At 34.9% G+C, this 72,089-nt stretch overlaps 1 protein-coding gene and 1 long non-coding RNA gene across 6 annotated transcripts; both read left to right on the forward strand.

Moving 5' to 3' along the window:
* Positions 1–5,185: 5,185 nt before the first annotated feature.
* LOC134839201 (uncharacterized) lies at positions 5,186–5,785 on the forward strand. The gene is made up of 2 exons (XR_010162372.1): positions 5,186–5,265; positions 5,579–5,785. It is a non-coding gene; the product is annotated as an uncharacterized LOC134839201 (long non-coding RNA).
* A 7,596-nt stretch (positions 5,786–13,381) lies between these two features.
* On the forward strand, positions 13,382–34,962 carry LOC134855388 (uncharacterized). Of its 5 annotated transcripts, none has more exons than XM_063871904.1 (7): positions 13,382–13,582; positions 13,862–14,090; positions 17,812–18,903; positions 29,105–29,257; positions 29,715–29,863; positions 30,383–30,457; positions 34,700–34,962. In XM_063871904.1, exons 3-7 carry the CDS (start codon positions 18,789–18,791, stop codon positions 34,874–34,876), a joined length of 669 nt encoding a protein of 222 aa, XP_063727974.1. In that variant the 5' UTR covers positions 13,382–13,582; positions 13,862–14,090; positions 17,812–18,788; the 3' UTR covers positions 34,877–34,962. The 5 variants fall into 5 exon arrangements, with proteins under 5 accessions (XP_063727974.1, XP_063727997.1, XP_063727966.1 ...); XM_063871896.1 differs by lacking the exon at positions 13,382–13,582 and adding an exon at positions 13,649–13,769; XM_063871927.1 differs by lacking the exon at positions 13,862–14,090.
* The last annotated feature ends 37,127 nt before the right edge of the window (positions 34,963–72,089 follow it).

Below are 72,089 nucleotides of genomic sequence, written 5' to 3' on the forward strand. Positions count from 1 at the left end.
TTTCACCTGTGATCATTTTTTGTAAAATTATGAGGGTTTAAAAGTTGGCATTTTGGCCATTTTGACCAATTTGTGACAATTAACGAGCGATATAATTCGATCTATTATCGCGTAAGCGGAAAGCGGAGATTTAATGCTTCTTATAAATTGTTCCAAATTGGTTGAACGAAGCTAATTTGCCATAATTGATTTGTTACAAGGAACAAAATCTATCCTTTTGTACATTATATGGCGTGTGGGGGGATGATTTTCTTTAAAAACTTCAAATTTAAGAGAAAAAATTTTTACTTTATTGTATTTAACTAAATTTTTTTATGTTATTACTGCTCCATAAACCTTAAAAGGCATTCGGAACATTCAGGGCTTCGCCCTGTTACGAGCAGTTTTGTTTTTTCTAAAATTTGAAATTTTTTTATTAAATTTATCCCCCCACACGCCATATAAAGTACAAAAGGATAGATTTCGCTACTTGTAACAAATCAATTATGGCAAATAAGCTTCGTTGAACTAATTTGGAACGATTTCTAAGACGGATTAACTCTCCGCTTACGCGTTAATAGCGCGAAATATATCGCGCGTTAATTGTCCCAAATTGGCCAAAATGGCAATCTTTAAACCCCCATAACTTTACGAAAATAGATCACAGGTGAAATATCTTTTCAAATTTGAGCTCAGGACAACAATAGTTTTTGAATGATATAAAAAAATTCCGTCATAAATGGCCAGTTAAAAAGTCGAAATTTGTCTGAAGAAAAAAAAACCCACCCCGAGCACAAATATTCCGTTACTTTCGTATCGAAAGTCGGAACAAAAATAAATAGCACTTTTAATTAAAACGTAACGAAAGGCTTATAATCCCTCTGCTTAGGTTTTAATTTTTGTTCCGACTTTCGGTACGAAAGTAACGGAATATTTGTGCTCGGGTGGGTTTTTTTTTCTTCAGACAAATTTCGACTTTTTAACTAGCCATTTTTGACGGAATTTTTTTATATCATTCAAAAGATATTGTTGTCCTGAGCTTAAATTTGAAAAGATATTTCACCTGTGATCATTTTTCGTAGAGTTATGAGGGTTTAAAGATTGCCATTTTGGTCATTTTGAGCAATTTGGGACAATTAACGCGCGATATAATTCGCACTATTAGCGCGTAAGCGGAGATTTAATCCGTCTTATAAATCGTTCCAAATTGGTTGAACGAAGCTTATTTGCCATAATTGATTTGTTACAAGGAACGAACTTTATATGGCGTGTGGGGGGATGATTTTCATAAAAAATTTCAAATTTTAGAGAAAAAAAAATTTTCACTTTATTTTATTTCATTTAATTTTTTTATGCTAGTACTGCTGCTCCATAAACCTTAAAAGGCAGTCGGAACATTCAGGGCTTCGCCCTGATACGAGCAGTCTTGTTTAGTCTTTTGTTATCTCATCAACGTTTAGGAATGTTAAAATACTAATTTACTGCACAAAATTGTCAAAACTTTTTGGCGGCATTTGTTTGAGTACAGTAAAACAAAACACGTTTCCTTAACGATTATGTGTTTAAATCAGAAAATGTGCATCAAATGATACTTAAAAAATAGCATAATTATTGGATATATAGCTTAATATTTGAATCAATGTATATCCATCCTTTCAGAATCAGTGGTTATCAAAGAATCAGGAACATTTTGAAGCAAAAAATGTTGCGCACTAACGCTAAAACATACTGGCCAAAATACTGTTTGAGATTGAAAGTTTGAAGCTTGCCCCATATAAGTTGAAGTTAAGGCTACTAGACTCACCGCAGAGATTTTTAGTTCTTGTTGAACGTTCAATTATTCCCTCTTTATTCCGAAGACATCGCTCATTCTCTCGAATCGCTTATTCTCTCAAAATCATTTTCTTGAGTAGAAAACTTGCCTTTCGATTGTTGAAGTACACGAAAGCTAAAGATTTTCACAACCCAAATTGGTTCAATTTCATTCGCAATGAAGTTTGTAATTTGGCCATCACTCTGCCGATTGTTTTCAATTTTTTATAGCTCTTCAGTTTGTAACTTTTGTTCGTTTTTTTTTGTGTTTTCAAAAATTGCATGACATTTTTACCAGTGTTTGACATTCAGTTGCAAAAGAAGATATCCAAAGAAGTTAAATGGTCTTCTAGTTAAAGAAGAAAATTGCAACATTTTTCAGACTTCAAACATACGAACATTGGTAGGAATATTGATATATTATAGACCAATTTACCCGGTACAAAAATTTTGTATGTATCAAGCCTACACTTTATGAGTTTTGTTAACTGCTTTCTGTAGGTTCCTGCGATGAACACACCACAAATCTCATCAAATCAGTTTGAACATTTGTGTTTACTTTGCATGCAACAAAACAATAAAAATAAAAACCTATCCAATGAGGGCTAAACATCTTCAAGATATAAAGTCGAAGAAACGGTTCTTGGTTAAAAAAAGTTTAACACGCAAAAATATGAAAATATGTTTTTGTTTGTAAACTTTATCTCCTCACACGCTATAAAAAACACAAAGTTGGATCCAAATTAATAAGAGCAAAATTGTTTGCTTCAACGCAATCTGAATAATTTGACCTAGTTCAAGTTCAAATAAAGCAAAAAATATCGGCGTTAGTTAATTTGAGTTATCGTAGTCAAAGTAGTCCCCATTTCGGCGGGGCGACAATTCGTTGCAAGCAACAATTCGTAACAAGGTATTGACAAGAAGTACACGCTTCTCCTCATTTAGCTAACTTCTGATCAGAATTAAGATGAGAAAAAGAATTTGAAAAAAACCCCTGCTTTATTTAAACATTTCAAAAAAATATTCTGAACAGAAATTTTTATTTGATATAAAGTATTTCAGGTCAGAAATCAAGAAATTTCTCGGTACGGGAAGCGTTTTTTGGTTAATATCATAGGGAGAATACTTAAGGACACGAAACTTTCCAAAAGTTAACAGATGCTGTGAAGCTATACACTTTATTCTTATTTGTTGAAAATTCTATAATTGGGGTTTCCAAATCTTACCTGCATTTTTCTGGAATTTAAATATGTTACTTAAATTAATTTGTATAATTATTGATTGCAGGAGTCTGTTTGGTAATTTTCTATACGAGTTTGCTGTTAATTGAGCTTGTAGTACAGATTAATTTTAGATTTGGAGAAAGCTTGAGAAATTTCTGAATGTCGTCATTATTGGACCACGTTGCCCGTGCCTACAAAGCTTCAAGGCAGTTGCCAAACGCGATTAACAAGGATCCAAAAAGTTCTGCTGAAAAGTTTTTTACTGATAATCCGGTTATTTAAGAAAGGAAGATTTAGAAAAGCGTAATCATTGACAAGAACCATTTCAAGAAATTAACTGAAACGAAACGTGGAGAATTATTCAATCAAGGGAAAAATAGCCGGTTTAAAACTAACTTAGAATTTTAATTTGATCTCAAATTCCATTTTAGTCCAAATTAGTTCAGGTTTATTCATTGCAGTGTTATTTCAGCCCTGAATGAGAGCAGATTTAGCGCTGATCCACTGTGAAAAAAATTCTGGACCAAAGCTGAATTTTTCTTGATCATGGATAAAAAGCCACTGATTGGGAACAAAAAGGCAATGTTACATTTCTTAAAAATTTCTGATCCAGCGATATAATTTTCAAGGACTCAACCCGGGCTCAGATGATCGGGCGATTGTTGCAGGATTTCGTTATAATATAGCGTCGTAGAATCTGTGGTTAGTGATTTGTTCGTTTCCGTTTATCTTTTACTTTTATCTTGTTTATCATAGCAGAACAGATAGCGTTGGGTATATCAACGCTTACGTTAACGAACCATGTATCGATCATTTATCCATAACCGGGTTCTTCATTAAAGCTTATTTCTAATTGATGGAACTGCTTTTTGGTAAATTGCTTCTGTCATCTACAAAATTATTGGCAACAGAAAATGATAATCAAAACACCAAAAAAAGGTAAATTGGCTAGCTGAGCATTTTATTGTTGCACCCAAGTAAATTTATAACATGTGGTTGAAACTTGGTTCTATTTTGTACATCCTTAACTGATTTTCTGGTTCAGAATATTCTGTTTCACCTATGTATTTTCTGAATTGGATCTACTTTTTTTTCGAACATTGAAAATGGGGAGGAACTTTGTGATCGGGTGGGTTTAAATTTTTTTGTTTTTTTTCTTTTCCACACAAAATCAGGTACCACAAAAAATCCATCGGAATTGGTTTAGTGATATATGATATTAAAGCCTTTTCAGTCGTAAGCCGATTATTTGAGAATTTCGAAAAAAAAAGTTTCTTGTTGAGAAAACTCATTTGAAAATTTCGATATTTGGTCTAGTTTTTGTGCGATTAAGATGAGCGAGCAGGCTTACAAAAGCTAATTTATAATTAATGTAAGCCAAGAAAACTTCAATTTTTTTCGATTAAAAGTCGTTTTTTGAGTTTTTGAGAATAAAAAACTTTCAAAAATTTCCTTTCAAAACTCGAATAATTTCTGCAAAAAATTCAAAAAAGTTTTTAAAACAATTTTTGCAAGATTCTTGAAATATTTAACTATTTGTTTTGTTTTCTAATCATTTTTCAAAAATTGTTTTCTAAACTGCTTATTTTAATGACTAAGTTCTAGTTTTTTGTTCCAGAAAAAACGGTAACACTCTGTGCTACTTCCACAGTAACTGGCTATCCTTGTTTAAGCTTTGTGGATTTTTGATAGCCCTACAGTTAATTTTTATTTTTACATCGAGGTTTTGTTCAGTGTTTGAGTCCGCCTTTGCCGTTTCAAATGGATTTAGCTTGTTTTCTGTAGCTGCAGTGTTTTTTAAATTTTTTAGTGTTAATGACACAGCGGTGATTCAATTGGTAAACTTGTAAAAGCATTCCCGTACTGAACTTTTTGTGCCATTTCACGGCTGATCATCCATTTAGCAGGGGAGAGAATATTCTCAGGACTGTTCCCCCATTATGCAGGGCTGTTCAGAAGTGAGCATGCGTATTTTTCTACAGACATGGTCGTACCTGGATCTTACATGATCAGACCTGAGTGAAACATGTTCATGCCTGCCGCAGACATGATAACGCCTGACTGAAAACTTGACAAATTCATATTTATTTAAACATTACTTCTTATCTTGACTAATTGGTCTTTCTTGTTAAAAATTTCACTTTTTCAGATTTTGTTTGAAATGAGCTTATCCAAATTTACCTCTTCGAGTCAAATATCTTCAAATGAAGAAAATTATGTCGCATCTACATCCCAAAAAAGAGGACTTCAGGTTAGTTTCAGGGGGTCAACGGGAGGGATAGTCGAAAAAACTAAGAATCCCCGGTTTGAACTATAAAGCATTGAATTGAAGCAATTCGTCACAAAATTTTTTGGCCAATAACCCTTCAATTTTCGCGAACCAGTAGCCGCAATAATTGCGAATAAATTAAAAAGATTTGATTGGTTGATACTGATGATCTCATTGAATAAATTAACAACAAATGTGCGACTACTTTTTAACGCATGATTTTTGTCTAGTTTTATTTGTTAAGCATTTATTTAAAGTGATGAATTTTTGACTAACAATTAGCTTATGTTGACAGGAAACAGAGAAAAGTATCCACACGCCCCGCTACCAACGACTCCCTGCTGGCAATTAAAGAAAGATGCATCTAACCGCTACAGTAAATTTTCAACAAAAAACTTCACCAATGTCAAAAAAAATCAGAAAAAAAACTTAAAATTTGAAGTAAAGTGTCACATTATCAAGCTGAGTTTATGATGTTGTTACAATTTAACCATTTCTTTAATTATCTTATATTACTGAAGATAACGATTTGAGCATATTCGGTTCAGGCATGGTCATGTATCCTGCAGGTGTGAGCATGTTTAGTTCAGGTATGATCATGTATCCTGCAGGTGTGAGCATGTTTAGTTCAGGTATGATCATGCATCCTGCAGGTGTGAGCATGTTCAGTTCAGGCATGATCATGCATGCTGCAGGTGTGAGCATATCTTCAGTTAGCACACCTGATGCAGGTCTGATGCAGGTATGTGCATGCCGAATATAGACATGCTGCATATCTGTTACAGACATGAATTTTGCATGATTTTACAATGATCAGATATGATTATGGCCAAAAAGTTCGGTACGGGTTGTATAAAACGTGACAATTTGACTGTCTAATAAAGTAAAATCTCACATTTCTAATGTAAAAAGTTGTTTTGACTTTTTTAAGCGTTCTTTGTAGAGTTTTCGTGCCTATGAACCTGAATTTTTCGTATTGTTTATCTATTTAGTTATTGTTTTCTATTAAACTTGATTCTGGTTAATATTGATTTTTTTTCTGACTTGTGAAAGTTGAATGTGAAGGTTGTTCTCTACAGGGGTTGTTTTTTTGTACCACTAAATTTGAGAAAAATTTTTGTATTCGGTTTTTTTCATGCATTATCAAGTAAATTGAAACAAAATCCTTAAACCTCTTTTTAGTCGTTTTCGCCTCAACATCTCCAGTGGATAATTCGAAAACTTTCATCATTTTGAGAAAAATTGTTTCAAAATTGGAAGAATTGTCGTGCAAATACAGCCATCCAGCATGTTCACAATACGGGGATGAGTTTTGTTTTGTCGAATATGCCAAAACGTCGTTTTTCCAGATCTTCTGATCACACTACAACAAAAATGCAGCGAGAGAGGTTAAAAAACTGAGTTTTTAAATTTTTTGTCGTCGGAATTTTCATTGCAAATGGTTATCATTGCCAATTTTTATTGCAAATTTTCATTGCACAGGTTCTCAGGCTATTCATGCGAATGAATTGTATGCAAGTTTAAATTTCAGTGATAGGTTGTCCAGAAACCAATTGCAGATAGGATTTAACATGGAGGCAGTTCTTCTGAACAGCTAAAAAAATTATCCGTCAAGTCAATATTTGGGTGTCTAATTTTATTTTAGAAATCTTATTTTTGATCACGAACAAGAGAATAGCTGGCAAGATTGTATCTACTAAAAAGAAAACTTGGTCGTTAAAAGCAAAAATTTGAACGTACTAGTTCTAAAAGGTTTCTACCCAGGGCCAATTACGAAGTGGGAGAGGAATTAGTACCTGTGGGTATTGCACACTGTTTATGTTTATCGCGATTGGTTAGTAATTCGATTGCTAGGCTCTTTTTCCTTTCCCCCACCTGCAAAATTTTACAAAAAAATTTTTTGTTCACATTGTCTGATTGTGATCAAAAATGGACATGCAGACTAGTTAGGCCATGACAAACATATTTTTTCTTCATAATTAACCTGATAAAAATACTCGTTAGAGCATAAAATTGATGCTCGTGTGAGGTGGGGGTGGGGGAGGAAAAAGAGCCGATTCCTAGATCAAATTGTAATGATTCAGAACTTATAAGTCCTGGGTCATTTTTAGTGCTTGAGTGTGAACTGGACACATTTGCAATGAATGCTTTTTAATTACTACAAAGAAGTATATTTAGATCAATTAGTACCAATAGCAGTATCGACAGAAGCCTCAATGAACTTGGGTTCAAATTTTAACATAAAAATTTGTTTGTATTACCTTTTAAAAAGTTTTGAGCAGGCCAATTGGTAAGTTTAAGATATATTAAAACTTATTGGAACAGTTGATATTGAGGCAATTTGAATAGTTTTTTCTTCTTGCTTTCAGCTGGACTTAAATTAGTTTTGAGTAATATAGGTTCACAGAAAATACTGCGAAGATAGAAAACCGAGAACAGGTTTTTGGCTCAGTTTTGGTAAACTATTCGAGTAAATGGGCACTTTAAAAACATCAGTTGTCTTTTGAGCCAGACTAATCAGCGTAACTCAGAAAAGTTTTCCTCTGTAGCTGATTATGAAACACTATTAAGTCGCAAAAGTGTTCTTTCCTGCTTTTGATTTTCTTAGACAGACTTTTATTTTTTAAAACTAAACGGTTCTAAGGAAGATGTTTTTTTTTTAATTTCATATGACTTGTCTCCTTGAATCCTTTTTGTCCTAGATGTACCAGGCTGTAGAAGCTCTATCTATAAATTTAAACTTTTCTTAAATTTTTTTAAAAAATTTTCATGCTTCTTGGTCGCACCAGATGAGTTGATTTTTATTTGATCCATTTTTTTTTCAATAGATCTCGATGAATATGTAGAGGGAAACTGGTTTCGCGGGGTGAAAACAGAATTATACAATACCGATCAGAAGGCAAACCGCGCTGCTTGAAATTTGAAAACTCTTTGTGGCGTTGGTAGATGAAACGTGATTGATTGTTGAGTATCAATGCTCTACAGGAATAATATATTACTATTAAAAAAGACTGCTATAATCAAGATTGCGTTATAAATTCTATAGAGTAGTTCAAAATAAAATAATTGATGAAATTTTCGGAAAAAAAAACAGAAAAAAATCAGATTTTTTCTTAGTTTTTTTTGAAACTCATCCCCCACAAAGTACAAAGTGATACTTTGCGTTTGGCAAAATATCAAATAGGCCAACTAGCAGATCCTATTAAAAAGACCAAAGTACAGTGCTGATTTAAATTAACCAGACACAATGGAAAACATTTGAAATTTCAAACCCCTTTTTCTCAAACTTTGTCAAGATTAGACAATTATGTGAAGAGAACAAGGGTTGCTCAGATTTTTATGGTGCAATTTGTGTTTCCATATTCGCAGCCAAAGCGTTTTTTCCCCAGAAATGGATCATTTTGGCTTTTTTTCAATTAATCAAGATTTACGCTGCTATAACCAAGTTGATTGATGAAAAAATTTTATCAAAAGAAGGTTCGTATACAACTCAACAAACTCTGCAAGGATAAAACTGTCAAAAACTAGGTAAAACTTTTAAAATTTGTTTTTAAGCAAAGACTTTAGTTTTTATTTAGTGAATGTGACATTTTTTGGCTATCAACCAAAAATGTATTCTTTTAAAAACGTTTTTCGAAATTTTATTCTTCTAAAACTTTGTTGAGCTGTGCAAGAGGCTTTCTTTGATTTGATTTTTCTTCAAATTAATCTGGTAGTTTTAGTGTAAACATCCTAAATAGTTAAAAATGTCAAATTGACTCATATGTGAGGTAAATTTTTGGATGCGCATTTCAAAAAAAATTTGCACCATAATAACTCAGTTCTCTTCTTTTTTGTCTATCATAACCCACTTTGAGAAAAATGCGTTTCATTCTACAATTTTTGTTCCTCCTGTCCAGATATTTTAAATCAGCACTATATTAAATAGTTCAACTAGCCTGTTTTGTATGGGACTGTTTTGTACAGGCACGGCCACGCTTGTTCCATTGCTTGTTCATCTATTGCTTGTTCATTGCCCAAACTGCTAGATAAAAAGTCGAAATTTGTCTGGATATAAAAAGCCACTTTATCGAAAATAGTCGGAACAATAAATATAGATTTAGAAACTTAATGAACATGAAATCTAATCCGGTTGCAACAGATAAAAAAATAAATACTCAATTTTTCCATCTGCCTCCTACCTCCATACACCGAAAATGATTGTAATAAGTACTCTGGCTCATTACAATTCCAGACAATTGGTACAGATAGCATTTTTTCGAGAGACTGAAAACTTTCATATATTTTTTTAAATTGAAAAAACCTCTGTTTTCGGCGAAAACCCTAATTTTTTGTTTCTGACCGTTACCAAACACCTCATCTGTTTAAAAACCACCAATAAATTACGACCGGCAAAAAACGCCTAAATTTACGACCGGCGATTTTGTGATACCTCTACGATATCAAACGCGCATGTTTTGACGCTTTTGGTGCTTGTAATTCTGATAGGAGTATTTCAGCCCCATTTAATTTAATGTTGACCTGGTTTAATGAAGCGAAGCGAAATTCAATCTGCACTGTTTGCTTCCACTACATTTGCTCATTGCCTTTTATCCGTTTTCTGTTCATTTTAATTCAGTCTAGACCTCCTTCCGACAATGAAATCCGACAAAACTTGAGCGCCTACCTGAAAAAAAAATTTTAAGTGCATTTTTATTATAATTGTTTTTTTTTTCACTAAACTTCAATTCGACCATAAGTCCGACAATGGATTTTTGGTCGATCATAACATCTGGCTCGACGACTTCGATCAAAACATGAAGTCGAAATCTCGATCCGGCAAGTACTCTAGGTTCCTATTATGTTCAAACTAACACGTTGGATTGCAACTAACTCCTCTAATTGAGAATTTGGGGCCCAATATTCCTTATTATGATCTTATTATTTAAGTTATGATCTTATTTTTAGCTCCTAATCTTGTACATAACCATACCTAAAGGTAAATGAATTGCATACTAAATTTAAACATGACCTTGGTACATGTTTTGATACTGAGCTTAGTTGGATCAATAGCTACTATTGCTTGGAAGACCGATCGGGCTTTTACTTGGGCCCAGTATATTGTCTCTTTTTGTGGGAAAAAAAAATCATTAAAATGCCTTTAGTTTTTCCGGGTTCTCAAATTTAGCTACTCAAAGCATGAGAATTCATTTTTGCTCGAACTAAGAAGCTTAAAAAAAGATTTGAGTTATTGTTCCGACTTTCGATACGAAAGTCACGGAATATTTGTACTCGGGGTGGGTTTTTTTTTTCTTCAGACAAATTTTGACTTTTAAACTAGCCACTTTTGACGGATTTTTTTTAAATCATTCGAAAGGTATTGTTGTCTTGAGCTTAAATTTGAAAAGATATTTCACCTGTGATTATTTTTCGTAAAGTTACGGGGGTTTAAAGATTGCCAATTTGGGACAATTAACGCGCGATATATTTCGCGCTATTAACACGTAAGCGGAGAGTTAATCCGTCTTAGAAACCGTTCCAAATTGGTTGAAAGAAGCTTATTTGCCATAATTGATTTGTTACAAGGAGCGAAATCTATCCTTTTGTACTTAATATGGCGTGTGGGGTGATGATTTTTAATTTAAAAAAATTCAAATTTTAGAAAAAAAAATTTTCATTTTGTTTTATTTAATTTAATTTTTTCAATGTTATTACTGCTTTTAAATGTAGGCAGTCGGAACACTCAGGGCTTCGCCCTGATACGAGCAGTCTTGTTTGAGATTATGTTTATCCATTTCCCAAAAACATTCCGTAAGATTCCGTAACTGAAATTCTCAAAATTCTCTGGTTAGCTTTTAATATAAAAGGTTTAAAAAGTTTTACAAAAATTGTTGGCAAAAAAGTTTTATAATAATTTGTACAACCCGTCCTTTCGATTATGTCTCGGTGATATATTACAATAGGTGGTAATTTAAAGTTAAATAGCTGGATCGCTTTTTGTTATACTTCGCACAGTTTATATAATTTATTTCAAAAGCCAAAAATTTGAGTGTTTGAGTAACATTTCATCTAGCAAATTACTGTATTTACAAACACTATCTTAGCAGCGTGTACAAATGATTGGAAATGAAATGACTATATTATGCATTGTAGTTCTCAATTTTAATACATGCACTATAATTAAAATTACAACCTATTGTAATATATCACCGAATATTTTTGCAATTATAGCTCTATTTTGTCTAAATTTTGACATATGCAGTCGGGGCTGATTTAGGAGGGGGTGGGGTGGTGTTGTCGGTAGGGGGGTTACACCTTCCTTCACGGATTCGACCCCTTGTCGACCCAAAGGGTCCCCTTTAAACTATTTTGATGAGATATCCATTTTAGGTGACGGACCCTTAAAAAATTGTAAAAGCGCCTTTGGGGCCAATATATTTTAATGGTGAGGGGAGAGCGCGCGCCAAAAAAACGCAGTTTTGAGGTTAAAGTTTTCCGAAAAGTGCCTCAAAACGCCTTTTTTGGCATGTTTTTTTTTCAAAATTTTGCCTGCGACGCAGAAAACTTGGCCAAAACAGTGTCTTTTGAGTGCTTTGGCAGAGGTCGACAAAGTTCCCAGCGTTTATTACAGCAACAGAAAAATGATTTTGGAAAAAGTTCGGAAAACTAAAGAGTGATTTGTTTTATAGAGCTCTAAAAAGCCTTTGAGATAATCGAGCATACTATTCCGCTGAAATATTCAAAAACTATGATTTTTATGGCATATGATACATTCTACCATAGTCATTTATGGCTTCACTCGAGATTTCTTGCAAACACACAAGAAAGTGGAATAGAAAACTTTAGGCGAGAAAAAACGTGAACACACTTTCAGAGTTTATGCGCAGTAAAAATCTATTTTTTAAACGGTTAGCAACACCTCCTTGAAAACCATAATAAGATCTTTCAACCCCGAGTTTAATTTAGATCAATTATGCTGCGTGTATGCGTGCAAAATACTCAATTCTGTCAGGCTGAAAATTTTGCTTTAGAATTCCATTGATGTTTTCTTGGAGGGGGGTTAAATAGGGGATTAACATGGTCCAACATTCCATATAACTGTCAAGACTAATATGTTTTTACTAGAAAAGAGGTTTAAAAAATCAGTACCTGCATAAAAACAAAAAAGATCAGAATGGGTTTATGTCAGTAGACCGTTTCCGTGGTACTTAATTTTGCTTGGTAAACAAAAAAAAACATTCGAATACAAATGCCAATAGACCGAACAATAAAAAATCATATTATTTCTAAAGTTTTTGGAACTGTTTTTATGCGCCAACTGTGCTATTGTTTTAAATCAGGCCTCTTTATTTCATTCTGAAACTTTTTGTTTTTTTTGTCTGTTTTCAGTTTCAAAAAACTTCCTCCGCATCTCAAGTGCAGGATGTGTCTAAAATTCCTGTTCCTTTTAAAGCATTGTCAATTTTAAACCTACCCACATCTTAATCAGTTAAAGTGTGATAATATAATTTAGCCCTGTCAAATAGTGGCAAATCTATAATTGCAATGTAACAAATATCCGCTCATCTTCAACTTCAATCCATCTTCAAATTTTCAGCCCCCTCCCTCCAACCTATTTCCTCATTTGAGTCCATTATAGCCCCGGGATCATTTAACAGAAGAGTTTGTCCAAAATTTTCAAATAGCAGAAATTTTCAAAGCAGAATTTGCTTCTACAGAATATGCTTTATTCGTATCTTTAATCTATGGATGTACTTTTGAATCATTCTGATGATTTTTTTGTAATGGAAGAAGTTTTTAATATAAAAATTTTACCACTCATGTTAAGAAAAATAATTTTTACCATTCTAGTTATTGAAACTTAGCATGCCTCCAGATCTGGAACAAAAAAATGCAACTGAAACTTAATCGCCTGAAAATGCGGAGGATCCGCGCTTAATTCATAAACTGCGCACAGTGAAAGTACTAGATGCAATAAATACCCTTTTGAATAGCACTTTAAGCAAAAACAGAGCTTTCAGACCGGTTATGCTAATCGCACTTGTTCTTATCGGGTAATTTACGCAAAAGACGCTCAACGATGTTCAACTGCATTTAAGTCACTAATGCTCCTCAAATGAAGTGTGTTAAAATTTTTCCACCACAGGACCACTTTTGCTATCATATTTTACTAAATATAATTTTCGCTAGATCGCTAACACCTCCCTACAAATGGGCTTCCTTTAACCCAGCCTACCTGTTCAACTCACTTGAAACTAAAAACCTTTTGTTGTTCACATTATCTCTATTCTCTACTTTTCTTTCCCTCAAGCAGGAAAATGTAAGTTAAAATACGTGAGATCGTCTCAATATCGCGGCGATGTAATTACTTGAAAATTGACCAAGCGTAAAAACAGTTGCTCGGGCTTGAAAACCGTAAAAAACGCACACATTCTTAAACATATACATCTCAAGCATCGCACTGTTTATAACCAATCCATTGGCTTTTTAAACTCATCGCGAAAATGGTTAGTTTTTCTTTTGGTTTTTTGTTGCATACTGCATACCTATTGTTTTGTTTGTTCATGACTTTAAGTTATGGATGTATGATTTTGTTTAGGGAATTGTAAGAAAGTTCGCGATTTGATCGGAATCCGCAGCTAATCCGGCTCACACTCCAGAGATCTCCTCTGGAAAAATAGAAAAAAAAGAGCAAATCTGCAATTAGCGGCAAATTTTCATCCATTCTTTTCTGTTACTCTCCCTCTATTTTGATAGCCTTAGGAGCTCTGCTATCTGCATTTCCTTAATTCTCCTCAAATCCCCCCATAAACCACGGCAGCAGACATGTTAGCCATTTCCCATTAGAAACGTTTATAGACTCTTTGTCCAAGTTCTATATCTGATCTATGTTTGCTAAATTATTTTCGAAAGAAGCAAAAAAACTGCTACATTGTTTCAATTTAGTATCGCTTTATAAAACTGTAAGTCTTCGAGTCTTTTACATCTCTTAACTATGGTCATTTAGTTTCTTCTCAAAATTTACCGACTAGATTTGTTGAGAAATACAAATTGAGCAAATTATGGACATATAAGATCTTCAGTGCTTCAGGAGATCTCAAAAGGCAATTTTGGTTGCCTCCAAAAGTATCTGAACACAACCACTTAAAAAAAAGATTTTTTTTTTCCAAATCGAGTCGTTTTTTTTTTGGTGTCGAGAGGATCTTAAAGACTGGCTGAAACTTGGACATATTTGACAGATTAAGTGACTTTTAGAGATATTTCAAAACAGTTTTCACCCAAAAAAAGTATATAAAAAAAATGAAAATCTCGAAAAAAAATTTTTTTTAAAATTGTTTGCTGGATTTTTTTGGTTGACTTAAATTTTCAGACTTTTTTATCAATAACTTTTTTCTAATCAAATGTTAAAAACAAGACAAAACTGGACTTTTTTGCTCTCTGAATAGCTTGCTCGCTCGCTTGCTAGAAGTTAGGCTAAAATATTAAAAATAAGTTTTCCAAACTGGCTTTTCTCAACAATGGAAAAACTTTTTTTGTCTTTTTACACTTAATTCAAGTCGCGGCTAAAAGTGCTTTTGAATTATATATCACTCTACTAATTCCGATGGTTCATTATCTGTAGTTCCTCATGTTGCGTGGAAAAAACAAAAAGAAACAAGAAGAGCATGTTACTGCGCATTTAGCACAGAGTGTTCCAACACGACCCCATCTCATTTACAATCAACTTACAGTTTTTTAAAAAATGAGCCGTTTTATTCATGCGTGGTGCAGTGAGAGATTTTTAAAAATGCCTAGAACGTCAGTGAATGAAACATACTTGTCGACAGCTGTCTTCGGAAAGCAAGTAACAAACAAAGGTTATCCTATTTTTTTGTAAACGTTTTTTTAAAGCCTCATTTTGTTTGCCGATTAGCATTGCTAATTGTTTACTAATTAATGCTTCCAAAATAATTTTCGAGAAATTCGATTATTTTTTAAAGCTTAAGTGTTTTTTAAATCATTTTTTATAGACAAGCGCAATTTTTTGAATTTTTTCCTTACTTTCTTCAAATCACGACTGAAAGGGCTTCAAAATGATATATCACTCAAAGCAAACCGATTATTTTTTGTGGTAGTTACTTTTGAATGGAAAACAAAAAAACGAACACACCGAAGATAAAGTTTCTCCCCATTTTCAATGGTTGGAACAAAAAACGGTAACTTCCCAAATGACATAATTCCCAAATGGCATTAAAATTAAACTTTTCCGAAATTGCATAAATTTCAAGTTTTCATGGTAGTTCTGTCGGACGAAACATGTGAACAAGATTTAGAATTTATTGCTTCCAAACAAATATTAAGCGACAATTTTGGCAGAAAAATTCACTACACGACGCTTATCAGTAACATCAAGTTTATTCTTTTCGCTTTTGATAATAAATTCTGAAACTTTTTCAAGATAAAATGTCATTCAACATTTGAATTGGCAGTTTGACTAATTTTCCCACATGGTTCAAGAAAAAGTTTTCTCGATTTTTCTAATGCAACTGTTGTATGAAATTAATGCATTTGGGAAGTTATTCATTTTTATACCATTTTGGAATTATGGCATTAGAAACTTAATCCAAAAAACGTACAAGCACCCAACAGCAAAGTTTCTTCCACTTTCAGTGGTCGCACCAAATAAAACATATGTTGCTAGTTTGCTGTTTTACATACTTTTCTTTTGAATGCAACAAGTTAATGCGTTTCGAACCGCAACATGCAAGTCTCGTGTAAACCAAAGCAGCTACAAACAGCAGTGTGATTGTGTACGTATCTGGTTGTTCCAAATTTCGAAGAAAAAAAACGAGTTGAGAAAGTTACGAAAATTTTTTATGCAATCAGTTGCGAATTTTTTGTATAGTGTTTTCGCCAAAAAATACCATCCGAAGTTACGAAAGTTGAAAGCGGTATTGTTCTAATGACCTGTACCATTTTTCGAGCAGTTAGCAGCGTTATACCGCTTTTAATTTTTAGTTATATGCTCATAGTTAGGTATCGGTTTTTTGAGACAAGCTACAACTTCCAAAAACTTTTCAAACTCTCATCCACAATATATATAAGCAAATTAATTTGATTTTCCGAGCTCTCTCAGGGCCGCAAAAAATTTAAAATCATGTCATAAGAATCAATTTTGTATAACAAAATATTAAGATGGTGATTTCCCAAAAATTGAGCATTATAATAACTTTATTTCAAAAAGAACATTCGTTCGTGGTCACATTCCAGTTTAAGTTGTTTTAGTCGAAGAAAAATGATAGTCATGCAATTCCCGTGCAATTTCGTATAGAGCCGTTCCCATAGTAGGGTCATTGAATAAATAGACTTTTTCATACAATAATTGTATGAATTTGTTTGACGAGCATTTTCCTTGTATGGTGGTCAACCTGGGAATTTGCAACAATAAAGCTATATTTGAGACCCATACTTAATTTTCGAAAACAAAAAACGTCTCAAGAACTTGTTTCCTTTTCATCAAATTCAATAGTTCTTTTAATAAGTGATTGTTAAGTTTCACAAAAAAATGATCACATTGATTGGTAGGTTTGAGTGGCTTTCAATTTTCATCGAAGACTTAATTTAATTTTTTAATGGATCGAAAATGCGAAAAAAGCAATTGATTTTAAATTGAGAGATAATTTCCTCATGCAGTTGGCACTTAGCGACAGTGTCTTGAAATATTGATTTTATTTTTTATCTTTCAGTGGTAGGGTACGATTTGGCTTAATTCTAGTATAGACTGTTGGTTTTAATCTAGAATGTAACGAGGAACAAAAAAAACATGTATTTCTCTATGCAAAAAAGTCTGATGATAAAAACAAATCTATTCCAAATGACTTGATTACGAAAATAGCTGCCAACTAACGTTGATTTGACTCAGCTGGTGGGGGATTGGGAGATTCCCTTCCTTTGCAGGGATTTGACCCCCTCACCAACCAAATGGTTACCACTTTGATATTATTCCATTTTCGGCTGACCACCCCTAAAGTTTTCTAAAGGCGCCTTGGGCACCAACATATACTAATTTTGAAGGGTAGCGCACGCCGAAAAACGCAATTTTTGGACCTGTTTTTTTTTTCAAAATTTGCCTGCTGCATAAATTTGTTTGGCAAAAAAGGATTTTCATAGTGCTCTGGGAGCGTTCGGAAAATCAATTTGTTCTTTAGCTTTAGTCAAAGAAAAACATTTTAGCTTTAGTTTTAGAGCTGATAGCCGGAGAAGTTTTCTTCTAAGTTGACAGTAAACTGCAATATGCAAATAAAATAAATCGGCTGCTAATTTGGGAAATAATTTCAGCTTCACTTTTCAGTCAGTTCTGGAGCAATGAAAGTGGAAGTGTTCATGCGTTTTCCAAATTCAATCACTTGAAGTCTAGGTTTTTTTGATTTCCTGGATTCGGAAGTGAACTTGTTAGATGAAATTAGAAAAATATAATTCAATTTCAGACTTTTGTCTGTTTGATTTTCGTATTTGAGAACATTTCTGAACCGATCATACTTTGCTGAAATAATCTTTGCTCTTTTTTAGACGAAGTGCGTTCAGCGAGACATACTAAATTGGAAATTATCAGTTTCCGGTGTATTATAACAGAATTAACACTATTATGAACTAGAATTAGCAAAGACGGCTTCAGCTTCAAAAAAAGCTCAAATATAATTCAAAGTTGACATATCTTCTGAACAAAGGATTATATATTCCCGATGTATTTACCAATTGTCTAGATTTTATTCTCTCTTCTTGTCTTGTCAGAATTGAAATGAAAGAATTCTGTTTCATTATTTCTTATTTGCAGTTATATTTGTCCCCATTTACCAGATTTTGTTCCCTGACTTGAAAAGTGACAACTTATGTTAGTTTTAATGAACATTCCTAACAAAAGGCTCAAAGTTGAAAAAAACGTACAGCGCAATAGTGGAGTGTAAATTTCATTTTCAAGCATAAAATTTTTTATTAAATTACATTAACTGAAATGATAATTTTATGACATTTTAGTTTCAATTTCTTTCGTGATTCACTCCATAATAATTAAATGGTATAAATCGTATTGTACCATCTGCATATAGTTTTTGCATTTGTTGGTCATTTTTAGCTTCAAAATTGGTCATTCCACTTGACAATTTATCCCGTGGCGATCCCTCATTAACCCGCAAAGAATGTCAATTACGATAGCCTAAGGGTACGGTTTTTCAACCTTCTCAGGGCCAATATTGGTATTAGGATAAAATTATCTGCAAGCATTTTTGTTATCAAGAGTCCATTTTATTTGATACCAGTCAAGTTCATCGTCGACCACTGTGGGGCTTTTCCGCCTTCATTTTGAATACTTAAGAAACATTTAATTCTTTTTCAATTACTGTTAGAGCAAAAATAGCTTGAAAACGCCTACTTTTTAATCAACTTTCCCAACCACATAAAAATTATGTCTTCATTATTTTACTCTATCTGACAACGAAATTCAATTTCAAAAACGCTTTAAATTGAGCTCAATATTCTGATCGCTGAAGATGCAAATTAATTTTGTTATTTCCCAGTTGGCTCAATTATTGCTGTTATCAGTCCTCAACTTTATCATCGCTTTCCTTAATCCATGTTCCACAGTTTTGATTCGCCATGATAAAAGTTAGTTAAAAATCTTAATAGTATAACTTTTTCATTGACAAGAAAACTTTTGAAAAGCTTTGTAAACTGACTTGACTTCATGGTGTAGCTTGTGACTCACTCAGGTTATATGTCACATTAACCTCACTGTTAGATAAAACTAAGGGCCAATTTTCATTTACGACACTCCTTTATTTTTAAGACACTCGAGTTTTTTCAGTAATAGGGGCGGTAATTTGGCAAAACGCTCAACGTGCTCCGAAAGAATTAAAAAAGCAAAACTAAAAAGAATCTTGATTTTTCTTAATTTATGCTTTCTCGGATTGAGGGAACTGGAAACTGAAGCCCCTCATGAACAGTTCAACTAAAATGACGCATGAAACAACTTTTATTAGTCTTTTACCAGATATAAATGCTGTTAACAGCCATAAGTGCGTAATTCAACTCCACACGCTCCAAATTAGACCAAAAAACATTTTAAAAAAATTAGACAGTTTTTTCTACGAGCCCAAAACATTTTTTTTTTGCAAATTCAGTTTTAAGATGTATACCGACTGAAAGGGTTACAGTATGATATATCACTCGCCTCCATCCAACATTTATTTATGGTCCTGGATTGGGGGGACACCCTTGAATCGGTTGGGAGAAACGACTAAATTACTGAATAAAATATAATTGTAGACTTTCAACCGTTCTAATTGTACATTGGTTTGATTAGTAATTGGTTGCTGGGATACCTTATTAGCTGAAAAGCTCACTAATTACATTCACATATTTTTTTTAACGAGAAAGTTTAAAACCAGAAAACACACCTTAAAATACAACACAAGCTTTTAAAAATTATATATCATACAAACCTCAGACAATATTTTCTGTGTTGCCTTATTTTCCGTAAAAAAAACACAACCGAATAAATAGAAACTTTTCCTCTTTTACGTGTGATCGGGACAAATAGTCGGTCTCATGTGTTTAAAAAAACGAACTGCAAGTCTACCAGATCAAGTTTTTATTCTATTAAAAGATTAACTTAGCTCAAAAAAATATTTGCTTTTCAACATGTGGATTAGTGTAAAGTTATGGTGGATTGTAAATTATCCATTTGGCCAAACTGGGATATTTAACGTGCACTTTTTAACAAATTCCTTCTACCCTGTAGTGTGTGGGGCAATTTGAACATTTTTTCTACAAATTGAATTGAGGCAAACTAATCGAACCAAACATCAGGTTGTTAGATGATTATTAGATGAAAATGTTGTTGTGTACTTGCGTGTTGCAGAAAAAATAACTAGCAAATGAAACAATTGTGAAACGTTTCTGCAAAAAAATTTACAATTTTTTTTTCAAACTATTGAAGGAGAGAGATTTAAATGGCAGTTCAAATCATACTGTAGCTCAAATCAAAATTTTGTTTGACATGCAGATGCGTGGTAAAAAACGCCATGGCCATATGACTGCAGTTCAGTTTCCTTCTTACAATGGCTGAAATCTTGTTCCATCAAAGAGGCAATGGTTGTTCAAGTACCTCGTGAACTTCGAACAGAATGGATTTAACAAGAAAAATTCCAGAAGAAAGAATAGTTTTTAAATAATGAAACAATTGTTCTAAAGTTTTTTTCTTGAATTTTTTTCGGTAAAAACGACTCAATTTGAGGAGAGGTAACGAATGCTAAAATAACGCTAAAACTATAGCAGTATAAATTTCAACTTGTTTTTCAAATTAGTCTCAATTAGTCTAAACTTCGGTCTAATTCAACCAAAAAGCCCAAAATATTCGGACCCATTTTTCGACACAGAGTTTTTGTTTTTCGTGGAACCCGATTGACAACGAAAATGTATTTGGTATTATACTAAATTTCACCTCCTGTAAATTTTCATTGAAGTTTTTAAAATGGGGCGGAAATGGGAAGTTTGGTTGTTACAACAACGACAAGACCGTTGTTTAATATGACAATTTTAAAAAAATCTTTTGCTATACCTTCTGAATTATCAAACTGCAAGGTTGACAGGTTGCTGCGCAGAAACTTTCGCCCATATTTGTTTCGATTGAAATTCAAAAACTGAAAAATCGAAGAAAAAAAATTATACTAGAATTATAAAAGTGCAACAATGCCTAAAATAACATGAGCTTATTCGCAAGCTCTTAGATGGTATAAGAAATCCGATCAAAATGGCTAGTTAAAAATTCTGAAGAAAAAACCATCCTAGCACAAGTATTTCAACACCTTCTTCGAAAACTGAATCAAAAACAGGAACTGTTGAATAACTTCTAGACCAAACAGTTGCAAGAGAAACCAAAAAAATTTCTCAATAAGATTGCCTACTTCGAACGATAATGTAAAATGTTAGTTTAGCTCATTAAACATTCAAAAAGTAAAAAAAGTGCAAATAACCAACAAAGAGCTTTACTAGTGCAAAGGTTCGACAATTTGCAAAATTAAGGGAGAAGGTGGGGTTTCCACCGTTTCATTTAGAGATGCTTTTTTGCTCAAAATTTAATTACAAGCCACGGCGAAATCGTCCAGATTTGAACCAGAAAAAGTTTTTATCAAATAACAACAGATTCAAGCAATTCACTGAAATTCTCGTTTGCCATTATAATTCAGCTCACTTTTTTTCTAAATTAAAAACCGATTAAGAGAACTTTTTTTTTCAATTTGGACATAATGGGGGAAGTGTGATACGGCAGGAGGGCCGCCCCCAATGATAAGGTCATTATGTTATAGTGTTGTTGCTAAAAGTCATAGTATTAGAGAGAGTGAATTTGGTGTTAGTGTTTGATATCAAGGTCGGTACCAGACGACCGTGTAAGTGACTTGATCAAGGTCGTCTGGTGAAAAGGTCTTTATGTTATTGTGTTATTGCTAAAGGTTTATGAATGAATCACTCTTTTGTTTTTTTTTGTGAAAGATACAGAACACTTCTTGGTTAATTCTATTTCAATTTATAATATTACACATCTTGTTTTACTAATTAAGAGTACCTCGGTTGACATCCTACATGGCGCAGCCAGCAATTTTGGTCGGCGAGGACCGAACTGCTCTAAAACCACAACGTAGCCTTTATTTCCTTGGGAGTCGTGGATTGGTCACTTTTTTTAGTTGTAAAATTAATAGAACATTCTAACGCCAACATTTTACTGAGTGACCCAGTAGAAGTGTCTGACGATCTCCCTCCGCGACCAGAAAGAAAGGGAGATTCAGAAGCCCAAATAGAAGAAAACAACTGCATCGCAAGAGATCAAGCCGAAATCCGCAAAACAAACGAATTCATTGATGAAAGGAGAAAAAATGGAACAAAATTTGGCCCAAACGTATTCTTCCATGAGGCGGACCAAAGGATCAAATCGCGGCTATTCTTCTCTTTTGAGACAGAAGGTAAGAAAAGATTCTTACAAAATCATGCTCCTGTAGATATCGCAACGATCAATTTCCGCGACTTCTACAATCATTGCGAGACACTATTCAATAGAGACAAAAACTACATCATTGAGAGGGTAAATCTCTACAACACCCAACAAAATCAACCCTATCAGTTCAGCGAAAGAACAATATCCAGAATAGAACAAACCGAGCACAAAATTCCAGAGGAAAACTCAACAACCGGCAAAATCAAAACCAACAAAGAGGAAGCAAACCATGTTATTTTTGTGGCAAGGAATTCTCCATAAACTATAAAATCTGATGCCCGGCAGAGAACGCGACATGTAAGATTTGTAATAAGAAAGGCCATTTTACCAGATGCTGCAATTCCAGAGGCAACGTAGGAGTAGTGGATGATGACTCTGAAATCGCAACAGAAGAGGAAAGCGATTTCATTACTTCGGACAGCGAGCCGGAATATTTGGTTCTGAACATCTCACCAAGGGACGTAACTACCCATCAGAAACAAAAACTCGAATATTCAGTCAAAAAACTAGAAGTCATCAAATCTGCTACTGGGAAAATCAGATGCAAACAGGTTACACTGAGAGTCAACAAAACACTTTTAGGGCCACTGTAGACACGGGTAGCCCAGCATATTTCATTATCAAGAAAACCGCAGATATACTGGTCAAATCGGGCGCAAATGTACAACTATTGGCATTTTCTGAAATTGCTATCGACAGTCATTATGTAGATTACAATAGAAGAACTATCAAATTATTTGGAACTGTAATCGCCGAAGTTTCTTCACTAGGATGGCAGATCAACTCAGCGAAGCTTCTGGTTTCAGAAAATCGCACTGGATGCCTATTAGGTCTCGACCTTCAAAGTGCTTTGGGTGTACAAACCACCCAATCAGGATCAATTCCCATTAACGAAATTTCATTTCTTTCATCTTAATCAGACAGGTGGCGAAAGTATTTTATGGAGAAGTTCAAAGATGTATTTACCAGACAGGGCAGATCGAAAACCACCGGGTAATTTCGGTATTCAACGACCCTTTGGTCGCGATGCAAGAAAAGGGTCGGAGTGTACCAATTTATATCCAAAACAAAGTAGGCACCCAAATCAAGAACCTCATCAAAGAAGGACATATCGTAAAACTGAATAAATGTACTAGCGATCAATTTGTAGCAGCGGTAGTTATTACAGCTAAAAAAAAGACGGCTCCATAAAACTAGCAATGGACGCATAGCCGATGAACGCCCAGATATTCAAAACCAACACCAAATGCCTAAACCTCTGGAATAATTGGACATTGCCGCGCAAATCATCAATGCGGATGTTCCGGGCAAAGTTTGGTTTACATCTCTTGACCTAAAATACGTTTTTAGTCAACTTTTACTCAGCGAACTTATCAGTAGTCACTGCAATTTTAGTATCGTATGCGGAGAATCAACCGATACCTATCATTTTAAAACTGGATTTTATGGCCTTACAGACATGCACAAAGAATTTCAGAAGGCTATGGACAACACTCTTCAAAATATCAAGGAAGTCATTTGTTTTCTTGACGATATTCTAATTGTTTCCAAAGGATCTATTAAAAACCACAACCGGATCGTCAAAAACGTCTTCCATAAATTAAACGGAGAAGGCTTCGCTCTAACATCATCAAAGTGTGAGTTTTCTGTAAATGGATATCATGGTTAGGTTCTGACATTTGCGAAACTGGGTACAAACCAAAGTTCTCAAAAGTACAGGCTAATTGAGAACTTAAATCACCCCACACTTTGAAACAACGTCGTTCCTTTATGGGAGTCCTCAACCACCTACAGAATTTCTTACCCAACCTTCATTTTCTGACCGAACAGTTCAGACCTTCGTTAAAAATGAGCAATAAACAAAAACTCGTGTGGAGAGCAGAACAACAAAAGGCTTTCGAAGACACACTCAAACTAACTTCAAACATCACAAAAATGTATCATTACGACCCATAGAGGAATTTCAGGGTGAAAAGCGACGCTAGTAACAGCGGACTAGGTGCAGCCTTAGAACAAGAATTACCAGATGGTTCCTGGTTTTCAATATCATTCATTTGCTTCTAGATTTTTGAATGCTCAGGAAAAGAAATACAGCACTAATAAATTAGAATTACTTGCTATAGTATGGTCATGCGAACATTTCTGGAACTATTTATTGGGGAACAGATTTGAGATATAACCGACCAGAAAGCCATTATATCAGCTTTTCAGTCAAACAGAGGTTAATAAATCCTATCAGTCTCGACTGACCAGATGGGCAGACAGACTATTACGATTCGATTTCAAAGTTACACATATTGCGGAACAAAACTAGGTATAGTCGATTATTTTTCTCGTCACCCAATATTTGAAGCTCCCCAACCATCAAATTTCGATGAACAATTCGTTGTTAGGTCGATTCAAAATTTCTTTTCTGCTTGCCCAAAAATCGAAAAGCTTTACAAATAGTTTAATTATGTTCCTAGTCTAGTTTTTAATCAGGAGGTATCAAAAAGCATCCTTTGTAACAAACAATATCTTGCACATAGATTGGTATTTTCAGACCAAGAATTCCAACAATTAAATAAATCCACTAGAGGGCGACAGGATTTTATCCAATATTTTTATCCATTCAGAAAAGAGGGCTAATTATAGATACATACTGCGAGAGGGCGCCACTAATTTATGCACAAACCTCAACCAATCACAGCTCAGTAAACTTATCTATAGATGCAAACCGCGAGAGGGCGTCACTAATTTATGCACAGAATCTAGCCAATCACTATCGAGTAAACGGTAATATGGTTGCTCGCCACGTGAGGATGCAGGTAGTTTATGTACAGATCAGATCCAATCAGAACCAATCTGATTGAAGAAATCTATATAAAATACATCCTCCGAGAGAAAGCGAAGTTAATTTATGCAAAAACGGGAACCAATCAGATCCGAGATATCGTACTCAATGTTCCGGCAGATTTCCTGAGAATTCTCGCATTTCCTGTAAAAAAACCCAGTCTTCTCCTGTATCTATTTTTAGAACATTAATATTTTCTGTGCCCAATTGTCAATATCATTCAGTCACCAGCGGATCAATAACTTGTAAAAATCTTTCCATTTTTTGATATGTCGAATGCTTTGGAAGATCCCATAATGGATGAAAGCTTCAGAAGATTATTGAACGAATTCGCGCTTCTCAACAGAATTTTGCTCAGTCGTTCAAGACCGATTCGCAGACAGAGGGCAAAGAGACCCAAAAAATTCTCGTCAGCAGAAGCAGGAGAAATCTGACGAACCAAATAGGCCACCATAATTGCAAACTTCCGGAAACAAAGAATAATCAAACCAAGACGAGCGATGAAACATGTGAGTCGAGTTTCCATCCGACAAAGAATAGTCGCCAAAGACCAAAAGTCACTTCCGGGATTGATAGGCATTCTAGACGCAGACATCCTCAGCGAGCTAACAGACGAAGATGCAACGCTAAGACTGATGAAAATTGCAATAAGAAACAAGGACTACGAAGGCTTTGCCAGAGTAGACCCCCTACATCAAGACCTTTTGGGACTCGGCAGCGGTGGTGGACGGCTGCATAACCATTGATGACAGAATGGCGATTCCGAGTTGTCTTCAACGGGCACTCCTCTCACGCTTACACCGTTATCACCCTGGCCAAGAGGCGATGGTGGACACGGCCCAAAATTTGCGATGGCCGAGGATCCACAGAGACATTGTCAATCTTTGGAAGAATTGCAGAAAATGCACAAATTTCGATAAAAACTTAAACCATTAGGTCCTTTTAGAATGTACAAGTCTTTTCCTCTACTAAATGCTTTCAATGAGGAATTTCAGCTAGACTATAACGGGCACAATATCAGATGGTGTAGGTAACCAAGTGTCCTGGTAGCTACTGACTGTTATTCTAAATATTCGTCTGCAATGCCAACAAAATCTTGGAAAACCATATTTTTACGCATAGTATTCCTAAGACAATCAGAACGGACCAATATTTTGGTTTTAAAAGTAAGGCAGTAGATCAATTTTGCATATCAAAAGGAATCAGACACATTTTCTCCTCGGTCGGAGGTCACCGCTGTTGTGGATTGGTAGAGCGTACAATTCAGATGATTAAAAGGAAATTGGGAACGTTACAATTGGAGGATAATTCACCAGATATTCAATTGGCTCCAAAAATGATAGTCGAAGATCTTCGGATATGAAAAAATTCAGTTACAGGTCTATTCCTTTCGAATTTAATTTTGGCAAGAAACTGAATTCTGAATGGTCGCTAGCGACCGACAATTTAAAATTTAAGTTAATTTTAGACGAGCAAAACTTGGAAAGAGATCACCTAACGGCGAAGCACAGAAGAGAGTTGAGCGACAGCAGGCCTCGCAACAAAGTAGTTAGGAAGGGCTACCAAAGCCGAGGTATCTCTCCTAAGGTGGACCGCTCAGATCGAAATACACCCTACTACAGATCTCTGGAACAGCTCGCCAAATCAGCGAATGAGTGGATGATTTGGAAAAAGAATCTGACTCTTGAAAAAAAGCAACCGAGCTCTCCGCACGCTAACAGAGAGAAATCAACTTCTACCGGCTTCGCTGAGAAAAAGTTTAACAACTGGAACTCTGAGACAAGACGCTATGGATTCACCAAAATCTAACGCCAAATGCAAACTAGAGTCATTGCTCTTATCTAATCCAAATTCAATTGAAGTATTCAGGGCAATCGCAAATTCCAAGTCAGGGAAACAACTACTTAAACGTTACTGGGATAGAACTGTTAAAGTTACTACTTCAACTTATTTTACAGATACGGGAAAAGTTATTAGGAAAAATGATATTCCTTTAAGGTTGAACAATTCACAAGTTTCAGTTCGGCAAGGACCCAGCAAGCCAGTAACCGGGAAAAAAATGAAAAGACAAAGGAAGTTCTCATCATCTTCCTCGTCGGACGAACTGTTGGTTCCAGGGCTCAAGCGCACCCGAGACAGTTGTCAGTCTCGACAAAGTTGGCAGTGCCGGCGGTTTCCATTCAATCGCACCCGGTGTACGATCGCACCCGGTGTAAACAAAATCAGCACCCAATCCAGACTTCTAGAGCTTCAATCCCAATAGTGGACCTAACGAGGTCGTCGTCGAGTTCTGGAGGAGTCATCGACCCTCCAGTTGCAAGCTCTTCACCAGTCGTCCAACCATCAGTTCCTAAAGCAGTCCCAATTTTAATCAAGGTTGATAACGAGAGGTACAATAAGACCAGGAGAGTTACCATACAACCTGGTGCAGAGGTAGTTTCTGGTGCAGCTGGATTAATGCCGGTATACTCGTAAGACCACCAGGTGGTAGAATCGAGCGTTACGCCGCAGTCCTGCCCACTAACTGTTGTAAAATCAACTCCGGAAACCAGCCCTAACAAATCGGCAGATACCCCGCTTAAATTTACACCAGATACTACGGCTGAGCAAGATGGGAATGAGTCATCGTCCTCGCGAACCTCAGGACGTAGTAAGAAGCAGACACAATTTTATGGCAGTCCCATACGTCATGCGGTAAAAATAGGTATCAGAAGCGTCAAGGCCAGGATTTTCCGGTGGGTTAACGGTCTCAGTGTCGGCAGCAGAGTTGTCATCGTCTCCGTCTCCGAGAAGGAAAATGAAAGTGTTCAAAAAGAGCAAAGTACAGACTCAGAAGTTGAAGAACTAGCTAAGACTAAAACATTCAAAACTCATATTTTAAACTTCGTTTTGAATTTATGATTTATAATTTCTGATGATCAGAAGTTTTTGAAAGGGAAGTGTGGTACGGCAGGAGCGCCACCCCTAATGAAAAGGTCTTTATGTTATTGTGTCGTTGCTAAAGGTCATAGTGTTCAAGTGAGTGAACTTGGTGTTGCTGTTTGATATCAAGGTCGGTACCAGACGACCGTTTAAGTGACTTGGTGTTGTATGAATAAATCAGTCTCTTGTTTTTTTTTTGTGAAAGATACAGAACACTTCTTGGTTAATTCTCTTTCAATTCATATTATTACACACCTTTTTTTACTATTTAAGAGTCTGTCGGTTGACATCCCACAGCCAATATAATAGAGCTCAGTTTTTCTAAATTAAAAACCGATTAAGAGAACTTTTTTTAGGCCATAATGTTGAGTACATCGTCATTTTAGTTTGGATGTTAGAGCTAGTGGATGTTTGATACTTCGGGTGTTTGCACTACAGCCCATTGAGTGATTGTAAACTTTTACGGAAGTTTCAATTTGAAATAAAATTTACCAAATTTTAGCCTTGTGCGAAACAGCTTGTTTTCAAACGTCAACTCTGCAAAGAATCACCGCAAGGGAAAGAAGAAGTGATTTAAAAAAAAACTAGGAAAGCTTGAAAGTTAACAAATTTTAAAAAAGGTTATAATCATTTCAGTTTGCAATAAAACTGCAGACGCAAAATAACTGAAGTTGATAAGCTTAATTCATACAAAGCTTAACTATTGAGACTAGTAATTTGCAGTTGCATAATTCCAAAAAAGATTTTATACAATTCACAATAAAACAGCATCAATTAACAAAATAATCCATCGAATTAATTTAGGTGGAAAATCATTGATTTTTCAGAATACTATTTTAACTGCGATATATCTAATTAAAAGAAAGGTTAATTAAAAATATAGTATCGAAAAAAATAATCGACCAAAACTCTGTACAAACATTAAAAATTAAAGTTGGGCCCTTGAATTTGAGATAGTGCTACATAGGCATTAACAAACCCTTGCCATCATGTGGTTGACGTGGGAGCTAACATACTGCGCCTCAATCAATGCCACAATGCCACTTTTGTCTTAATCTTAGGTATGCGATCTCTGACATCTAACAGCAAGACACTGTTTGCGCCACCAGATTACGGCGACACCTTCTACCCGACATATGGTCAACACTACGACAACATCATGGAGGCGTACAGGGATAATCGAGAGAAAACCAGACCAGTGCCAGTGCTAAAAAGTGAGTCACTGCTGTCTTCGAGATTCTTGTCGAAGAATGTGTGTTTGGACCATAAGTACATTTACTTTTCAGAAACTAAAATGCTTTCGAGAGTATCATGTTTTATGATATATGTTTATATATCATTCCTAGACATGTTTTACTAACCAAGAGGTTTTATGAAGTTAACAAGTTTTGCTGAAAAAAAATCTGAAAAAAGGGAATAAACACAATACATTTTTTGGTTATCTTAAACTACAAGCCCATGTAACCGTATTGAACTCTACAAGCCCATGTAACCGTATTGAACTCTACAAGCCAAGTGATTTTTCGGACAATAGTGTCATAATTCGCTTCAAATTAAACCGCTTCAAATTCACCCGAGTCCATTTGAGATTACAAACCATGTGTAAATACCTTTTGTCTTCCTTTTGTTTGAAAAAGTGGGCGTGGCTGTGTGTTTGATGTGTGTTTGCAGCAATCAACTGTTTCGCGTGTGTGAGCAGTGACCCCTCTAGCAGTTGTGTTGTGGGCAATGTGTCAATCAACCAGGCCCTCTACTCCTCCCCCCACTCACAGAAACAACAACAACAATACGCCAGTGCAAAATGCGACGGAGAATGCTACGTATGAACACATTCGTGAAAACTCATTTTTAATAAAAACAAAATCTATTTTAAAGCAGTTAACAAAGTGTTCACAAATAAACATGCGTGAAAACTTATGTCGCCGAAGTTGCAAAAAAATTACTTCCGCATAAATTTAGCCAAAATGAATAAATTCAGCGAAAAGCCAAAATTTTTCAAAACAAGTAGCGTGCGGAGAAAGGGGGTTGTGATGATTGGAGGAGAGGAGAAGGGTCGTGCAATGAGACTTGCCGAAAGCTTCCTCTGAAAAGCTTAACCGATAGTAATCAAAACAAAAGTTTCAGGCGTTTGCGAGTTGTCTTTTCTTGCGAGTTGTTGCGGTACCATTAACTTCTAGGGGCGAGTAAGTGCCTTTCTTCCTCTCGGCCACTTATTAATGCCACCAAAAACAAACTCCAAAATCCGATGTGATGACTAATCCAACTGTGTACAAAGTAAGACCCTACCACTGCTTAAAATACTGCTTGCAAGGTTTTATATTGGCTCTTAATTTCTATAGGTGAAGACGTATACGATGTACGGAACAGAAATGAGCTTCACACACAGAGGTTGCCAACCCCGCAGAGGAAATGAGGTAAAATTTTCAATAAATGAAGTTAATTTGTTCAAAGTGAAGGTTTTATGTTCGGGCTTTTGTAGTCTCATTCAGTTCGAAAATTGGCACTGGATTTATTTAGCTCACGCGGTATCAAACTCTTAAACTTTTGGTCCACGAGTCTTGTCACGGGATCATAAAAAAAACAATTTGAACAGAAACTAAATTAGAAAACAATCATGAAACTCATTGAGACCATTGGCGCAAAAATTGACGCTTTGTTTCTTTCTGGCAAATTTTCTGGAACAATCGGGATAATACTATATGAACTCGAATGAGTGTTTCTGCCCAACTTTAACCTAGTCCATCAAAACTGTTAATGAAAGTGTTTCTTCTATGATTTTGAATTCTAAAAAAGCTGAACAATAATTTTGGGGCTCCTGAAGCAATTCAAGATTTTTCATCCTCCTGCTTACTCTTGAATATCATTTTAGATTCGTTTATTACTATCGATGATTTTCAAACAAAAACAATTAGTTGTTCTTACTTTGTTTCCAATGTTAGAACATTTTTTTTCAAAAAAAAAATTTAACTCCTTTTGCAAAATTTTTTTCATTCGAGTTAGACATATGATTAGTTTCTTAAAATCCCAATCAAAACATTTTAATTTATTAGAAATTTTTTTTGCAACATCTAGTTTGTATCAATCAACTCAGTCAACCAGGTCAAGGTCGTGGGTATGTATTTAGATTTCAAAAATTGCAATCAGTCCATTTGACATCAAAAATTCGGTCTAATTGTGTGTCAATGGTTCACACGGTCTAATCAAATCATGCTTTAGATCCCTTTGGTCTCGACAAAAAATTTAAAATAAAAAAATATGTCCCAAAAGTTAAAAAGAATCATTATTTAGAACAGAATCAAGAAAACCATTGTAACACAAAACGGTGCATTAGGAAAAAAACCAAAATATTTGAAAGGTAGTTAGTTTTTTCAAACGACTAGGATTTGTGTTATGATTCTAAATATTAGCAAAATTATCATAGACAGCAAAGTTCATTCGGTTTTTTTTCGTCAAGAAACTAAAGTTTTGTTTTCTGTTTTCTTTAATTACTTTTATGAAACGCTGTGCCAGAAACTGCGTCAGAACAGCAGTTTTTATTGCGTTGAGCAACGTCATCCAGGAAGTTGAAAAAACAACCCAGTTAATAGTTTTTGATTCCAAACTGAAACTTTTTCTGCAAAGAGAAGATGAGTGGGTGTTGCAACCCAGGCTAGAAACGGAGTTAAAAGGAAAAAAGATCAACATGATTTGCACAAAAGAAGTTTAAGAAATAACTGCAAAATCTGGTAACTGCTTTTGTAAAGTTATGGGAGTTTAAAGATTGCCATTTTGGCCAATTTGGGACAATTAACGCGCGATATATTTCGCGCTATTAAGGCGTAAGCGATATTTAATCCGTCTTAGAAATTGTTCCAAATTGGTTGAGAGTAACTTCTTTGCCATAACTGATTTGTTACAAGGAGCGAAATTTGTTTGTACTTTAAATGGCGTGTTGGGGATAATTTTCATAGAATAAACCTTAAAAATCAGTCGGAAAATTCAAAGCTTTGCCCTGATACGAGCAGTATTATTACTGATTGTATGTGAAAATGAAGCGTATCATATGAGGAGATCTGAATATAGAGATTGAAATGTGAGAACTTCTCATACTATGGTTGATCGAGTGAAGTTTTATAAATTTCCTTATTGCCTCTAGAAAACTAGTAATCCGCATAAATTGAAGCTAGTAGTTCTCTTTTAGACCTAAGTAGGATATTTTTGTTTGCTATTTGTGATTGCAAATTACAGTTTCAGTAAAATGGGATTTCTGACAACCATGTGTGTTTTTGGTTAAACCTTTTGGAATCAATCTATGATGCAAACGCAATTATCGAAACAAATTTTAAAAGACTGTTTCATTGAAAACAAAACAATACAGAGTTTAATTAATGCCTCAATATTTTTCTTAGAAAAAAATCATTTTGGGTTTTGGCTCTGAAATGCAGAACAGAACAGAACTCAAGTCTATAAACAAACCACTAAAAGAAAAATTTTATTTTCATTTACTCAATCAAACATATAAAAAAACCTTTGACAACGTCTGGATTGACGATGGAAATGGAAAAAAACTGGAAATTTTGAAAAAAATTCGCAAAACAAAATCGAAGTCTGAAAAACAGCAGATTCGTTAAGAAGACTGAAAAAGTCTAAATTGTGAAAGATCTGTGCAAAACCAAAAAAAATGTATTTTAATTTTTAAAATCCGATAAACGAGGAGCAGTCAGCAGAGGACGCGATAGATAAAAAGCATAACCGATAAATGATGTTTCGATGATTATCTCTTTGTTTCGTGGCAATTGTCTAAAACTGGCAAAAATTTTTGACAATATTTGTGATTTCTTGTGATTGGTCTAAACACACTATCCAAAAATTGCAAAAGTTATAATTTTATCTAAAAATTGCATTTATTAGCCTGTAGGAACCATGGACGACTTCTCGCCATTTTTTTTTCATTAAATTTTTAGTAAATTATGCAAAAAAGTTTGATGAAAAAAACTTACCAAAAGTGATTTTATAACGGTCAAACAATATAGTTAAAGAAGCAAAAATTCTAAAGCTTTCGCCTATTAGCAGATCTATCAGAAGATACTTTTGAGTGCAAATACAGAAGACAGTTTACAAATTGTGTGTAATAAGGCATGTCCAAGGCTTTTGGTACAGTTGCTTATTCTAATTTACTTGCAAATTGTCGAATACAAGGGTTACTCAACCACTCCTAATGATTTTCTGTTTTGATAGAAAACAAGTTGCTCGTCAAATCTGAGAAATGACGAAACAGGAGTCCCACGAGGATCAGTATTTGGCCCAAATTTTTTCCTACACTAAAAAATTGTTTGTTTGAAACAGTAGAAATTTCAAAAAAATTTTTGTTTGCTAAATAAAAAGCATAAGTTAGGATTTTCAAAACAAGCAGAACATGAAAAATTACCTTACAAAGAAACCAAAACAGATGGCGTTGATTGAAAATTTTTTCTGATTACAAGAAAAACACAATTTTTCCGCAAATTTAAAAAAATCATATTCTGGAAAAAAAGTAATACTAGAAGTCAAAAACTTAGGTGTAATTACTGACAAAACCGTTTCATTTTTTGAAACCTAATGTTGCTCTTAATGAAATGTAATATATATTTTTCAATTTTCTAGTGCACCAATTTATGACAACACAATTCAAAAAGTTGTTACTGCAAACTTTGAAGCAACTTATGCAACCTATGTGCCACGAGGTTTTTTGGTTTTTGGCATTGCAAAACAGCCATGTTCAACGCTTCACAACCTCAGCAGAGTTTGTTCAAACGAATCATTTTTAAACGGAAAAAGTTCAAAGATGTCAGAAATAAATTACATGACTAAATGAACAAATTGATTCGTGATTTGAGCAACATGTGTATGAGAATCAACAACTTCCTTAATCAACATCTTTTCCAGGAGTTTTGATTTGAATGAAACCGATTCTTCTTGACTTTGTTGAATTTAAGAGATATCTTTATGGATGGCTTAGAATTTTTCATCGAAAATTTTTGATTGACAAAATTTCTGTTCTGTCTGTTGTTAAAAACTTACCACTAGTATTAAAACAACTTTTTTTGTGTCTGTTTTGTTTGAAAATTAAAAAAAAATAATTTTGTTTGAAAATTAGACCATTGTTTGTCATTTTTACTTCAATTTTTTATGTAGTTTTACAGTATCAAAAGCAACAAGTATTCATTTTCATCTTAAATGATTCAAAAAGTCATTTATCAAGAATTGCGAAAATCATTTGTGGCGCTATAAACAGGCTGAATAGCCTTCATAGTCTGCTCAAGCTGGTGCTTTTTAATTGCTAAACTATAATTTTATATATGAGGTGTTTTATACATCACTTTTTGTAAGGCACGCAGGTTGAAAACAGTTTTATATGATTATTGACTGGGAAAACAAACTTGATTTTGCAAAAATAGTGGCGTTTAATGACACAACAGGAAAGAATCCACGATTTTTTTCGCTCGGAAAAACATAGGAAGATTTTTGCCGCTTAACGTACAACCGATGATGTGCATTTAATCAATAATTATATATTTCAGTCAGTTTATTAATAACAGAACAGAGTAAGAGCGGTGCTTATACTTAATTTTTACACCGGAGCTCTCAAAGAATCTTTTTGTAGCACTAGCAGAGAGCTTATATATTTTTCATTTCAGATCTGCTCTCATAACAGCCAATGTTCGACGTCGGATACAAACTGCGGGGTGAGGTGTTGTTCGACAGATTGGTGCAACCTCTCCCCTCCCCCACCCTCGTCCTCTCTGCCGCTCTCCGTTTTTCTCTCAACAAGCCTCATATCCTATCTTCTATCTCCACGCTTCCTCCACACATGAGACGACTGAATTTCAGATTATCTTAAAAAACTGTGGCTCTTTTTCCTTTACTCTCCCACCTCTCATAAGATCAGTTTTGCGGTGCAATGAGGGGTTCAAATCGAAAATTAAACATGTATTTGTCATGGCCTAATTAATTAGTCGGCATGCCATATTTCATGACAATTGGAGAATGTGAAAAGAAATTTCACTTGTAAATAGCAGGAGGAGGGGGGAATTTTTCAAGTTTCTCACTCGGCTCTTTTCAAGTTTCCCACTCCCCTCGTAAAATCACATAAAGATTGTTCAAACGGTATTTTACAGGTAACATATTTCATATTTTGTCACTTTTTTGCGCTGACGTGTTAATTATTACCGTTTAGAGCATCAAAAGACTTTTCAAATCGGCTTTCCTAAATCAATTTTTAGAAAAATATTAAAGGGGGACTGGAAAAGGGTCAAAAGATCAAGTTTGACTCCAAAATATATTAATTTAAAAAGGTAATGATCTTGTGCTAAAATGTGATTTATCTTGGGATACTTGCAAAGGACCCATAAAAGAGCCACAGTCAATAGTTATTTCATGTTCCATTAAAATCATATAAATCCTGATTTGCAATTCGAAACCCTTATCAAATTAAGAAATGAAAACTCCATTATATGTAGATTTAATAAATATATGAAATTGAACTTTTATCGAGAGCCAATCATATACCAAAATTTCGTCGCTCGTTCAATTTATTTTTTTAATCCTAGGCGTATTTTGCTATAAGAAGTAATGATAGTTCGTGTGTTGTCATCGAAATCACAATTGTGAGTTTATATCCGGGTTGGCTCACTTATAGAGTAATTTCAGACACGGTACACCGTCTGTTCGTCGCGCTATCTTATTTTCGGCCACATAGATTCGTGCAACTTCTTAGTCTAATACCGATCTTTATCTTTTTCTTATATCTCCTAGATTCAATAGATCTAGTGTAAACTCGTATTTCAGAGGTTAGACATAAGGAACTGTTTTAGAGATGAGCAACTGTTTGCTAAGTTAAATTTATTCTGTTCTGGCGGAAACTATAAATAGTTTCAGCCTTACAAATTATTATAAGCGTTAGTTATAGATCATGCTTGGTTAGTAGGAAGTATTTCAAAGAGATAAATTTCGCAATAATATAATTGAACAAAACTTCTAGTTTTAAACTGGTTCCACCCATCCGGGGCTTAGAGTTTTTAAGTTTAAGGTTTGTTGTTGTGAAGGATGGTTGGAGAAACTTTTTGATTCTTGGAGGAGGTTTTTTTTTGAAGCTGTGGCTGCCTGAATTAGGAGATAGAAACAGTTGCTGTGGAGTAGTTGTCTTCATAGAGAGAGAAGGGTACATTTGCTCAAACTTCAGAAGTTGGTCTCGTGTATCCAGATCGTGTTGAGTGACCGTGTCAAGAAATCAGATTTAAACAATGATGTGTTGATTTCGTTAAGTTAGAGCGAGACTACGTGCATTCTCAACTATCATCAAATGGCGAGGTGGGTTTTGACTTTTCTGTCCGAAGCGCCAGATAACTAGGATTCTTATGCGAGTTCAAAATGGAAATGGCCAATGTTCTTCTTCAATAGGTACCTTTGCTGTGATGTTGGCTCCATACCATAGATTTGCCATCCAGAGTTGGAATGTCATCGAGTTTTTATCTCCCTTTGCTGCTCGTTTCTTTTGCTCTTGGAAGTTTTTTTATTTTATATATTTATATCTGCATTTTGTTAGTAAAATCAGTTTTAGTTTTAATTTTCTTTAATTATTTTTGCAGAAGCGTTTTGTTTAGTTTCGGTTATTTTAAAAAGTTGCTCACCCTAGAACTACTCTCGTCAAATAGGAGTGTGTGTCATAAGCGTGGTTCAAAGCGGATGATGAGACCGGCTATACAGCAAGCTCAGGACGTCCTCAACTGGTGGGTTGGGCCAGTTGCGAGAGTATAATTTTACCGTCTCTTTGAGCAGAGTTTCATTTTGTGTTCAACTTGTTTTTTATCAGGTGTTTTTCTCTTTTGGTCTTTGGTTGTTTCCTTTTATTAAGAACAGATTCTTGTGTTTTGTGTTTGTTTTTCTTTTGATTTTTTAGAACAAACATCCCAATAAAATCCCTCCCTCCAAACCACAAGAAATAGAAACCGCAAATATTGTAGCGAAACTTTATTCAAAAGCCCGAGCTACAACCTTAACAAGATATAAATTCACAGCAACCTTTTCAAAGAAAAAAAGTACACCGTTCTCAAGTCTCAAACGGAAACAAAATTAGACTCAAACACGAATCTTTCTATCAAAGCAACATAGAAAGACTTTTACATCTTAACCACGACTAATGTAAAAACAAGCTCAAACGATTAAAGTTAACCACATTAAAGGCACAAATCAAAATTTGGTAAATTTTCAAGTTTTTCCAGACTCTGCACATCAAGCAGAACATGAAATATACATATAAAATGAGACAATAAATATCCGTTCCACGGCGCACACGAAAGATTAACGTATGACCTACACGATAAAAATTGAATACCACATATCGGAATAAACAACCCTTCCAATTGTAAAGGAGACACAAAAAATGATGGTTATCAAAAAATACTGTTTTTTGATTGGAAAATCCAATTAGAAAAAGTACACCTAACACGAGATTTAAGAGACCACACAATAATTCATCAAGGAAAACGCTTACCTTGCTGAAACTACCAAGGTTATTGCGTTTCCACTAAAAAAACACAAGCAACTATCGCTTATTTCCCTGAAGGCACATGTACCACATTTCAAGTTGCAATAATTCACGCAAGAAAGATTAAATTTTATAACAATTTTTTTTGAATCAATTCCCTTTGATAAGATAAGCCCGGATAAAATAAGACAAAACAGAAGTCATTATAACATTAAAGATGGAATAGAAATTAAATTACCCTCTTTTCAAATCTATCCCGAAACAACACTCGCTGGCAAATAAAAAACTCCACTTTACAAAACAAAATATTCAGAATTTCTTGTCGAATACGAAAAAGGTTCAAAGCGGATGGTGAGACAGAATACAAGAAAATTAATAATTAACCCAACCCCAACGTACCACAGTTCTAGTGACGAAACCTCATACATCCCGGTAAAATTTTTGAGAAACACAGAAAAGACTGGTGGAAAACTTCGCCCACAAGATAAAGGCAGCACACGTTTACAAGAACAATCACTCATGAACAATATTTATTTTGGTGGAATCCACTATGACATCCACTTAGATGGGAAATTGGATTATACAATTAGCTGAATTTTTTGAGAAAAATCATTATCAGAATTCGAAACATTTCGTCACTTATTTGAACTAGAACGAACACAAATTCTACAATCATTTGCTCTAGCAGTATTAAAATTACCTTACTCAGGATATTTTTTATCAGGCAATAAAATAAGTTTCATCGATTACAAACAAAGTATCACCCTTATATGTTTTTGAAGATAAAATAAAAGGTGTTATAAAAGAATCCCTATTTTCTACAAAAATAAAGTTTATTTTGTCGATCGATACACTTTTTAGACGAACATAATTTTGTGATACAGCCGTCTCATGTGGATCTGAAAAGAGCCACAATATTATACAGCTAAAACCACAGGAAGACAAATATTATCTTCTCACCCCATACGCCACACTTATACCATCATTAAAAAAATTTTCACCAGAAAGTATCAGAGCCATTGTTCGTAACCCCAATAAAATATTACAATCAATAGGTATATACTCCAGATCCGATATACAACATCACATTCGCACACAACAATTCCAAAAACTTCCTACAAAAAAGGACACAATTCAAAGACAATCAAATGATCAAAATTTAAGAAAATTTGCCGAAAATGCAGGATTTTCAGACATCTATGCGCAAGACTACAGCGGATATTTGGAAGAAAAAAAACATTTAATTGAACGGTGAAAATTACCGTCCACAAGATATTTCACCATTTAATATTCTTAGTTCTGTAAACCTCAAAAACAAACTTCTCGCCTTTCTAGGATGCCCCGACTACATCTTAGAAAAATTGACTATCTTATACGCTGTGCGTACTTTTTTTTTGAATTTCTCATCTCTTTTTTAAAAAGAATATATAGCACATGCGCAATACACACAAGTCAACAAACAAGCAAGTGTAGCACGCATTTTGTTTGCAGGATTTTTGGTATGACTTCAACAATGAATTAAAAAAAAAATTAGACGCTCGAATAAGCGAATACAACAAAAAAATATCAACCACACCAAAAGCAAACGATACTTCACAAGACAACAGAAATACAACATCTACTGCTCTACAATTACTCAAATTTCAAAATAACCATTCAACATTTTTACTACTATAAAACTATAGAAATACAGCAAAAACAGAGCACATTCCTACAATTCATAGCTACCCACAAAGCACAGCTACCCATATAGTAGCTCATGAACCGAATATAGAAGATACATACAAACAAATTGTAGAACAGCCACACACCACCAGTTTTCGTTCTCAGACCAACCATTTTTTTAGCCCACAATGAGCCGCCAGATTGGATGCCTCAACCGTGACCGTCCTTACCCATCCAATCTCTAACGTCACTGCATATCAACTTCTGACCTCACTTCCTCTCCCTTACCCTCATTCACTACTAATTCACCACGCATGGATTCTGATGATTCCACAAACACAGTTTTCCATACCATCTCACAGTTTAATAATTCCGATATTGACACCCCAGGTAAATTTCAGAACTCCGAGCCGAGCCCGTTCGCTTTTTCGCAACCCCCCTTCCGTCCACTCTACACTCCAACTTGCGATGAAACTTCCCCAGCTTTTTCTTCATACACAGACGCAAACCCAATACTCTCCCTAATGACAAGTCATCAACCCGACCCCTCTAGCCCCGTCGATGAAGAACTAGAATACGAGCTTGATAATTTCATCATTGTACAACAACAGCTTCAAAACACTATCACATTAAAAATTCTTCACTTATCACAATCCATTTCCTCCGAATCCTCCGACCCAGCCTCCATAGTAAAAGAAACCCGAGCCCACCGAGTAATCAAACGAAAGCATCCCAATACCTAAATACTTCACCACCCCAATCAGCCCGACTGTTTTCCCTTCTTCCAATCCACCCAAACTCTAAGGAATTTTTAAATTCTGGCTTACCATTCTTCCCACAATATACTTACCATCAGACCACTAACAACGACCAACGAACTTACGTTGACCAATATAGTCTGGTTTCCGCACTCTCATGGACATCATACTACCACTTCACTAACCCACTAGTACTCCTCTTATAGAATAACCCAGCTGAAAATGAAATATGTCGATCCCTTCTACATTACCTAACCACAGCACTGAATAAAAAACAATTCACAACCATAGAGTTAACGCAAACATTAAAAAGATTTGTTGCACAAAAAGCAAACAGATTTTCAAGTAGCCACTACGATTACGCTAATGCACAATATATGGAATATGCAATCTTAGAAGAAGACGAAAACACTAGTCGCCAACTGACTAAAATTTTTTTCATAAAATCACAAAATGTATTTGTCATTAACAGCTTGAGTAAAAAAAAATATTATTTCTACAGCACTCCGAGACACTAAGTCTTATGATTTATAATTCAACAAGTTTAATCACTTTTCACTAACTTTTTTTCTCCTCACACCAAAAGAACGTGACTTGCACCGCTCACATGAGATAAAGTTTCGCACTAAACTAACTAACACATACACCTATTAAAAATTTATCGAACACCACTACATAACTAACACACCATCAAAACGACTACAACAACGTTTCACATTCATTAACTCCAAATACACATCACCATACTTTCTAAACTTCACTTATTGTATAAAAAAGACTAACATGCAAGGCATCCTCCGAAACTATGACCCCGCAAGACAAATGTATATATTCTGCCCACTAATCAAATTTTTTTTATGTTGAAAAATTCTGCCCACTAATCGTTTTACCCACAAATACATACAACCCATCGAATCCAAATTCTAGAATACATTAATAATACTAAAAACAATCACAAGCTAAAAAACCTTATCCAAAATACACCGCATGAATTCTCACTCAAAAGTAAAGAGCACAAAATCATCCGAGCATTCGAGCTTCTATGACCTCTCGTTCAAACTAATTATGTCATCCACATGCTTGCCAAGCTCCTCACATCAACAGACACTTTTCGCACTATTTTACTTAATAGAATTTTTGCCGACTACGACCCTTTGTAAGTATAAATAAACACCTAAACTAATAAATTTCAAAACTTACTAGCCATTCTTTTCATATGTCTCACTTTTCTTTTTTAGATTTCACCATTCAATCATCTAAAACAAATAACAAATTGTAAACTACCTTCTAAAAAACTTTAAAATTCGTATCAACAAATTGCAGTAAAATTTCTCACAGTAAATTACTAAATAATCCCCAATGCAATAAATATCAGTAAATTTATAAATTAAAAATTCCCCAAAAGCAGTGAAATTAAAACTCAAACGTAGTAAATTCATAAAAAATCGCAGATAAATTCACGCAAGAACTAACCCTTTTACAGGACGCTTTTTTTATAAAATAAAAATCATTCACTCGCCCATAAACTCTTTCCACAATCCCACAGCTCGCCCACGAAGAATTTTTTAAAAAATAAACTTTAAGTTTCAATTTCCACTGATAACAACTCTAACCAGTTTTCACACGTTTCAAACTTTCCTTTAACCCGGTTGGAAGGAATTATATTGTAAACTAAAATGACTAACGCAGCCTACTAACGCCACATAACCACAAACTAATAGAATTAATATGAAAGAAAGTCCCAGGTTACGCAAACCGGATTCAATCCAGATTAAAACAGGATAAATAATTTTTTTGAAAGCCACTTTCAACTTTTCTTAAAACCAAATAAAACACTAAAAATTCGAAAGACAAACCCAAAACAAACGATTCTACTTTTGACGAAAAGACACAACAAAACAAAAAGAGAAAAACACGTAATGAAAATGTAACTAAAGGTTGAACATAAAAAAGACTCTGCACAAAGAGACCATAATGTATAGCCCATTCTGACCTCACCAACCAGAGGGACGTCCCGAGCAGGCTCTATAGCCGGCCTAACCCACCGCGCTACAACCACGCTTTGTGATCCACACTTTTTTTGACGAGAGTTGCTCTAGGGTGAGCGACTCTTTAAATAACCACGCTAAAATAAAAACGCTTTTGCGATAGCAATTAATAAAAAATCATAACTAAAAACAAAACTTAACTAACAAGATATAAAAAGATAAAAGCAATATGAAAAGTTTTCTTAGAGCCCAAGGAACTAGCAGCAAAGGAGATGGCAACCTGACTACATTCCAACTCTGAAATCGTAAATCTATTTGGTTTGCCGCCAAAGTGACTACCCTCAAAGGATTTTAAGTATGGACTCAAAATCGCAGCAAAAGAAACCCATTGAACCAGACCAATGGCCATCTCGATGTTGATCTCACATACCGATCCTAGTCACTTGACACTTCACACGGAAAAGTTAAACTTCACTCTGCACGTAGTCTCGCTCTAAACTTATTGAAATCGATGCATCTTTGCATCGATCAGAAGTCTTGACACAATCACCCAAGACTACCCACGATAGACGAGACCTATCTTAAATCACGAACAAAACAGTCTTCTCCCATCTACAAAAACAGCTACATCTCTCTTCTCTCCAAGAATTTACTGCTCACAACTTCCAAAGAAAAATACATCACCTGTCTTTCATTACAGTAAACAATTAAAAACTATAAACTCTCTAAGCCACGGATGGGTGGAACCAGTTCTTAACTAGTATTTATAAACCAATTATATTATTGATAAATTAACTCTATAAAATATTACTAACTAACCAATCAGATTCCATTTCTAACATTGACACTTATATGTAAATGCTGAAACTACATGTAGTTTCAGCACCAGAACAATTTGAATAAATTTTTACAATACAGTTGTTCTCCTTCCGGATAAACTACAATACCAGTAATACACTAGATCTATTGAAACTAGGAGATATAAGAGTAAGATTAAGATTGGTATTAGACTAAGAAGTTGCACGAACCTATCCGGCCGAAAAAAAAGATAGCGTGAAGAACAAACGGTGTACCTTATCTGAAATTACTCTATGAGTACAGGCGAAAGGTCATAACTCACTACATTTTTTTTTTCAATTTTTTCTTGATTTTTACGGTAAAAATGACTCAATTTGATGAGAGGTATAACGATTGTAGTCTCAATCGTGGCCTAAACTTCTTTATTGCAGCCTAAAGGCGTAGTTTTTGTAATGTTTCTGTTTTTCTTGGAACCCGATTGACAACTAAACAGTATTTAATATTTCATTAGATTTCAACTCCTGTAAGTTTTCATTGAAGTTGTTAAAGTGGGGCGGAAAAGGGAAATTTGGGTGGAACAACAACGACAAGACCGTTGTTTAATATGACAATTTCAAAGGTTCTTTTGCTATACTTTTTGAATTACTAAACTGCGAGGTTGGCAGGTTGCTGTGCAGAACTTTTCGCACATCTCTGTTTCATATGCAGAGCAAGAGATCGAAAACCGGAGCAATTGATTTTCGTAAAAGATTTCTAGTTTTGAAAAAACCACCCCGATTATATGTATTTCTCCCTATCTCCGAAAGTTGGAACAACAAACTTCTAACTTATGAAAAGCTAGATTCATTGTTTCTTGCTCGGATCAAAATTAGCGAGTGGAAAACGATTTATCAATAACTTTTTGTTAAAACACGAGACACTGTAAAAAAGTCTGTAGAAATTTTCTAAAAATCGTAGCAACAAAGCCCATTTATAAAACTGTCAAAAATTTGCATTAAGCTGGAAGCAAACCGAAACAATTTGCGTCTTAATGCGTGAATCTGTTTGAAAATCGCGTGATAGGTGCGCAGCAATTGGGCATTCTTTTTGCGTTTTCCGATTTCCAAAAAAGAAAGAGACAAAAAACTTGTTCTCTCCAGACTTAATTGGACTTTTCATTTGCCCTTTTGGACAAATTTTGTATCTGATCTGAAAATTTTTGGTTTTTTGAGCTCAAAAATTGAAGATGTTTTATTTGAGATTATTATTTGTTTTATTATAAAGGCTCGATCTTGTCTCAATCATATCTTCCGTCAAATCAATTTGGAACAATTAAAAGCAGATAAACTAGCCGCTTACACGTTCATAGAACGAAAAACCTCGAGTGTTAATTGTCCAGCCCTCGCCAAATTAGCAATTTTGAAACCCCCATAAATTTCCAAAAATAGGCCACAGGTAAAATAGATTCTTAATTGTGAGCTCAGTACATCATTGCTCTCAGATGGTATGAAAAATCCGATCAAAATGGCCATTTAAAAAATCTGGAGAAAAAAGCATCCGAGCACAAGTATTTCAACATTTTTGTTCCAAAATTGAAACAAAAATGGGAACTGTTGAATCACTTCTCGAACAAACCGTTGCAAAAGAAAGCAACAAGCTTTTTCAATAAAATTGCCCACTTCGAACAATAATCTAAAATGTTAGTTTAGCTCATTAAACATTCAAAAAGTATGAGAAGTGCAAATAACCAACAAAGAGCATTACTAGTGTGAAGGTCCGACAATTTGCAAACAAAAGGGCGAAGATCAGAGCTCTAACATTTCATTTAGAGATGATTTTTGCTCAAATTACAAAGCCACAGCCAAATTGTCCAGAACTGAACCAGTAAAAGTCTTTATCAAATTACAACAGATTCATGTGAGTCACTGAAATTCTCCTTTGCCATTATAGAGCTCAATTTTTTTCTACTAAATTAAAAACTGATTAGGAGATTTTTTTTTATTCGGCCATAATTTTGCGTAAATGGTCATTTAAGTTTGGATGTTAGAGCTAGCGGATGTTTGATACTTCGGTTGTTTGCACTACAGCCCATTGAGTGATGATAAACTCTTACGGAAGTTTCAATTTGAAATAAAGTATATCAAATTTTAACCTAGTGCGAAACTGCTGGTTTTCAAACGTGAACTCTGGAAGGAATCACTGCACGGGAAAGAAGAAATGATTTAAAATACACTAGCAAAGCCTGAAAATTTGCATTAAAAATTTCAAAAAGGTTTTTAATCATTTCAATTTGCAATAAAACGCCAGACCCAAAAAAAAATTCGAAAAAAATTCGAAAAAAAACTGAAGTTGATAAACTTAGTTCATACAAAGCTTTACTAATGAGACAAGTAATTTGAAATTGCTTAATTCCAAAAAAAATTTTCTACCACTCACAATACAACAGCATCAATTTGCAGTTGCTTACTTCCAAAAAAAATTTCAAGAACTCACAATACAACAGCATCAAGTTGCAGTTGCTTAATTCCAAAAACAATTTTCTACAACTCACAATACAACAGCATCAATTTGCAGTTGTTTGTTTCCGAAAACATTTTTTACAGTTTACAATACAACAGCATCAATTAACAAAACAATCCATCGAGTTAATTTAGGTGAAAAATCATTGATTTTTCAGAAAACTTTTTAAACTCCGAAATGTTTAATCAGGGGCGCACCTAGGATTTTCTCGAGGGGGTGGAGTTTTTTCAAAAATTTTAAAAAAATTTTGACGACTGTTTTTTAGGCTGACCAAATTGATTTTCCGAGCTCTCCTAGAGCAGTAAAAAGACGTTGTTTTGGCTAAATTTTCTGCGCAGGCAAATTTTTGATAAAATAGGTCAAAAAAGCAGTTTTTCAGCATTATTTTGGAAATTTTGACAAAAAAATGTATTCTTTGACGCCTCCTCTAAATCTGCCCCTGTGTTTAAATAAAAAAAAAGTTAAATATAAAATAATTGATCAAGTCTCTGTATAAACAATAAAAATTAAATTTGGATTCGTGAGGTTGAGATAGTGTAACATCGGCATTCACAAACCCTTACCATCTTTTGGTTGGCCTGTGAGATAACACTGAGCCTCAATCGTTGCCACAATGCCACTTTTGTCTTAATTTTAGGTATGCGGTATCTGACATCTAACAGGAAATCACTGTTTGCGCCACCAAATTACTGCAACACCTTCTACCCGACATTTGGTCAACACCACGACAACATCGTGGAGGCGTACAGGGATAATCGAGAGAAAAGCAGACCAGTGCCAGTTCTAAAAAGTGAGTCACTGTTTTCTTCGAGGTTTTTGACGAGGAATGTGTGTTTGGACCATAAGTACATTTTCTTTTCAGAAACTAAAATGCTTTCGAGAGTATTATGTTTTTTGATATAGGTTTCATGTTTTTACATGTTTTACTAACCAAGTGGTCATTTGAGATTAAAAATAATGTGTACATACCTTTTGTTTGAAAAAGTGGTCGTGACTATCACTTGGATTGTTTGATGTGTGGTTGCAGCAATCAACAGTTTCGCGTGTGTGAGCAGTGACCCCTCTAGCAAATGTGTGGTGGGCACTGTGTCAATCAAACAACCCCTCTACACCTCTCACGACTCCTAGAAACAACGACAACAATACTCCAGTGCAAAACACGACGAAGAATGCTACGTATGAATACATAAGTGAAAATTCATTTTTAATCAAAAACAAAATCTTTTTTGAAGCAATTAACAAAGTGTTCACAAATAAACAAGCTTGAAAAATTATGTCGCCCAATTTGCGAAAAATTTACCTCCACATAAATTTAACCGAAATCATTAAATTCATAGAAAAGCCAACATTTTTCAATAGAAATAGCGTGCCGAGAAAAGGGGTTGTGATGATAGGAGGAGAGGAGAAGGGTCGTGCAATAGAAAGTTGCCGATTGCGACCTCCGAAAATTCTAACCGATAGTAATCAAAACAAAAGTTTCAGGCATTTGCGAGCTGTCTTTTGTTGCGATTTGTCGCGGTACCAATAACTTCTAGAGGCGAGTAAGTGCCTTCTTCCTCTCAGTCACTTATTAATGCCATCAAAAAAATTCCATGCCCATTCCAACTGAGAACAAAGTAAGATCCTACCACTGCCTAAAATACTGCTTGCAAGGTTTTTCATTGGCTCCTAATTTCTATAGGTGAAAACGTATACATTTTACGGAACATAAATCATCTTCACACATAGAGGTTGCCCACCCCGCAGAGGAAATGAGGTAAAAATTTCAACAAAAGAAGTTAATTTGTTCAAATTGAAAGTTTTATATTCGGACTTTTGTAGTCTCATTCAGTTCGAAAATGGGCACTGGATCTTTTTAGTTCAAGTGCTATCAAACTCAAGTGGTATCAAGTGGTATCAAATTTTTTGATTCGCGAGTCTTGACACGGGATCATAAAAACTCCAATTTGAACAGAAACTAAACTAGAAAACAATCATGAAACTCATGAAACAATTATGAGACCATTAGCGCAAAAATTGACTCTTTGTTTCTTTCTGGCATTTCTTTCTAGCAATTTTGCTGAGACGATTGGGATAAAACTATATGAACTCGAATGATTGTTTCTGCCTAACGTTTAGCTAATCCATCCAAACTGTTTATGAAAATGTTTTTTCTGTGATTTTGAATTCTAAAGAAGATGAATGAGAATTTTGTCGTTCTTGAAGCAATTCAAGATTTTTCAACCCGCTGCAAACCTTGAACTTTTATTTAGATTAGTTCATCACTACCGATGATTTTCATACAAAATCATGTAGTTGTTCTTACTTTGTTTCCAATGTTACAATGTTTTTTTTTTTCGAAAAAAAATTAAAGGCCACTTCTTTTGCAATATTTTTTATTCGAGTTAGACATATGATTAGTTTCTTAGAAACCCAATTGATACTTTTTATTTCATTAGAAATCTTTTTTGCAACATCTAGTTTGTATCAATCAACTCCGTCAACCAGGTCAAGAACGTGGTTATGTATTTAAACTTCAAAAATCGCAATCAGTCCATTTGGCATCAAAAATTTGTTCTAATTTTGCTTCATTGGTTCACATGTTCTAATCAAATCTTTTTTGGATCCTTTTGGTCTCGACAAAAATCGAAAAATTAAAAAAAAACATTATTTAGAACAGAATCAAGAAAACTATTGAAATACAAAACGGTGCGTTAGGAAAAAAACCCTTAATCTTTGAAAGGTAGTTTGTTTTCTCAAACGATTGAAATTTGTGTTATGATTCTAAATATTAGCAAAAATATTATCGACAGCAAAATTTATTCGGTTTTTTTTTCGTCAAATAATTTTTGTTTTTTATTTTCTTTAATTACTTTTAATAAACGCTGTGCCAGAAACTGCGTCAGAACAGCAGTTGTTTTCTTTGCGTTGACCAACGTCATCCAGGACATTGAAAAAACAACCCAGTTAATAGTTTTCGATTCCAAACTGAAACTTTTTTAACAAAGAGAAAAAGAGAGGGTGTTGCAACCCAGGCTAGAAAGGGAGTTAAAAGGAAAGAAGATGAACATGATTTGCACAAAAGATGTTTAAGAAATAACTGCAAAATTATTTAATCAAGGAAGTCAATACTATATCGTTGTTTTATACAAAATGCAAGGAAACAAAAGATGACGATTCCCTCGGCCCATTTAATTTATTGTTCCGACTTTCGATACGAAAGTAACGGCATATTTGTGCTTGGGGTGGGTTTTTTTTGTTCAGACAAATTTTGATTTTTTAACTAGCTATTTTTGACGTTATTTTTTGATATCATTCAAAAAAAAAATGGTTGTCCTGAGCTTAATTTTGAGAAGATATTTCAGCTATGATCATTTTTTGTAGAGTTTTAGGGTGTAAAGGTGGCCATTTTGGCCAGTTTCGGACAACTACCGCGCGATATATTTCGCGAATTAAGGCGTAAGCGAAATTAAATCCGTCTTAGAAGTCGTTCCGAATTGGTTGAGAGAAGTTTGTTTGCCATAACTGATTTGTTACAAGTAGTGAAATTAGCAAAATCTCTTTGTACTTTAAATGGCGTGTGGAGGGGGATGGTTTTCATAGAAAAAAGTTCAAATTTTGTTGTTTTTGTTATTACTGCTCCATAAACCTTAAAAAGCAGTCGGAAAAATCAGGGCTTCTTGCTTATTGCCTCTAGAAAACTAGTAATCCGCTAAAACTGAAGCTATCAGTTCTCTTTTGGACCTAACTAGGATACATTTGTTTGCTGTTTGTGATTGCAAAATTACAGTTTCAGAAAATGGGATTTCTGACAACCATGTGTGTTTTTGGTTAAACCTAGGAATCAATCTATGATGCAAACGCAATCATCGAAATAAATTTTAAAACTATGTTTCATTGAAAAAAAAAACAATATAACAGAGTTTAATTAATGCCTAAATAAACTTTTTAGAAAAAATTATATTGAGAGTTAAGTCTGAAATGCAGAACAGAACTCAAGTCTATTAACAAACTACTTGAAAAAATTATTTTCATTTACTCAATCAAACAAATCAAAAAATTTTTGACAACGTCCATTTTGATGATGGAAACGGAGAAAAAAATTAGAAATTTTGAAAAAAAGGGCGAAACAAAATTGAAGTCTGAAAAACAGCAGATTCGTTAAGAAGACCGAAAGATTCTGAATTAGGAAAGATCTATGCAAAACCAAAAAAAAATGTTTTGATTTTTTAAAATACGATAAACGAGGAGCAGTCAGCAGAAGACGCGATAGATAAGAAGCATAACCGATGATTGATGTTTCGAAGATTATCTCTTTGTTTCGTGGCAATTGTCCAAAACTGGCAAAAAGTTTGACAATATTTGTAATTTCTTGTCATTTTTTCAAAACATACTATCCAAAAAATACAAAAAAATTTATTTTTATCTAAAAAAGTGAATATCTTAGGCTCTGGGACGACTTCTCGCCGTTTTTTTTCATTAAGCTTTTAGTAAATTATGCAAAAAAATTTGATGAAAAAAACTTCCCAAAAACAATTTTATAACGGTCAAACAATATAGTTGAAGAAGCAAAAATTCTAAAGCTTTCGCCAATTAGTAGATCTATCAGAAGATACTTTTTCAGTGCAAATACAGAAGACAGTCTACAAATAGTATGTAATAAGGTATGCCCAATGCTTTTGGTACAGTTGCTCATTCTAGTTTAATTGCAAATTGTCAAATACAAGGGTTCCTCAACCATTCCTTATGTTTTTCTTCGATAAAAAACAAGTTGCTCGTCAAACCTGAGAAATGACAAACCAGGAGTCCCATGAGGATCAGTATTTGGCCCAAATTTTTTCCTACACTGAGAAAATGGTTGTTTGAAACGTTGGAAATTAAAAAAATCTGTCAGTTTGCCAAATAAAAAGCATACGTTAGGATTATCAAAACAAGCAGTAAATGAAAAACTACCTTACAAAGAAACCAAAACGGATGGCGTTGATTGAAAAATTTCTAATTTCAAGTAAAACATAATTTTTTCCGCAAATTAAAAAAACCATAATCTGGAAAAAAATGATACTTGAAGCCAAAAAGTTAGTGTTAATTATTACAGTTTAGAGCATCAAAAGATTTTCAAATCGGCTTTCGTAAACCAAATTTAAGACAAAAATATTGAAGAGGGAGTGGAAAAGGGTCAAAAACTCAAGTTTGATTCCAACATAATTTAATTTGAAAAGGTAATGATCTCGTGCCAAAATATGATTTATCTTGTGATACTTGCAAAGCAACCATAAAAGAGCCACAGTCAAGGTTATTTCGTGTTCCATTAAAAAGCTCCTTTTCCTTTCCCTCCACGTGCAAATTTTTTCATGTAAAGTAGTAGAACACATTATCCGATTGTAATAAAAAATTACATAGGGACTAAAAAAGCCACGAAAAACTTATTTGGTCTTCAAACTCAACCTTGTAAAACTACTCGTTACACATATATATTGAAGCTCGTAAGAATTGGGGGGAAAGGAAAAAGCCTTTAAAAATTATAAATCCTGATATGCAATTCGAAATCAAATTAAGAAATGAAAACTCCATTACATGTAGATTTAATAAAAAAAGGAAATTGAACTTTTATCGAAAGCCAATCATAAACCAAAATTTCCTGGCTCGTTCAATTTAATTTTGTAATCCTAGGCGTATTTTGCTATAAGAAGTTTTGATAGTTCGTGTGTTGTCGTCAAAATCACAATTGTGAGTTTATATCCGGGTTGGCTCACTCATAGAGTTTTTTAGACACGGTACACCGCTATCTTATTTTCGACCCCATAGATTCGTTCAACTTCTTAGTCAATTCCGATCTTTATCTTTTTCTGATATCTCCTAGATTCAATAGATCTAGAGTAAACTCGTGTTTCAGAGGATAGACACCAGGAACTGTTCTAGAGAAGAGCAACTGTTTGCTAGGTTAAATTTATTCTGTTCTGGCTGAAACTATAAATAGTTTCAGCCTTACAAATTATTGTAAGCGTTAGTTATAGATCATGATTGCTTAGTAGGAAGTATTTCATAGAAATAAATATTCGCAATAATATAATTGAACAAAAATACTAGTTATAAACTGATTCCACCCATCCGGGGTTTAGAAAGTTTTTGAATTTAAGGTTTGTTGTTGTTCGGATGCTAGCTACGAAAAGTCTAACCGATAGTAATCAAAACAAAAGTTTCAGGCAATTGCGAGTTGTCCTTTGTTGCGATTGTTCGCGGTACCAATACTTTCTAGGGGCGAGTAAGTGCCTTCTTCCTCTCAGTCACTTATTAATGCCATCAAAAAAATTCCATGCCCATTCCAACTGAGAACAAAGTAAGATCCTACCACTGCCTAAAATACTGCTTGCAAGGTTTTTCATTGGCTCCTAGTTTCTATAGGTGAAGACGTATACATTTTACGGAACATAAATCATCTTCACACATAGAGGTTGCCCACCCCGCAGAGGAAATGAGGTAAAAATTTCAACAAAAGAAGTTAATTTGTTCAAACTGAAAGTTTTATATTCGGACTTTTGTAGTCTCATTCAGTTCGAAAATGGGCACTGGATCTTTTTAGTTCAAGTGGTATCAAACTCAAGTGGTATCAAGTGGTATCAAATTTTTTGATTCGCGAGTCTTGACACGGGATCATAAAAACTCCAATTTGAACAGAAACAGAAAAATTAAAGGCCACTTCTTTTGCAATATTTTTTATTCGAGTTAGACATATGATTAGTTTCTTAAAAACCCAATTGATACTTTTTATTTCATTAGAATTCTTTTTTGCAACATCTAGTTTGTATCAATCAACTCAGTCAACCAGGTCAAGGTCGTGGTTATGTATTTAGATTTCAAAAATCGCAATCAGTATATTTGACATCAAAAATTCGTTCTAATTGTGTGTCATTGGTTCACACAGTCTAATCAAATCTTGTTTTGGATCCCTTTGGTCTCGACAAAAAATCAAAAATCAAAAATTGGGTCCCAAAAGTTAAAAAGAAACATTATTTAGAACAAAATCAAGAAAACTATTGAAAAACAAAACTATTTGTAACTTCTTGTGTTTTTTTCTAAACATACTATCCAAAAAATCAAAAAATATTTTTTTATCTAAAAAACTGAATTTCTTAGCCTGTAGGAATCTTGGACGACTTCTCGCCATTTTTTTAAATCAAACTTTTAGTAAATTATGTAAAAAAGATTGATAAAAAAACTTCCCGAAACAATTTTAAAACAGTCAAACAATATAGTTAAAGAAGCAAAAATTCTAAAGCTTTCGCCTATTATTACTCGATCAGAAGATACTTTTGAGTGCAAATATAGAAGACAGTCTACAAATTGGATGTAATAAGGTTGGATGTAATAAGCTAGGCTTTTGGTACAGTTGCTCATTCTAGTTAGTTTACTTGCAAATTGTCAAATACAAGGGTTGCTCAACCACTCCTTATGTTCTTCGTCGATAGAAAACAATTTGCTCGTCAAACCCGAGAAATGACGAAACAGTAGTCCCAGGAGGATCAGTATTTGGCCCAAATTTTTTCCTACACTGAGTAAATGGTTGTTTGAAACAGTAGAAATTAAAAAAATCTTTCAGTTTGCTAAATAAAAAGCATATGTTAGGATTTTCAAAACAAGCACAAAATGAAAAACTACCTTACAAAGAAACCAAAACAGATGGCGTTGATTGAAAATTTTCTAATTACAAGTAAAACACAATTTTTTCCGCTAAAAAAAAAATCATAATCTGGAAAAAAATGATAAATGAAGCCAATAAGTGTTACTTATTATAGTTTAGAGCATCGAAAGACTTTTCAAATTGGCTTTCCTAAATCAAATTTTAGAAAAAAATATCAAAGAGGGAGTGGAAAAGGGTCAAAAACTCAAGTGTGATTCCAACATAACTTAATTTGAAAAGGTAATGATCTTGTGCCAAAAATTCTAAATCCTGATTTGCAATTCGAAGCCCTTATCAAATTAGGAAAAGAAAACTTCTTCATATGTAGATTTAATAAATATATGTAAATGAAATTTTATCGAAAGCCAGTCATATACCAAAAACTCGTCGCTCATTCAATTTATTTTTTTATCATAGACGTTTTTTGCTATAAGAAGTAGTAATAGGTCGTGTGTTGTCATCGAAATCACAATTGTCAGTTTATATCCGGGTTGGCTCACTCATAGAGTAATTTCAGACACGGTACACCGTCTGTTCGTCACGCTATCTAATTTCCGGCCTCATAGATTCGTGCAACTTCTTAGTCTAATACCAATCGTTATCTTTTTCTGATATCTCCTAGGCTCAATAGATCTAGTGTAAACTCGTATTTTAGAGGTTAGATATCAGGAACTGTTCTAGAGAAAAGCAACTGTTTGCTAAATTAAATTTATTCTTTTCTGGCTGAAACTATAAAAAGTTTCAGCCTTACAAATTATTGTAAGCGTTAGTTATAGATCATGATAGGTTAGTAGGAAGTATTTCATAGAGATAAATTTCGCAATAGTATAATTGAACAAAAATTTTAGTTTTAAACTGGTTACACCCATTCGGGGTTTAGAGAGTTTTTAAGTTTAAGGTTTTTTGTTGTGAAGGATGGTTGGACAAATTTCTTTTTTCTCGGATTAGATTTTTTTGAAGCAGTGGCTGCCTGAATGAGGAGATAGAAACAGTTGCTGTGGAGTAGTTGTCTTCATAGAGAGAGAAGGGTACAGTTGCTCAAACTTCAGAAGTTGGTCTCGTGTATCCAGATCGTGTTGAGTGACCGTGTCAATAAATCAGATTTAAACAATGATGTGTTGATTTCGTTAAGTTAGAGCGAGACTACGTGCATTCTCAACTATCATCAAATCGCGAGGTGGGTTTTGACTTTTCTGTCCGAAGCGCCAGATAACTAGGATTCTTATGCGAGTTCAAAATGGAAATGGCCAATGTTCTTCTTCAATAGGTACCTTTGCTGTGATGTTGGCTCCATACCATAGATTTGCCATCCAGAGTTGGAATGTCATCGAGTTTTTATCTCCCTTTGCTGCTCGTTTCTTTTGCTCTTGGAAGTTTTTTAATTTTAAATATTTATATCTGCATTTTCTTAGTAAAATCAGTTTTAGTTTTAATTTTCTTTAATTATTTTTGCAGAAGCGTTTTGTTTAGTTTCGCTTAATTTAAAGAGTTGCTCACCCTAAAACTACTCTCGTCAAAACTAGGAGTGCGTGTCGTAAGCGTGGTTCAACACGGGTGGTGAGGTCGGCTATACAGAATGCTCAGGACGTCCTCAAATGGTGGGTTGGGCCAATTGCGGGAATGTAATTTTACCGTCTCTTTGAGCAGATTTTCTTTTTGTGTTCATTATTTTTTTTTATCAGGTGTTTTTCTGTTTTGGTCTTTGGTTGTTTCCTTTTATTGAGAACAGATGCTTGTTTTGTGTTTTTCTTTTGATTTTTTGGTGCTTCATTTGGTTCGATAAAACTTGAATGGTGGGTTGGACCAATTGCGGGAGTGTAATTTTACCGTCTCTTTGAGCAGATTTTCTTTTTGTGTTCATTATTTTTTTTATCAGGTGTTTTTCTGTTTTGGTCTTTGGTTGTTTCCTTTTTTTGAGAACAGATGCTTGTTTTGTGTTTTTCTTCTGATTTTTTGGTGTTTCATTTGGTTCGATAAAACTTGAAAGTGGGTTTAAAAAGAATGATTTAACCAGTTTTAATAGGGTTTAAAATGGTTGGGGTATCACCATACTTTCTCATACATGCGGTTGGTTTGGTGGGATTAGTAAGCTGCGTTGTTCAGCTAACGCTTCTTTAGAATTCCCTCCAACCGGGTTAAGGGAGAGTTTTGAAAACGCGTGAAAGCAAGTTAAAGTTATCATCAGTTAGTTTGTGAAACTAGAAATTAGTTTTTTAAACAATTCTACGTAGGCAATTCTACGTCTAAGTGATTTTAGATAAATTAAATTTTGTAAAGAAACGCTAATATAAAAAAATTAATAATCGTCAAATCGATTTTCAATATTAATTTATTACTTTGTATTTGCTTTTTACTACATAATTATCAATTTACTGCGATCTTATTGAATGTACTTCACTAGTATAATTTATGATACATAATTGGATTAAAAATGAAAAATTGAAATAAATTTTATTGTTTTTTTCTTTTTTCTTTTTGATGAATATCTGGTGAAACCTTAAAAAGGTGAAATACTCGTGTAAAAATGGTTAGTCGTTTACTTATTTGTATTAGTGATAAGAAAATTATACTTAGGAGGATTGTGGGTTAGGGTAAAAATCCAAGGAGGAAGTTAGTTTCAATAGTGTCGAAAGTTATTAAAAGCTTGGCAAGCAAGCGTATTTTAGTTATAGAGCGAAGCAGTGGCCAAAGAAGTTCAAGCGCTCTGATGATATTGAATTCTTCGGTAATAGTTGAAAGTTTGCGGTTACAACTTTGTATTAGGTTGTAACGTTTGTGGTTCAATTTTAATGCAGAATTTCTAATGAGGCTACTTGGATGCGTTATATGTATTCATGCGGGATATTGATGGGAGTGGAGTCTTCTTGTTAGAAGTTGTTAGTTAAGGGGCAGCAAAAGATGTACATTTCATGGACAGGGTCGTAGTTACGGAAGATGCCATGTATGATAGTAGATTTAGTACAGTATGAAAAACTTAGAAAGTATGGAGATGTGTATATAAAATTAACGAACATGAAGCAATGGTGTGGATTACGGGATGGTTAACTGTGTATATAGTGCCGTTGAATGAATTTCTAAAAAGAGTAAGTGTGGATTAACATTGTTTTTAACATAACTTCGTGTGAGCAGAGCATATCTCTTTTCTTTGGTAGGAGAATGTTAAATGTTAGTGCAAAGTGATTGAATTTGTTGAAAAATGATTTATAACCATCAGTATTTGTTAATGCGTGATCAATTTTATTTATTTGTTTTGTAAAAATAAAAAATATAATCTGATTTAATGAAGAATTTTTCAGTTAGTTGTGGTAGGGTGTTGATGTTAGGGTCCGTGTGGTATGGTGGATTTTCCAGATATCTAGTTACGGTGTGGTCATAGTGATTAATAGAGAATTGAGTAGCTTTTTGTGCAATAAATTGATTAAGTGTTTGACTTAAGCCTATGGTTGTGAATTGATTCGTCTGAAGTGCGTTAGTTACTTGTTGAATGATAGAGTCACAAAATTCGTTATCATCGGTATTATTTCTTAAGGGTACTTCTAGTAGGAAATCCATGAATGTGTTGGGAGTAGGGAAAGTTCATCTTTGTATTGTGCGCGTTGGGCTGCGTTTTTTCCATTATCATAGGTGTATTGAGGAAAAAAAGGAAGGCTCTGTGTTAAAAACTCAAGTGTATCAGAATGATGTCGGTGATGGGAAAAAAGTCGAGATGATGATGGACGGCTACTGAGGAATTGTGGTGTAGTGTTAGGGTACTTTTGTTTCATAAAAATTCTGTGTGCACGCGTATGGTCATTGTGATCAGAGGGGATAGAGGATTCGTATGTTAAAGCTGAATGGGTTGGTGGATGAATAGTTAATGAAATATTTGGTTGATGAATAGTTAATGAAATATTTATGTTTTGAATACGTTGCAGGTGAGATATAAAGTCATCTAACTCATGCTCTAATTGATCGTCTGTGATGGTTTTGGGTACATCGGGTGCCTTAATTGAGAAAGGTGAAAGGATAGGGGTAGCGTCAGTGTGCGAGGAAGGAGAAAGAGAGGGTTCAACTTAATTTGAAAAGGTAATGACCTTGTGCCAAAAATTCTAAATCCTGATTTGCAATTCGAAGCCTTTATCAAATTAAAAAAAGAAAACTTCTTCATATGTAGATTTAATAAATATATGTAAATGAAATTTTATCGAAAGCCAGTCATATACCAAAAACTCGTCGCTCATTCAATTTATTTTTTTATCATCGACGTTTTTTGCTATAAGAAGTAGTAATAGTTCGTGTGTTGTCATCGAAATCACAATTGTCAGTTTATATCCGGGTTGGCTCACTCATAGAGTAATTTCAGACACGGTACACCGTCTGTTCGTCACGCTATCTAATTTCCGGCCTCATAGATTCGTGCAACTTCTTAGTCTAATACCAATCGTTATCTTTTTCTGATATCTCCTAGGCTCAATAGATCTAGTGTAAACTCGTATTTTAGAGGTTAGATATCAGGAACTGTTCTAGAGAAAAGCAACTGTTTGCTAAATTAAATTTATTCTTTTCTGGCTGAAACTATAAAAAGTTTCAGCCTTACAAATTATTGTAAGCGTTAGTTATAGATCATGATAGGTTAGTAGGAAGTATTTCATAGAGATAAATTTCGCAATAGTATAATTGAACAAAAATTTTAGTTTTAAACTGGTTACACCCATTCGGGGTTTAGAGAGTTTTTAAGTTTAAGGTTTTTTGTTGTGAAGGATGGTTGGACAAATTTCTTTTTTCTCGGATTAGATTTTTTTGAAGCAGTGGCTGCCTGAATGAGGAGATAGAAACAGTTGCTGTGGAGTAGTTGTCTTCATAGAGAGAGAAGGGTACAGTTGCTCAAACTTCAGAAGTTGGTCTCGTGTATCCAGATCGTGTTGAGTGACCGTGTCAATAAATCAGATTTAAACAATGATGTGTTGATTTCGTTAAGTTAGAGCGAGACTACGTGCATTCTCAACTATCATCAAATCGCGAGGTGGGTTTTGACTTTTCTGTCCGAAGCGCCAGATAACTAGGATTCTTATGCGAGTTCAAAATGGAAATGGCCAATGTTCTTCTTCAACAGGTACCTTTGCTGTGATGTTGGCTCCATACCATAGATTTGCCATCCAGAGTTGGAATGTCATCGAGTTTTTATCTCCTTTTGCTGCTCGTTTCTTTTGCTCTTGGAAGTTTTTTAATTTTAAATATTTATATCTGCATTTTCTTAGTAAAATCAGTTTTAGTTTTAATTTTCTTTAATTATTTTTGCAGAAGCGTTTTGTTTAGTTTCGCTTAATTTAAAGAGTTGCTCACCCTAAAACTACTCTCGTCAAAACTAGGAGTGCGTGTCGTAAGCGTGGTTCAACACGGGTGGTGAGGCCGGCTATACAGAATGCTCAGGACGTCCTCAAATGGTGGGTTGGGCCAATTGCGGGAGTGTAATTTTACCGTCTCTTTGAGCAGATTTTCTTTTTGTGTTCATTATTTTTTTTTATCAGGTGTTTTTCTGTTTTGGTCTTTGGTTGTTTCCTTTTATTGAGAACAGATGCTTGTTTTGTGTTTTTCTTTTGATTTTTTGGTGGAAGTTAGTTTCAATAGTGTCGAAAGTTATTAAAAGCTTGGCAAGCAAGCGTATTTTAGTTATAGAGCGAAGCAGTGGCCAAAGAAGTTCAAGCGCTCTGATGATATTGAATTCTTCGGTAATAGTTGAAAGTTTGCGGTTACAACTTTGTATTAGGTTGTAACGTTTGTGGTTCAATTTTAATGCAGATTTTCTAATGAGGCTACTTGGATGCGTTATATGTATTCATGCGGGATATTGATGGAAGTGGAGTCTTCTTGTGGGAAGTTGTTAGTTAAGGGGCAGCAAAAGATGTACATTTCATGGACAGGGTCGTAGTTACGGAAGATGCCATGTATGATAGTAGATATAGTACAGTATGAAAAATTTAGAAAGTATGGAGATGTGTATATAATGTTAACGAACATGAAGCAATGGTGTGGATTACGGGTTGGTTAACTGTGTATATAGTGCCGTTGAATGAATTTCTAAAAAGAGTAAGTGTGGATTAACATTGTTTTTAACAAAACTTCGTGTGAGCAGAGCATATCTCTTTTCTTTGGTGTGAGAATGTTAAATGTTAGTGCAAAATGATTGAATTTGTTGAAAAATGACTTATAACCATCAATATTTGTTAATGCGTGATCAATTTTATTTATTTGTTTTGTAAAAAGAAAAAATATAATCTGATTTAATGAAGAATTTTTCAGTTAGTTGTGTTAGGGGGTTGATGTTAGGGTCCGTGTGGTATGGTGGATTTTCCAGATATCTAGTTACGGTGTGGTCATAGTGATTAATAGAGAATTGAGTAGCTTTTTGTGCAATGAATTGATTAAGTGTTTGACTTAAGCCTATGGTTGTGAATTGATTCGTCTGAAGTGCGTTAGTTACTTGTTGAATGATAGAGTCACAAAATTCGCTATCATCGGTATTGTTTCTTAAGGGTACTTCTAGTAGGAAATCCATGAATGTGTTGGGAGTAGGGAAAGTTCATCTTTGTATTGTGCGCGTTGGGCTGCGTTTTTTCCATTATCATAGGTGTATTGAGGAAAAAATGGAAGGCTCTGTGTTAAAAACTCAAGTGTATCAGAATGATGTCGGTGTTGGGAAAAAAGTCGAGATGATGATGGACGGCTACTGAGGAATTGTGGTGTAGTGTTAGGGTACTTTTGTTTCATAAAAATTCTGTGTGCACGCGTATGGTCATTGTGATCAGAGGGGATAGAGGATTCGTATGTTAAAGCTGAATGGGTTGGTGGATGAATAGTTAATGAAATATTTGGTTGATGAAAAGTTAATGAAATATTTATGTTTTGAATACGTTGCAGGTGAGATATGAAGTCATCTAACTCATGCTCTAATTGATCGTCTGTGATGGTTTTGGGTACATCGGGTGCCTTAATTGAGAAAGGTGAAAGGATAGGGGTAGCGTCAGTGTGCGAGGAAGGAGAAAGAGAGGGTTCAATAGGTGTAGGGGAGTTATGGGTTGAAAATGTGCCTGGGAAAATTTAATGGGACTAGATTCAGGGTCGAAAAATTCGTCGTGAGTTTCATTTTTGGAGTTATGAAAATTAGTGATTGTAAAAAAATTGTTTAATTTGAGTCATCTGAGTCCATGCATGGTGAGTTAGAATAAAAACTGGGTAGGGAGGAAAAGATGAGGTTTGAAATTGTAATGAGTGAATCGTGGCGTTGGACATTGATTGGATAGGAAAGGGAACGGTCGAGGGACCTAATCTGTCGGCTCATCGTGGGCTAAACAGATGATTGTTTTAAGAACGAAAACTTATGACGTGTGGTTATTCTACAATTTATTCGCATGTGTCGCCAATGTTCGGTTGTTGGAGTGTTGTAAATTTTAGAGTGTTGTAAACGTTATTCCGTTTTTGTAAACTGTGTAATTGTAATGGTGCTGTAGTGTCGTATTTTTATTGTCTTGCGTATAACATATTTAACCTTTCTAATATATAATAGGGCCATTTTTCATGTTCGTTTATTGTGTTTAAGAAACTAAAAATAGTGATTGGTGAAATATTTATTGTGTGATTTTTTTTCTCCGTTTATTTTTAAATAGTCTCTGATGTTTTTAAATTATTTACTGTAGTCTAGTCGGTAGATGTCTGAAAACCTGCATATTCAGCAATTTTTTGTAGTTTTGTTCGATTGATTGTCTCTGGATTGTATCCATTTTAGTGAAAAGTCCTTAAAACTGTTGAGTTCCGATGTGATGTTTCATACCTGATTCGGAGTAACTGCCTATTAATTGTTGGTTTATGATTGGGTTACGAGCAATTGTGAGTATGCTTTCGGGTGAAAATGTCTTTAAAGGTGGCATTAAAGATGGGTTAGGAGTTAGGATAAAATAATTAACTTTTTTTGGGTTAAACTGTAGTACCTTGTGGCTATTTTCAGATGCAAATGGGACAGCTGGATGCCAAAAACATGTTCGGAGTGATAGGATATTTACAAACTGTACTTTGTCTCTCTTTGTAAGACATAGGTATGCGTTGGTAGCATCTTATGCCTTCAAAGTGTAATACCAAAGATTGCTTACTTTGAAATCGTTTAAGATAGAGCGGTTGCTGATAACAGGTATCCTGCGTAAGGTATTTTGAGTACTGCTAAAGCGAACGAATGTAGTCGATGGGTTTATTCTAGTTCATGTAAGTGATTTAGTTTGTCTGATTCCGAAAGTGACATTTTCTAAAAAAAATTCTGCTTGTTGTGTACTCTAATTTCAAATCGAGGTGAATCTGATAGTGGATTGTGCCAAAATATGTGTTATTCTTTAGTGAAAGTTCTGCATGTCATATGCTTTCTTTGTTTTCTGGACGATTTTTTATGAAATAAATATTACGTTATTTATAACGGTATGTAAGATTTTTTGTCTTCTCTAATTCTATTTGGGTCTGCCACGTCGAAAATTAGTTTGCTGTTTTCATGTCGAAACCTGTTTCGTTTTCGACACAAATTACTGAAAATTGTTTTCGAAAAAGTGATTTAAGGTATTAGTACGCTACCTCAGTTTCGGGGTAGATTTGAAAAACTGTTATTTTATTTTCTATACCATGAAAGTTCTTATATTGATTTCAATTTGACCTTGATCGATCAGGGTTTATATTGTTAAAGGATGTGGATTCTATAAAGATTGTTTTATGAAATTTTATCATTCTTGCCGGAAATTTAGCGCCTTGAAATTTGGTACCTGTGTCTTCAGAGAACCAAACAATAGTTGCATGCGTTCGTGTAGTGGGATCGCAATATCCTCGATATTTTCTACAAGGTAAGCGGTTTCCTTAAAATAGAATAGTATCGTCTTTTGAATCTCGTATTAATTGTACTTTTTCCAATTGAATTTTCCATCGGGTTCAAGATGTAGTATATTTTCTATATTATTTTGGTGAAAAGATTCATGATCGAATCTTTTTTTTGTTTCCATTTGAAAATTGTGAAAAAAGTACTTTCGTTTTGGATAATTTTCTTGTGAATTTATATCCTGCTAGAGTTGTAGCTCGGGTTTTGTAGATACAACAGTTGTTGATTCATTTTCTTGTGGTTCAGATTCTCATTGTGTGACCTGACTAATTGCGTTAGTGAATTTCCCAATCATAATGTGCAACAGGGAGATCTTGTGGTCCTGTTTGGGGGAAGGATTTTTGCGATTTATAGGTTCAAGATGTACTAAAAAAGAAAAGGTTCCTATTGAAAAAAATATTAAAAGATGCATGTGTACGATAGTCCTGAAAAAAGATTATAAAATTGATATAGCCCATGGTCTTTTTTGTATGTCTATCAAATTTGTATACAAGTCCTGTTGTAATAAAAACCAGGAGGTAAAAATTGAGCAGTGATGTCTGCTGTTGACAATTGTATTGGGTGATGTACTATATTGATTAGTCTTACTGTTATTTCAAATTTAACGATTAATTTTTGTTGTGAAAATAATTTTACATTTTGTTCTTGATTGTCCTTGTGGATATGGTGTCTGTATTTGCTTCTGTTTAGTGCCTAATTATGTAGTCATTTGCTATCGAGGTGTTGGCCGAAAAGTGGAATGGGTACTGCAGAGAAGTTTCAATTAAAGCGTTAGGGTGTATTTGTACATTGTAATTCACGGTATCTGTCGTCTAAGTGACTTGGAAATTTTGTGGGAAATGTAGCTGATGGTGTTTCACCGGTGACTGAAGGTGTTGATGGAAGAGATAATGTATCTGGTAATGATAATGAGGTATCTGGAGAAATTCCTATGGGATCAATTAGAAGGTTGGGTTCGCCTCGAGGAAATGTTAAGGTCATCCAATGGGGAAGTCTTTTTGATGAAGTGGGGAATTAAAGGGATTTTCACGAATTTATTCAGGAGTTGGTGTTGAACCTTAATAATCTGATGGATTTTTGTGGGTTTTATCGTGGGAAATGTTTTAAGTGGTGGAGAAGTGCTTTGTACTACGGGAAAGGTCTAGAGGGGTTGATGATGGAGATGAGGGCTCCTGAAATGAACTCTTGGTGTTGTTAGACTTCTACTGCGTCGAGGGTGAATAAATTGTCTGACTATTGTAGTTGTTATTATTTTGTTGTGGCTTAAGTGTCTTGTTCTGTTCAGATCTTGTTGTAGTGAGGGGTGAACATTATATGTTGGTTTGTACTGTGGTTCACTTAGGTGTGCTCGACGAACGGCTGCTATCAATGGTTCGGATAATGATGCTTGTTTTTCTTCAAAGGTAGAGAGTTTTCTGCAAATGAGATACGAGTGGATGATTCGGGTTGATTTGTTTGACTGGTTAAAGGTGTAGTTTGGGAGTTTTTGTGCTGGTTGGTTGTCGAGGAGTCTTTAATAGGGTTAGGAGAAGCAATGTTGAAGTTTTTGCCGTATATATTTTTGTTTTATTTCAGTCTGTAATCTTTAGAAGATTCTTCTGCAAAAATGATTGTAAAAACTGTTGCTAGTACAAAAGCATTTATTGCTTTCTTGATACATTCATAAAGTGTCAAAACTAGAGAAGCTAGTAAGGTGAGAAAATTTATTAAAACAAGGAAACTGATTTTTCTACTTAGTAAGCTTCGTGCTTTTAAGGAAGTTATTGAGTTTCAAGCTTTTTAAAATTGACATAACGATTACAAAATGAAAATTATGAGTTCAAAAAAAGCGGTTGTGAAAAAATACAGAGTTGAAAAAGTGGAAAAGATTGAAAGGAGGTTTAAAAATAATTATCTTAAATTGTTGAACTGAGTTGATAAAAGCATTTGAAAAGTAATTTCCTTAATTTTTTTTCTATTTTTTTGGAGTTCATCTCAAGAGGGGTCGATTTGTTTATTATTTTTTAACAAGTGGGTTGGGTATGCAGAGTCTTTGTTCAAGAGAAGTCTGGTTCTGGATGTTTCGATATCAACATTTTCATTCTTGTTTTATAATTAGGGGTTTATGGGAGGTAGAATGTTTTTAGGCTAAAGAATCAGGTTGAATTTTGTTTTTAGGCTTTTTAAAAAAACTATTTTGGGTTAAATTCGGGGTATAAATGAGACAATATTGTTGATTTTTCTTATCATTGATTGATGAGAGTTGTAACATTTTTACGACATTTACTTAAATTTTCAAATATGAGGGTAGTGCTTAATGCTGACCTGGAGGTCTTTGAGTTAGAGTGATAGATCTAGTTCAACTTGAAGATGTATCGGCTAAAAATAGTTATGGTGTTTGAATAGAATTTTGGACGGTATCAAGTTAATTGATTGGCTGATTTTGAACTGGCTATTTCTGAGAGAGAAAAGATCATTTGTAATGAGAGTTTCCTTCAAATGAATACGAGAAGTATGGTACTGAAATGAAGATTATTATCGTTAATCAAACAGAGGGTTGTTGGAATTCTACTTTCTTTATTATTTTTTGTTGTGGAATAAATTTTTTAAATCTTTTCTTGGTTAGTTTTTAAGTCGAGATGATTGGCAATGTTGTGTGTTTTTTTATTTTGGTTATTGGAAATTTTATTTGTAGTTTACGGTTAATTTTTTTTGAACTATTTGTTTTGGTGTTTTTTTTCTGATTTTTTGTTTGGAATTGTATTGGGTAGCCGCGGTATATGGTTTAAGTTTGTGGATTTTTTTTGATCATTAGTTTCTGTTGTTTTATCAACAATAGGTTCTTAACGTTGTTCCATTTTTCTAAACTGTGTAAACGTTATTCCGTTTTTCTAAACTGTGTAATTGTGATGTAGTGTCGTATTTTTATTGTCTTGCGTAAAATATATCTAACCTTTCTAATATATAGTAGGGCCATTTTTTATGTTCGTTTATTAGGTTTAAAAAACTAAAAATAGTGATTGGTGAAATATATTTTGTGTGATTTTATTTCTCCGTTTATTTATAAATAGTCTCTAATGCTTTTAAAATATCCACTGAAGTCTTGTCGGTAGATGTCTGAAAACCTGCATTTTCAGCAAGTTTTCGAAGGTTTTGATCGATTGGTTGTCTCTGGATTGTATCCATTTTAGTGAAAATTCCGTAAAATTGTTGATTTCGAATGTGATGTTTTATATCTGATTTGGAGTAACTGCCTATTAATTGTTAATTTATGTTCGGGTTACGAGCAATCTTGAGTATGCTTTCGGGTGAAAGTTTCTTCAAAGGTGGCATTAAAGATGGGTTAGGAGTTAGAATAAGATAATTAACTTTTTTTGGGTTAAACTGTAGTACCTTGTGGCTATTTTCAGATGCAAATGGGACAGCTGGATGCCAAAACATGTTCGGAGTGATAGGATATTTACAAAATGTACTTTGTTTCTCTTTCTAAAAATAAGTTGCTAGCATTTTCTGCCTTCAAAGTGTAATACCAAATTTTGTTAATTTTGAAATCATTGAAGATTGCTGATAACAGGTATCCTTCGTAAGGTATTTTGAGTACTGCTAAAGCGAAAAAATGTAGTGAATGTGTTTTTTCTAATTCACATAAGTGATGTAGTGTGTCTGATTCCGAAAGTGACATTTCTTTAAGAAATTCTTCTTATTGTGTAGTCTAATTTCAAATAGAGGTGATTATGATAGTGTATTACGCCAAAATATGTGTTATTCATTAGTGAAATTTCTTGTTGTCATAAACTTTCTTTGTTTTCTGGACGATTATTTATGAATTACAAATTACGTTATTTATAACGGGATGTAAGATTTTTGGTCTTCTCTAATTCTATTTGGGTCTGCCACGTCGAGAATTAGTTTGCTGTTTTCATGTCGAAACCTGTTTCCTTGTCGAATTTTTCTGAATATTGTGTTTGGAAAACCGTTTAGTGTATTGGTATGCTACCTCAGTTTCAAGGTAGATGTGAAAAACTGTTAATTTATTTTTTCTATACCATGTATGTTCTTATATTGATTAAAATTTGATCTTGATCGGGTAGGTTTTATTTTATCAAAGGGTGTGGATTCTATAATTTTTTCTTGAGAAATTTTATCAATCTTGCAAGAATTTTAGCGCCTTGAAATTTGGTACCTGTGTTTTCAGAGAACCAAACAATAGTTTCATGCGTTCATGTAGTGGGATCGCAATATCCTTGATAATTGCTACAAGGTAAGCGGATTCCTTAAAATAGAATAGTATCGTCTTTTAATTCTCGTATTAATTGTACTTTTTCTAATTGAGTTTCCAATCGAAAAACATTATTTCTTGCTAGCTTGACTTTTTGTATCTGCTCCGCAGTTTGACGGGTTATTTATTCTAACTTAAGCTATCCAAATTTTATAATGTAAGCAATAGGTTGAAAGTCCGTGTGCGCCAAGATAAGGAAATTTATTGGCTACATTGATATGACATTGGTGGTGTTCAAGTCCTGCTTGATGTGCAGATTCTGGAAAAACTTGAAAACTACTAATTTACGATTTTGGGTTTTTTCTTTGGGTAAAGTCTTTTTTACAATCTTCGAGTTCAAGATGTATGATACTCTCTATAATACTTTGGTGAAAAGATTCATGATCGAGTCTTTTTTTTCCATTTGAAACTTGTAAAAATTGTACTTTCGTTTTGGAGAAATTTCTTGTGAATTTATATCCTGTTAGAGTTGTAGCTCGGGCTTTTGAGTAATTTGTAGCTACAACTGTTGTTGATTCAAATTCTTGTGGTTCAGATTTCCGTTGTGTGACCTGACTAATTACGTTAGTTAACTTCACAATCATAATGTGTAACAAGGAGATCTTGTGGTCCTGTTAGGGGGAAGGGTTTCAGTGATTTATAGGTTCAAGATGTAATTAAAAGAAAAAGTTCCTGTTGAAAAAACTATTAAGAGATGCATGTGTACAATGAGTCCTGAAAAAAGATTATAAAATGTTATGTAACTCATGGTCTTCTTTGTATGTCTATCGAATTTGTATATTAATCCTGTTGTGATAAAAATGCGGGGTTAAAAATTGAGCGTTGATGTCTGCTGTTGACAATTGTATTGGGTGATGTACTAAATTTTTTAGTCTTACTGTTATTTCAAATTTAAGATTTCAGTTTTGTTGTGAAAATAGTTGTATATTCTGTTCTTGATTGTCCTTGTGGATATAGTGTCTGTATTTCCTTCTGTTTAGTGCCTAATTATGTAGTCAATTGCTATCGAGGTGTTGGCCAAAAAGTGGAAGGGGTGCTACAGAGAAGTTTCAATGAAAGCGTTAGGGTGTACTTGTACATTGTATTTCACGGTATATGTCGTCTAAGTGACTTGGAAATTTTGTGGGAAATGTAGCTGATGGTGTTTGACCGGTGACTGAAGGTGTTGATGGAAGGGATAACGTTTTGGGTAATGATAAGGAGGTATCTGGAGAAATTCCTATGGGATCATTTAGAAGGTTGGGTTCGCCTCGAGAAAATGCTTCGTCGTTGTATAAAAAATTAGCAACCCTCAGTTTCTAAAAACATAAATGCAATTAAAGGTAAGGCAATGGAATGCGTTTGAACGTACGGAAACACCCAGGCCTTTGTAACATTCGCCCGGAAGTATATATTGACGGAAAATAAAGCTAGGTTATGAAACGACCGGCTAGCGTCTAAGCACAGCTTTGCATGCTTTTAATCGCATCTACCAAAGCCAGTGTAATGTGTGGTTCATTAAAATCGGGTCTAAAAAATTAGTACCAAACCGCAAAAATCAATTTAATTAAAGGCAAAAATAGTGAGCTCATGGCTGGGTCTCAATATCCCCAGAAAACGAGGTCACTCCTAAAAACACAGCTACCATTTATCATCATATTACTAGTGTTTTTGTTTAGTAGATAAAAACCATCATATCCATCGGAAATGGATCAACCCTTTCCCCCAACTCCTAGCTTCTCATGATCTGAAAAAAGAAATAGATGTTAATTAAATTCAGTTCAAGGCATTCCGAGAAGCTAAGACTTGTATAAACTTAGTATTTACTGTCTTTCCGAAGACTCTTTTGGATTTGTGGTCTCCACCAAATAAGTTCTCACTTCAGCGCCAGGAAGGGCTGCAATCTCGGCTCTCGGCCTTTCCGATTGATTAAACTCCCAACTGGTTTGACCATCGATAATCGTTCCTCTGAATTTTGCGGTTTCTCAGTTGTCGCAAAAAGTCGAGCTCATGACGTGTCGTTTTTTTGTATGAATTTTTGAAAATTATTTTGTCACTCCAATTTAATTTCTTCCAATTCATTCAACTGAAAGATTAACACCACTTGTCGTCTAAGACAGCCAACTTTCTCAATAAACTGCTCCAGATAACAATTCGTTTCTGACACGCATTTCAAGCCATTCTGGTCGAATGTCACATACGCCTCGGAAAGCCCGGTCAATGTACTCATTGAACTTCGATTGACTCATCAGAATGCTACAGTGTCATCGAACAGAATTTACAAAATTTATGAAAATAATTTTTATCTGATACGAACTGCAAACTCTGCTGTGCTTCCTTATAGGCTTTTTGGCATACTCGTACAACCACGCAGTCATGTTGGCTGAGTACCATGGAATTAGTCGTCTTCTGGCCCATATCGTCTTTGCTTCCATCGGAATGTTCAAGATTTTGCACATTGTATCAAAAAGATCCAAATCTTTTAGACAATCGAGTTTTTCGAGCTGATCTCTGGTCGGTGCTTCCTGTCGATTGTTCTCCTTAACATGAGTCAACAGCCATCTAATTGCCATCATAACTCCAAGTATCACTATTGTAATTGACGGTAATGTGTCTGGTAATCCCATGGAGAATAGCTCTCCAGAGTCACAGATCAACACCAGGTTACTTCACCAAGGATACCACCATGATTGTAGCAAACAAGGGCATGGGAACTCGTCATGTGTCAACAAGATGCTTCTCCAATTTCGTTTCCAGCAGTGGTTTCACTTCCATTATCACTCAGTGGATTTTCTCACTATCGTCTACTCCATTGTAATCCGTTGCTGTTGATCTTTTTTGCTTCTGTCTTTTAAAATCGCCAATGTTCCCACTAGCATATCCCATGAACCCATTTCCAAGTATAGATTCTCGTTCGTCTCTGGTTCTTTCTCGAACAGCGGCGAACATCTTGCAGAGTAATTCGTAAGATTTCTTCTACATTCTCTCATGTCTCACTTTTTTTGGCACTCAGAAAGCTTGATCCACTATCGTACTCGTGCTTTTTACGTCCACTGCCACAAAGTAATCTGGATATCGGCTTTTGCACATTGGAGCTATCGTCGAGCTTAATACATATCTAGCTCCAGACGGTCTGCGATGAGTTTCACTCTGCCTGATGTTTATCTCCATTTCTATCGATTCTCTTCTTTTTCCGATATGCTTCTGTTCAGTTTGTAACACTACCGAAAACACTTCGACAAGAAGGCCGTGACCATCTCATGTTTTTGTTCGAGATTTAATAATAACTCTAACGAACCTAACATGCTGTAGATTCCTAGCGCAGTCACTAAATTATTTTCAGTTGATCTATGATACTTTGCGTTGTATGTCAGTCGTTTATGCTGTCTCGCCAGTGATTTTACGCAGTCAAGACCTCCAGACATATGACTTTCTAGTCCACAGATTTTCGCCAGACAGTTACCAGGTTTGACCCAGTCTTCTGATCGTCAGCCAGGCAAGTCCACACTGTTCTCCCGGTTGCTCCTAGAGGCTGTAGTCATCAAGTGGTATATGATATTGAGGTCGCGCAAATTGCAATCTGCTTTCAATTCTCTCTGTACATCCTGCGTCGCTCGCAATATTGAATCATTGTTTGGACTCAGGCACCAGCTTCATTAACTCCCACACTGCGATCAAGCTTGTCGTCAGTAACTCATTTGAAAAACCCAATCCAAACTTCACTCTGTTGTCAAATTTTGGTATGGAAGGTGCAGTCACCTTTTCTTCCAATACAAGTCCCATTTTGACTTGCTGACTGACAATACTTCTTATTGTTGATATTCCTGACAACCAGCATATCAAAAACACAGCTTGTTCATAGTCGAAGTAACAATCACTTATGTCCTCATTGATGAAAGGATTGTCGGCCATTCCAACAATTCTCGACACATAGTGGTATGTCTTGTTTCTGATCCGACTACAGTAATCACTTTTCTTACAATTCAAGTCCCAGTTTGACTTGCTGACTGACAATACTTCTTATTTTTGATATTCTTGACTTGGCTTGAGTGGCTTGCTCTTATGCTTTCAGTGGCTTGCTCTGATGAAGATCCCACAGCGCCTGAATATCCCAAGGTCTTCGCCAGTTCACTGCCTTCTCTCAGCATTTTTGCACAGGTATTCAGCGCTGGTACCGATATTTGCTCCAACATGAACCGGACGAAACGGAGAGCGTCTCTCAGTTTCGCACACACTGCTGTCGCTCCTTCATTGATCATAAACTCTCTCAGACTCGTCATTAAGAGCACCTTCTCTTCTTTCGACCTTTTCCTCTCTTCCAAATCGTGTTCTCCCATCGTCATTCCCGTCATACACCAAGCAAGACAGAAGTGCAGCTCAGTTCTTACGTATGGTATTGCTATCAGAGCATGTATCTTTGGATTAGTTCGCATTTATTCTTCGAAATGGCGTAATAACACTGCCCTTCACGGCAAACTCACCAATTAATCTACGTTTCCGTGTGCATTTCTGCTTCCTCGTCTTCTGCCTTCTGCTTCATCGTTGTGCCCTGGATCATTTCTTCTAGTTAGCATTCCATGGCTATTTTATTTTGTAGAGCGATTACGTGTTCCCTAGCTGAGTTCCTGTATTCCATCATATCCATATATCCACTGGCGGACTCGTCTATCAAGACTGTGTTCGATACTGTCAATCGGTTGTGCTCCACTGGGGTCAGGTGTCCTAAGACGCTTCCAATTGCGTGTGATTCATGCATGATAGTTTAAAATCCCGGGGGGTACTCTCACCACCATGAGTAAATCCACTTCTAGCGTGGCTCCAGTAAGAGTGGTTTCATAGCTGGCTGACCTTAATACTGCCTTGAGGATGGGTGGAACCATCGCTACATCGGTCATCGTTTTTGATGTGCCAGGCAGTCTGTCATCGCCTTGCCCCATAACAATGACATCTTCAACTCTCTTTCGTTTAGCTGAGTTGACAATTTTCGTTGTTGGTTCAGAGTCCACCTTTGTCTTTCCAGTTTTTCTTAATATTACTTTACCGCCCAATTTCATCTTCATATCGTTGATCTCATCAATCACTCTCTTGGATCGCATTGACTCTTTTCGAGTTCTGGACAGATACACCAATGCTTCGTTGCTTTTGTGACGCGTCATCTTGATCGAAGAGTTTGCCCCATTTTCATCGGAGGCCGAATCAATTAGCATTTCGTTCATACTGCATTCGCATTCGTCCAATTTGTCAAGGATTTCCCGCATCAGTTATCTGTTCAGACCTGTTTTCAACATCGACAGGGTCCCATTGTTTTGCGTTACTGTCCAGACCTCTTTCATAAAAGCAACTCTGTCCATACAACAGTCCGTTCTGTTTTCATGATCTCGGTGGTGAAATGGCCACTCTTCTTCTGGCAGGGTTCCCAAGAAAGGTTCTGTTTTTCTCCTGCGCGGAGACTCCGTTAAGGTATCTTTGTAGTAGTTTCAATCTTCCCAGCAGAGCAACTCTCCGCGAAGTACTGGGCTGCATTCATAAAGGCTGAGGGAGGCTCCAGCATAGAAATTTCATGTTCCGCTGGTTCAGTCGTCCCTGCCAACGTTTCTCTTCCTTCTTCGTCTTCGTCCAAGACTTTGAAAACCAGGCTAGACGAATCACCTGTTGAGGTTTTACTGCCGTCCCTTCCCGCTCGGTCGGGATCCTGCTCCATTGGTTCTTTCGGTTGACGGCCTTTTTTCTCAACATCGTCTCGCTCTTCATTCTTCCCTGACCCTGAAGGTCCTTGCTCATCGTTCATTGTTTCGACTGAAAGCTTGGGCATGATTAGCTTACCTGCTAAACCGGTCTTCACGTTCTCCGTGTTTTATCACAACTTCTTTACAACCGAAGGGGGCTCGAGCAGTCCTAGATAGCAGTTTCACAGTTATTGCCAATTTTGACCATACATTCATGACTATCAGCGCAGCTTCCAGCAAATCTGCTGTGCCACTCATTGTAGTTGGCGCCAGGTTCAACTTGGCCCATTCTTTCTCGAATCTTCCAGGCTTCGGAATGGATGAATTGC

This window comes from Symsagittifera roscoffensis, chromosome 1, assembly GCF_963678635.1.
Source record: "Symsagittifera roscoffensis chromosome 1, txSymRosc1.1, whole genome shotgun sequence".
In the NCBI taxonomy this organism is placed as follows: domain Eukaryota; kingdom Metazoa; phylum Xenacoelomorpha; order Acoela; family Convolutidae; genus Symsagittifera; species Symsagittifera roscoffensis.

Coding starts and splice junctions, on each gene's coding strand:
- LOC134855388 (XM_063871904.1), top strand. CDS start 18,789: ATGCAAATTAATTTTGTTATTTCCCAGTTGGCTCAATTATTGCTGTTA. Junction 29,258..29,714: donor ACCAGTGCCAGTGCTAAAAA/GTGAGTCACTGC, acceptor GTGTGTTTGCAG/CAATCAACTGTTTCGCGTGT. Junction 29,864..30,382: donor AATGCGACGGAGAATGCTAC/GTATGAACACAT, acceptor TAATTTCTATAG/GTGAAGACGTATACGATGTA.